Source organism: Crassostrea angulata, chromosome 1, assembly GCF_025612915.1.
Source record: "Crassostrea angulata isolate pt1a10 chromosome 1, ASM2561291v2, whole genome shotgun sequence".
Lineage (NCBI taxonomy): Eukaryota > Metazoa > Mollusca > Bivalvia > Ostreida > Ostreidae > Magallana > Magallana angulata.
Window position 1 is genome coordinate 20,900,799 of NC_069111.1, and position 70,636 is coordinate 20,971,434.

At 33.9% G+C, this 70,636-nt stretch overlaps 8 protein-coding genes across 18 annotated transcripts in view; 6 read left to right on the forward strand and 2 right to left on the reverse strand.

The window, feature by feature from the left end:
* LOC128162308 (uncharacterized) overlaps positions 1 to 1,383 on the forward strand; it is a 4,552-nt gene extending 3,169 nt beyond the window's left edge. Inside the window, exons 6-7 of the mRNA XM_052825462.1 lie at positions 171 to 647; positions 842 to 1,383. Of these exons, the coding sequence (XP_052681422.1) occupies positions 171 to 647; positions 842 to 1,099 (735 nt within the window). The 3' untranslated portion in view covers positions 1,100 to 1,383. The remainder of the gene's footprint in view (positions 1 to 170; positions 648 to 841) is intronic.
* Positions 1,384 to 3,737: 2,354 nt separating this feature from the next.
* LOC128157313 (SCO-spondin-like) lies at positions 3,738 to 17,588 on the forward strand. The gene is made up of 22 exons (XM_052819811.1): positions 3,738 to 3,823; positions 5,476 to 5,628; positions 5,736 to 6,134; positions 7,155 to 7,259; positions 7,708 to 8,187; positions 8,429 to 8,524; positions 8,754 to 8,921; positions 9,330 to 9,500; positions 9,705 to 9,875; positions 9,977 to 10,147; positions 10,375 to 10,482; positions 10,602 to 10,775; positions 11,101 to 11,271; positions 11,746 to 11,916; positions 12,031 to 12,138; positions 12,384 to 12,557; positions 12,807 to 12,974; positions 13,389 to 13,559; positions 15,173 to 15,280; positions 15,563 to 15,742; positions 15,959 to 16,080; positions 17,366 to 17,588. The coding sequence occupies exons 1-22, from the start codon at positions 3,784 to 3,786 to the stop codon at positions 17,459 to 17,461; spliced, it is 3,705 nt and encodes a 1,234-aa protein (XP_052675771.1). The 5' UTR covers positions 3,738 to 3,783; the 3' UTR covers positions 17,462 to 17,588.
* Positions 17,589 to 18,079: 491 nt separating this feature from the next.
* Positions 18,080 to 22,852, reverse strand: LOC128157321 (histone-lysine N-methyltransferase, H3 lysine-79 specific-like). The gene is made up of 5 exons (XM_052819823.1): positions 22,772 to 22,852; positions 21,725 to 21,760; positions 19,891 to 20,161; positions 19,115 to 19,282; positions 18,080 to 18,977 (listed from the first exon to the last, which is right to left on the reverse strand). The coding sequence occupies exons 2-5, from the start codon at positions 21,729 to 21,731 to the stop codon at positions 18,587 to 18,589; spliced, it is 837 nt and encodes a 278-aa protein (XP_052675783.1). The 5' UTR covers positions 21,732 to 21,760; positions 22,772 to 22,852; the 3' UTR covers positions 18,080 to 18,586.
* Positions 22,853 to 23,043: 191 nt separating this feature from the next.
* LOC128158813 (kelch-like protein 3) lies at positions 23,044 to 29,203 on the forward strand. Its single transcript, XM_052821775.1, has 7 exons — positions 23,044 to 23,193; positions 23,632 to 24,104; positions 24,492 to 25,000; positions 25,175 to 25,403; positions 25,721 to 25,861; positions 26,480 to 26,672; positions 26,971 to 29,203. Exons 2-7 carry the CDS (start codon positions 23,705 to 23,707, stop codon positions 27,191 to 27,193), a joined length of 1,695 nt encoding a protein of 564 aa, XP_052677735.1. The 5' UTR covers positions 23,044 to 23,193; positions 23,632 to 23,704; the 3' UTR covers positions 27,194 to 29,203.
* A 976-nt stretch (positions 29,204 to 30,179) lies between these two features.
* LOC128175328 (coiled-coil domain-containing protein 60-like) lies at positions 30,180 to 50,070 on the reverse strand. 9 transcript variants are annotated; one of them, XM_052840873.1, is made up of 22 exons: positions 49,635 to 50,070; positions 49,022 to 49,332; positions 47,892 to 47,921; positions 45,240 to 45,323; positions 44,500 to 44,576; positions 44,331 to 44,400; positions 43,878 to 44,005; positions 42,133 to 42,231; positions 41,629 to 41,778; positions 41,362 to 41,484; positions 41,142 to 41,232; positions 40,529 to 40,742; positions 40,137 to 40,248; positions 39,956 to 40,013; positions 39,704 to 39,804; positions 39,467 to 39,607; positions 39,123 to 39,293; positions 38,746 to 38,836; positions 36,798 to 36,836; positions 34,250 to 34,642; positions 32,637 to 32,657; positions 30,180 to 30,752 (listed from the first exon to the last, which is right to left on the reverse strand). In XM_052840873.1, the coding sequence occupies exons 2-22, from the start codon at positions 49,301 to 49,303 to the stop codon at positions 30,732 to 30,734; spliced, it is 2,496 nt and encodes an 831-aa protein (XP_052696833.1). In that variant the 5' UTR covers positions 49,304 to 49,332; positions 49,635 to 50,070; the 3' UTR covers positions 30,180 to 30,731. The 9 variants fall into 9 exon arrangements, with proteins under 9 accessions (XP_052696833.1, XP_052696841.1, XP_052696878.1 ...); XM_052840881.1 differs by lacking the exon at positions 36,798 to 36,836 and adding an exon at positions 36,904 to 36,936; XM_052840918.1 differs by lacking the exon at positions 36,798 to 36,836 and adding an exon at positions 37,928 to 37,972 and having other exon boundaries at positions 34,327 to 34,642.
* Positions 50,071 to 50,243: 173 nt separating this feature from the next.
* Positions 50,244 to 57,049, forward strand: LOC128175367 (uncharacterized). Of its 3 annotated transcripts, none has more exons than XM_052840937.1 (8): positions 50,244 to 50,380; positions 50,780 to 50,984; positions 51,176 to 51,285; positions 52,013 to 52,069; positions 54,878 to 54,976; positions 55,318 to 55,485; positions 56,100 to 56,126; positions 56,440 to 57,049. In XM_052840937.1, exons 2-8 carry the CDS (start codon positions 50,819 to 50,821, stop codon positions 56,467 to 56,469), a joined length of 657 nt encoding a protein of 218 aa, XP_052696897.1. In that variant the 5' UTR covers positions 50,244 to 50,380; positions 50,780 to 50,818; the 3' UTR covers positions 56,470 to 57,049. The 3 variants fall into 3 exon arrangements, with proteins under 3 accessions (XP_052696897.1, XP_052696911.1, XP_052696904.1); XM_052840944.1 differs by having other exon boundaries at positions 50,252 to 50,380; positions 50,792 to 50,984; XM_052840951.1 differs by lacking the exon at positions 56,100 to 56,126.
* Positions 57,050 to 60,459: 3,410 nt separating this feature from the next.
* Positions 60,460 to 61,587, forward strand: LOC128188145 (G patch domain-containing protein 11-like). The gene has a single exon (XM_052859018.1). It carries the CDS (start codon positions 60,471 to 60,473, stop codon positions 61,257 to 61,259), a length of 789 nt encoding a protein of 262 aa, XP_052714978.1. The 5' UTR covers positions 60,460 to 60,470; the 3' UTR covers positions 61,260 to 61,587.
* Positions 61,588 to 65,729: 4,142 nt separating this feature from the next.
* Positions 65,730 to 70,065, forward strand: LOC128191684 (uncharacterized). Its single transcript, XM_052863882.1, has 3 exons — positions 65,730 to 65,842; positions 66,061 to 67,965; positions 68,196 to 70,065. The coding sequence occupies exons 1-3, from the start codon at positions 65,730 to 65,732 to the stop codon at positions 70,063 to 70,065; spliced, it is 3,888 nt and encodes a 1,295-aa protein (XP_052719842.1).
* Positions 70,066 to 70,636: the final 571 nt, after the last annotated feature.

Consider the following 70,636-nt stretch of genomic DNA (forward strand, 5'->3'; position numbering starts at 1 on the left):
ATGGATTGTAATCAACACGATAAAAGTATTTAATACTGAATAAGTGATTTTATATTACACTGAAAAAAATGCATGCATGTGTATAGACTTACATAATTATTTGTAATGTCGACTGTGTTTGATTTGTGCTGACATATTTTCATTGTTATTTGGTTACTTTATCCCAATAGGAATTCTCGACAAATAATGAGACATGGCTCAGAAATCCTGGGAATTTTGAGGAGGAGGAGGAGTTAAGCAGACAGCGACCAGTAGCAATAGTCTCTCCACAGACCCACCATAATCCCCATAATACCCAAAGAGAAACCACGGCGGTCCCACAGGCAATACCTGTCCCCCAGAGGGTACTAGATTTCACAAATGCCTCACAGGAAACTCGAAGGGAGGCAAGGACGGTCCCACAGGAAATACCTGAGACAAGCAGTGCTGTACAGGTTATGCCGGGTCAGACCATCGGGGCCTCTCGGGAAGGATCCGTGATAACGGGTCTCCCACAGGGAACCCAAGAGAAGACATGTGTTCCAGAGATAACAAGAGTTCTGAATGAAAACAAAAGAGAGGTTGTTATTGGTTCAAGGGGAATTCGATGCAGTATCAGTTTACCTCAGAGAACAAAGTTGTCGGTGTCCGTAAATTGTCAACATAACGTAAGTCTTAATTATTATACTATTCCTCATGAAATGCTAAAAAAAAAAAATGATATGAGACTTCATTACAAATTTACATGGATATGACAATGAATGATTATAACGAGTTTCTCAAAAATTGTAACTAATTAACTACTCACATATTCACTTTTTATTTTAAACACATTCTATATTTCATAACATTTTTCCCCCAGGTCTTATCAAAGAATATTGAAGAAAACGATGAAATTGTGGACGACGATGTCAACGAATTTCTCCAACAGTTTTCTCTTGACAAATTAAACATCTCTCCACAGGAGCCGGCAAACACCCGTAGGGCTGTAGACGTGTCCCCGTGGGACCCCGAGTATACCCTCATTCCTGTGGATCGCTACTCCTGTCAGGAACTTCGTGGTTCCGAGCGTTTCGTCCCCTGCCAGGATTGCTTCATTGACCTTAACCTTTTTCTGTAACCAGGGTCAGAAATAAAGCAGCGACCGTCGTTTTGGATGAATTTGAATTCAGTCTTTCAGATTTTTTTATACAATTCTTTTTAATCAGAAATAGAACTGGCTTGTGACTTTCCACTGTATTTTTTAACGTTGTATTTTTGGATTATCCTTATTATTTTGTTCTTTTTATTAAACATCTGTTTTCAGTTCATGCATGAAATCGCTTTTGTTTTTATTTGTACCATACAGCAGCGTTGCTATGAAAACTGTATAAACTGAGTTATCACATACAATAAACTTTAATAATTTTTAGAAATGAATCGTTAATAATATATGGAAAATAAAATTTTACAATTTTAGAGATTATTTGTTGTTGGCTGTTAGAATAATTGTCCTCAAACAATATTGGAGAGTATCTTTGTTAAACGATGTTGTTGTAATAGCAAAAGCGTGAGAGGGTTTGTCTACAATCAAAGTTGCATTCAAAACTGTTTCTATAATTGATTTTAAAAAAAGCGAAGAAAAAAACCAGATAATTTGCACACACAAATAGTCAACATAAATCTGTAGAGATAACGGAATTGCGCATTTAGTAAATAAGCATACTGTACTTACAATCCTTTCTTCCCCGAAAGAATCAACATGAATCGTCCACATATGTCCAGGCACTTGAATCGTGGGAGCTATAAACCTGCAGGTACACCCCTGCGAATGTGTTCGGAATGTTTTCTTTATCGTTGCTAAGTATGCAATGAATCATGAGGTGCTCGAATGAAAGTTCACGAGACTTCCCCGAGATTTGTTCAGATCCTGTGAAATTTCGAGCGGAAGTATAAGTGTTCGGATAATATTCTTTAAATACGTTAGTACTGGTCGTTTTATCATATCATATCCTATTTTGATTTATGTTAAAACACGAAAATCTATTAAGATGTATGTCTTATTTCATCATCTAACAGTACACTGTTACTTGAACTACACGTTGATATTCAGAACAGAGTTATCGTTCATGTTTAAACAATGTACACGTGGTTGAAAATTGGGTTGCTTAATAAAATTATAGCCATGTTTGATGCTTGTGATGTGCAATACCGTGCTTTCTAAAAAAACGAATGAGTGTCTCTTTGTATAAAAACTTAGTATATCGAGCCATTTTCAAGGAACATTCTGCATAAAATGGTATAGTCTGTTTCACTATTGATCCTATTACTAGGTCAGGCGCGGATAGAAAATTAATCCTTAATATGGGGGATCGCTCCTAAAAATGTTAATTGTTGCAAGCAGAAAAAAATCTTATTTTTTGCTAATGTCACATTTATTTCTAGAAGTCATTTTATCCACCAATTTATGAAGATAAAGTTTAAAATCAATAAATGTCCTGAATTTATATTTGATTACAAGTACCTATATTCTATGAAATAGACTATAAACACGAGACACGATTTTACTGCGAAACTGAAAGGGTCAAATAAAACCAGGTGGTCTAAAATTTAAATGACAATATTTACATTCTCTTTCTTTCCCTCTATCAAATTGCATTGGTTGATTTGAGTGATATTTACGCATAACACAGAAGACCCAATCACCCAATCTAGTGCGTATGAATACATTCAGTATTCCTACAGTATTTCTAGAAGAACATGAACTGACTCTTCTCACGACTTCAAACCGGATCACGACCTGATATTATACTTCCGCTGATTAATAGTTCATTGATGTAAATATATTTTGACGGTTAAATGAATTAAATTGATTAATTTCTTAGTATACCAAAAGTATATTCATTCAATTACATAAAGAAAAATAAAATTGGGTTATTAGAATTTAAAACGCTGTGCACTATTTTTGTCAGCATAATTCGGCTGTTCCAGTGGCTCTTCCGTTAATTTCGTATAACTCGTTGAATAAGACAGAGCTTTTCAAAAATAAATCATATTTTCGGGAAGGAAATAAAGTTAAAAAACGTAAATATAAGCATTGAATCATTATTTTTTGAAAGATGTAGTCTCATAACTGCAACGGTGTGCATACAAATTGAATAACGCGCGCTAGCGCGTTATGATAATTTGTTTGCACACACCGATTCAATGCTTAAATAACATTCGCAGGGGTGAGCTAGAGAGTCACTGATATGGACAGTCATCGGCTCGTTAGAAACATCTTTACGTAAATACTGTAGATTCCTAATGAAACGCGAGAAATTAATATCCGCGTAATATCGCAAAAAGCGAACCTCGCGAAATCAAAAATCTCGCTTTTATTTTCTGAGAGTTAAGAACATTAAGAAATTAGTATAAAAGTTCCATGTTCGCGATTTTATATTCTCGCGATATGATACAAAACGTGGGAATCGTGGAAATAAATACACGCGTAAAATAAGGAATCTACAGTACGAATCTAAACGATTCCATAATAATACGACATTAACTATTTTTTAGTTTCTGATAACTAACTTTTCTAACTTCTAGCATACAGGTAATATGCTAAAATAAACTTTTCCAAATACATGTACCATTACTCAAGTTTTTCAACTTTCAGTGGTTAACTTGGTTTTTCAGCTTCTAAAAGAACAACAAAAAACATGAAAATTCCAGACTGACAGCAATATTATACGTCAAGTTTTTCATCCTTGAAATAATCACAATCCTTACAATGATAAGAAAACAAGACCTTCGTTTATACGGATTGGATATAATGTCGGCGATATGAAACCGAATTACATGGGAGTAATTGTTTTCGTGATCTGTAAGTACATACTTTTTTGATTTGAGTACTTTTTGGAAATCAAGAATTTTAATTAAGACATTCATAACGTGTTTACATTTATCAGTGACCGAATCAGCCGATTACCGATAACATCCGTGGAAATTATAAAGAAACTAGTTTGATTAAAATGTTTGTTTAAGGTATCCCAATCCTCAATGTATTTGTATCAAGAATTTCTTGAGAAGTATATCATTGAAATCTGTAGACAAAATATACTTTATAAATACAAAGATTATGGAAGGTCAGTGTTCATACATGTACCTCTGAGTTATGGCCAATTTAATTTGACCTTTTTGCACCTAAAATGCGACTTAAAGCCTGATTAGGATTTGTTGTCAGTATTTTTGATTATGTTTATTTCTTCAAATATTTATTTTGATTATGCACAATGAACGAAGCTGCATAATTTTTTGGTGACCTTTTTGCACTTAAAATAGACAATTTCTAAAATAGTTACAATTTGATTTGAAAAAAAATAATTTCAAATATCAAGCATAAAATAAGATTAATCCAATTTGCCTTGATATGTATTCAATATCATTTTGACATAATAAAACACGGGGGTCAGTGATGTCTGATTTTAAATATATGGCTTCAAAGGTAAAATTTTCGCAAAAAATGGCTTAAAAAAATTCAGACATTTTCTACATATTTGTATGAATTTATGCTAATCGTGTATCACTCTCTAAAAATTCAGTTTCGTACATGTCACACAGAACCTATAGAACATGTCACAAACTTATCAAATGTTAAAAATGTGAATTATGAATAAAAGAAAAATTTTCGTCTAAAAAAACCTTACGCACGAAAAATAGTTCTCCCAAGAACTTGTTTGTTTCTTGGATTCAAACGGATTTTCTTTATGGATATTGTGTTATTATGAAATAATGATCCCTTTTTGATTATCAAAAAAATAAAATCATATTCATTGAAAATATAATGATCAACTGCGCAATGAAATCAAAACGTGAGGAGTGAGATACCTTAACTAATTCAACAGACTGCAATTTATGATTATACTGCTTGTGATAAAAATCACTTAATACATGTATAATGTGACATCAATTGTGATAATAACACAATATCCTCAATGTTGTCAGATGGTTGTAGATTTGTTATCACATGTCAATACGTGGTGGGAACCCAAGAGTTTAAGTCCGTTACCTCTGCTTAGAAATTCCGTTGATTTCGACAACAACGTTTACACAAAAGAAAAACAAAACAAAACAACAAAATTACCAGGCAAAAGCTAATTATTATTTTAGAATGGATACAGCATTTCTTATCGACACCCGTCTTTAATTTCTTTTTTTAGTGGAATGATTACCCCCCCCCCCCCAAAAAAAGTGGCTTGTGGACCACATCGCTCACCTGAATAAATGTATTTATTGACTAGTTTTAAACAAATACAAATTATTAGAATGTCTTGATTATGCACATTAGTTTCACGCAATGGTCATATGGTTATTTAGGCCCAAACATCCATTAGCTTTCTGTTCAATAAAAAAAGAGACCTTTTCTACAATAAAAAACATTAGAAGAAAACCGCCGTTCAAGGACAGCTAAATTTAGGTATGTTATCATTTATACACATTGGGTTTACTTAAGTACATATTGGTGGGCCGTTGTAGGTCTGTGTCTAGGAGGCGTGGCCCACTGCAGCACTTACTTCCCCTGTACCATCGCCTCAGACTGCCCGGGCACCTGCTACTTCAAGTCGGAGCGGCCAATCTGTGGGGCGGAAGTGATTGACGGCTACCTGGCGCGGATCTGTGTCTGTGTCGGTCAGTAGAAAGTCGACGATTTATCTTAAAATTCTATAGCATTAAAGGCTGGTAGGTTTTTATTTTACTTATTGTATATATTTGTTCTGCTTTGTTTTTTTTAACAGCAAATGAGTGCAACACGGACCAACAGTGTTCACAGCATCATTGTATAACAGGCTATAAAGCCGTCTGCTCCACGACTTCGCACCAGTGTAGCTGTCAGCACACATGCTCACGCGCCTCCGACTGTGTTCGATATAACTGTCCTCATGGCGGCGACATAATGTGTTCGTCAGTCTACGGGTCAACCAGTACGTGCGCATGTCAAAATGGTTGCTCTTCAAATGGCGACTGCAGCACAAACATCTGCTCGACAGGAAGTACTTCCGTTTGTGATGGCGGCCATTGTAAATGTAAAGCCACGTGTCACTCGGATTCTGATTGTCCCATCTTTGTCACGTGTCAGGCCGGGACGATGCCATATTGCTCACCATCAAACAAACACACTTGTGAATGCGTGGCACGTACGTAACACTTTCTTCAGTTCTGGTCCGTCTGTTCGGTGAACCACTAATTGAACTGGGCAGGCGTGTACATGTATACATGTTTTGTTTATTAATTGGGTTAGATATTTGTACCGTAGATCACTAAATCACACACCTTTGACCTAAAAATCAAATGGGGTCAATCACTTGTCATTTCAAATATGTGCATCAAATCTGTTCATGGTCGAGTAAACTCATCGAAAGTTGTCGGTCCATGTTTGACCTCTCGATCTAAAATCTAAGGATCTTCCACATTTGGTCACTATCAACAAAGGTTGCTTACCGTCAAGGAATCTGACAAAAGATAACTTAGTAAACCAGACCGTGACCTTTTGTCCAGATTATATGAAAAGCACACTTTCAAATGCCATGTCCAACCTGTCTAAGAAAAAATGCAGATTACCAAGCACAAGCTTTAACAATCGGGATAGGACATTCGATCTATACGGAGGCGTCTGAGTGCACGCTGTGAAATTTTGGTTTCCAGGAGTAAATTGAAAATTCTAACTTTAATCTTTGATTTTGCATCTTGAAAGTTGAAAATTTCAAGATTAAAGTTGGAAATTCCAACTTTAAAGTTGGATCTATCAAAATTAACGTTAACTTTTGAAGTTGGAATTTTGAAAATAAATTTCACAATGTAGCACCTATACGCATCCGTACATTCAAATGATTGACTTTTGAATTAGAAAAAAAAATCCACAAGAAAACATATGTTCTCTCCAAACTAATTTGTAGAATAGTTAAGCAAAATTAACAAGAAAATTTTAAAAAATAGGCAATTATTATGAAATGATGATAATGATGATGACAACAATGGTGGTTTTACCTGTAGTGTTGGTATTAACAACGACGATGATGATGATGATAAAAGTTGTGGTGGCGGCGGCGATGGTGGTTATGATGATGATGATGATGATGATGATGAACTACAAAAAGTATTCTCTTTATCTAATTTCAATCTAATGATTTCGTATTTTCATTTTATTTCATCTCCAGAACCAGGTTACGTAAGGACATGTTCAGCAAACACCGAGTGTTCAAAAAATTACTGCAACCGACAAACTGTTCCTTATTGCGCATCAAACCAATGTGGCTGCACAGGTAAACAAACAAACAAACAAACAAACAAACAAACAAACTACAGACATACACATACACTCGTAGTGTAATCCCTCAGTTACAGATATCTAAAGCTGTTTGAATGATGCCATCTTGACAATTTTTGCATCAGGTAGATATTAAATAGCAAATTTGAGATTACGATAGTCGTAAAAGAACTACATGATTGTGAATTACGTCATGAGGGCTGTGAATTGCGTCATTAAGGACAGATAAAAAGGACAATTATACCCGTATAATCAAAACTCTAGTTTTCACCTTACTTCGTTACTCGGAAAAGTCTTTACTAGCCTGTCATGTATATGTGGATGACATTTGTAATCGTCAATATTTGTGTTTGCTTTTATTTTGATTATATTTTACGCTCTTGATTTATAACACGAAAAAAATCGAAGTAGACAACTGATTGAAAAGAAATAATTTTAAACAGATTGTTTGGCAGCGACTGATTGTCGTCAATATTGTCCACGTGGATTCGAGAGAAGATGCAAGGGCAACCGATGTGTCTGCGAAAGTAAGAGCTGTACCACACACGTGGAATGCGTGTACCATCAATGCCAGTCAGGTTATACAGCAGCCTGCGCGTCCAACACACACCAATGTGCCTGTAAACGCATTTGTCAGGGGAACAATGACTGTGCCCGAAAGCGGTGTCCGAATGCCGATCCCATGTGTACTCCGGCGCAAGTCAATACACGGATCTGTTCCTGTGAGACCACGTGTTCACAGCACGGCGACTGCTCCAATCACCACTGCTCCTTTGGCTATCACAAGGTCTGTGACTCCGGATCCTGTGGATGTGGACGCAACTGTAGAGTTGACAGTGACTGTACTCGCTACAACCGCTGTCCGTCAGGGAAATCTCCTTTCTGCATGGCGGTGTCCGGCACGCATGCTTGCCTGTGTCTCGGTAAGACTTGTCCAGGCATGAATATATGGAATAAAGGGTGAGGCTGGGCCCTAATTTAAAAAAAAAATATCTTTAAGGTTTAGATTTTTTCTTGTATTTACAAAAGTAGAAGTCAATTAGCCCATATTTGATCTTGTCCCTTCATTTTGAAATACGATGCATCAGCAAAATTATTTCATTATATCTTGCAAAGTAAAAATATCTCTTTAATGAGAATTACGACTGAGTTTGTTACACGCAGAATGTAACGACGATGCAGGATGTTCCCACCACAGCTGTGGACGTGATTTCCACCCGAAATGTTCTCAAAATATTTGCACCTGCGATCATAATCCAAGTAAGCACATCGGAATGGTCATATGGAATGTACATAGAAATTTTATTTTACATGTTATCAGTAAAATAATTTTATATATTTTAGTTGTTAATACATGTACTAATAATAGGTTCTATCAGGTTGATTATCAATTAAGTTAGAACTTTACTAGGAGAGCAAAGCAAGCACATAGTTCATAAATATAACTGCTATAAAACAAACTTAAAAAATAAAAAAAATGTTTATATAGTCAATGGGCACTGGTCGTCGTGGGGAAGATGGAACACGTGTTCAAATACTTGTGGAACCGGAACTCAAACTCGTCAGCGTTCCTGTAACAACCCACGTCCGAATTACGGTGGCGCCAACTGTGCTGGGAGCAGAAGCGACACCCAGGCCTGTAATGTATCCTGTATTGGTGAGTGATAGAACCGTCATTAATTGTCTGCTCCAAAATCAATTTGACACCCCCCCCCCCCCCGCCCTTCAAGCCATGGAATTACGAATCACAAATAGTTCAACAAGATTATCTAAGGAGGCTGGACGGTCAGCAAATCTATCGAAAATATTTTCTCTTTTAAATTTGGGTATTTTCTTATAAAACTCTTCTTCTTAAGGAGATAAATATAGTCTAAAAATGGCCGCGATCATCAAGCTCTCTCAAAATCGTAATTATTGTTCCTCAAGTTGTCTCCTTTTACCACGCAGTAGCAAATTCACTGATCTTCTATTTTTTTTCTGTACAAACTTGATTTTTCATGCCAGTTATTACGAATTTCCTTCATTAAACACTTACATAACAAAATGATACATCAAATTGATTCAGTCGATGGACAGTGGTCGGCTTGGAGTCGATGGACTTCTTGTTCAACATCGTGTGGCCCGGGGTCTGAGACCAGACAAAGAACTTGCACGAACCCGGCGCCAGCCCACGGGGGGAAAGGGTGTGGTACAGCGAGTCAGGAGACCAAGGCATGCAATACTAAACACTGCCCAGGTACAATGGAAAAAAAAGTATCATCCCCGTAACAAGTAATAACACTAAGATAGCCATAAATTAAAAGTCTTCGATCTCGTCATGATACTTCATAATTCAAAAAAAAAAAATCAACAACAATGATGTCATCATTTATATATATATAAGGTTTAAAAAAACATTTACATTAACACAACGATTTGTAGTTCTAATCTTTGCAAATAGTTGATGGCGCATGGTCACGATGGGGCTCTTGGGGTGCCTGCTCGACCACGTGTGGTACAGGGGTTCATATCAGATATCGGTCCTGTGACAGCCCCAAGCCGGCCTATGGCGGGCACAATTGTAGAGGCGCCAATCACCAGTCACAAAAATGTAACCTGGGACCATGCCCAAGTACTAGTTTTATAATTTGTTGTTTTGATAATATTGCATCCACTATAAAGAACCCGTCTTTTTTTAAATTTTATGAACAAGTATTAACATCTTTATTGCAGTACACGGTGGTTGGTCAAATTGGGGAAGTTGGGGCTCTTGTAGCGTTACGTGTGGAGCTGGAAGTATATCACGAACACGATCTTGCACACACCCAGCGCCATCTCACGGTGGAAAGCCGTGTTCCGGAAGTGTTCGAGATACACAATCGTGTATTTTAGCCCCTTGCTCACGTATGTAAATAAATTCTAAACAAAATAAATCAAATTGATAAAAGTAATGAAATAGATTGGGAAAAAAGAGTGAGAAAGAGAAATCCATATGATAGTAAGGAAAAGATTAGGATTTTTACGCAGTATTCAAATTTAATTTTACTAACGTTAGCTTACGAATCCCGAGTGAAGGAGATACATAGACAATAAAACATGCGGTCAGTCGGATTGTCGTTTTCTCTACCCAGGCTCATGTGCTGACTCTAGCGACCAATGTGCCTTACTGAAGGACGTTTTCTGCGCACCTGGCAATGTGGATGGTCAAAATGTCTGTCCTCAAACCTGTGGACTTTGTCGTAAGAAACACTATACTATCAATATGAAACCAAACGGTGAAGGAATCCAGAAAGATGCACGATTCTTTAAAAAAAAAAAACAATTACCAGATTTCTTATATATTCTTCTATTTTGCTAGCGGTTGATGGTAGCTGGGGTAATTGGGAAAATTGGAGCGTTTGTACCGTGACCTGTGGGGGCGGGGTCAGACTCAGATCGAGGCAGTGCGATAACCCGGCTCCATTACGTGGTGGGGTAGACTGTATTGGATTTGCACAGGAGGCAGGAGATTGCAACGCAGAGGAATGTATAGGTAAATCAAAGACTTGTGTCTGCTATCCTTAAATATCGCTCTTAAATTGGATTTGAAATAAATTAAAATGCAAATACATGTAGGTGCTAGAATATGGTTCTTTATTTCCTTTTTTCCATCTTTTCCTCCATAACTGAAATCAGTAATATTATTATACAGACAGGTTGCAAGTGAATTTTTTGAAACGTTGATAGCAATGGAATGATGGTATTCACATCATCCTTACAGAAAGATAAATGACTTTACATGATGGATGATGTACATTACATTGTCCTTTTGTAACAATTCTGAGCAATTTCAAATGCAAGATATATTGCTGCTTCAGTGGACGGGTCATGGGCTTCATGGGAAAGCTGGACCACGTGTTCAGTCACGTGTGACGGTGGAACAAGCGCTCGGTTCCGGAGTTGCTCCAACCCCACGCCCTCTAGCCTAGGGAAATATTGCGTTGGTCCGTCATTTGACGTCACAGCTTGTTCTCAGATACCTTGTCCAGGTAAATTGTTTGTAATATTGGTCAGGTAAATAGGTCCCGAAGAACACTTGTCTATAAAGTCCAGTAATTGCCGGACACGTTTTTTTTCTACACTTTCCCAAAAGAGTGGATGGGCAGTTTAAAAAAATATTTTTCTAGAACACCAAGAAAATTGACGGTTAATATAAAAAAAAACATAGGAAATATCAAAATAAAGTCTGGATTACAAAGTGAATGTAGCTTCTAACAAAAATACTTTAGTAGGTCAACACTTTTGTTGACCTACTAGACTAATTGTGTCATAATTTTTCTAGAGACAACCTTTTTGCTTTTTCGTAATACCGGTATTCTAATTCTAACACTCCTAAACCACTTACGTTTTATGCTAGCTCATGTTCCGGTCAGTACTAATTGAGATAGTTTCATATCAGATTGACGACAAGAAGTAATCTTTCCATTAAAAATGTTTTCCAATGACGCGTTCTCTCTTTCCAGTAAACGGAAATTGGTCCGCCTGGTCTGATTGGTCCACATGTAGTGTCACGTGTAGCGTTGGCGTGGAAACAAGATCCCGGAGCTGTGATAATCCCCCGCCTCAGTATAATGGGCATGCGTGTGTTGGCAATGTCACAGACACACAACCCTGCAATGATTCTGTATGTCCTTGTGAGTGTTCAATAAAATCTATACCACTCTTTTTCAATAGATCAATAAAATGAATTATTTTGGAGAAAACCGGACATAATAGTTATAGTGCGGTTTTTTCAATGTCTATTCAAGATGTTTGCAAAGACTTGAGTCCGGAATGCTCTACCCATAAGAACGTGTTTTGTGCAGCGGACCATCCCTATGGCCAGCAATTATGTCCTGTTACCTGTGGCACCTGCAGTAGGTGCAACATTTAATTCTAATATACGCTTTTCTGATGCTAGTAACAATTACATTTTACAAGGTTTGAAGTAAATTTTGAACGTAACTTTACCAACTGAAAGTTCGCCTTCGAAACAAGAAAAATTTATTTACCACTCCTTGTTTCAATTTTTTTTTTTTCACTGATGAGACAGCAATTTCCTGTTCTTGTTTGACAGGCAGCTACGCAATCATATATATGTCTTCCTTTGTCGTTGGTGCAGGAGTAGATGGCATGTGGTCACAGTGGTCTGCCTGGAGCTCATGCAGTGTCAGCTGTGAGAACGGAACCAGACATCGCACCAGGAATTGTTCAAGTCCTGCACCAGCCTATGGCGGGAAAGACTGTAATGGGACAAGCAGCGAAATCGAGAACTGCGCGCCAGAAGCATGTCCAAGTAAGAAGGTTCTCGCGTCATACGATGACATTGCATTTTGTGAAAATTAAGTTGAACTATTGAATGGGCTTCTATTTCATCAAAAATGACGAAAAATGATAATTTGATCAACAGTTTTGTTGCGGACATGAAGATAGATATTTACACAGATCTCTTTTTCATTTCGAAAGACATATTTAACTTGCATGAATTTGGCGAAGGTGGAGAGATCAAAACTTTCCTCATTCGGTGCCACCGCTTTCTTGGCAGTTCACGGGAAGTGGTCTGATTGGGCTGGATGGTCGTCATGTTCCCTGACTTGTGGAGCAGGCGTTCAAACACGTGATCGGAAGTGCAACAATCCAGCGCCTTCTCATAACGGAAATTTCTGCACCGGGGATCCCTATGAGATCAAGCCATGTATACATGGGTGTCCAGGTAGCGTTCGTTCGGAAGATAAATACATGAAGACCAAGAATACATAATCATTGTCCATATTTTTTGGTTTAATGGCCTAGCTGTGAAGAATTGTCCACTTTATTGTGAGGGAAGAGTTTGTCAATGTCGTTGAGCTCGACTTTATTAGGAGTTGGCTTAAAAATAAAAGGCTTTAATAATTCTATCAGAGATATTTGCACCTCTTAACTTACTTGTTCGCGTACAAAATAAACTACGAATGTTTTTGTCAATATATTTCAATTTTTTTTCATAAATGTATTTATTGATACATTGTGTTATTTAATCCGGATTTTGTGCACCGTCTTGCATGTTAAACTTTATATTTGTATTCTTGGCTATGTATTCCGTCGGCTAAACTTAAAGGCAATAAAAGTTAAACTTCTCTCCCTGTAGTGAACGGAAGTTGGAGCGATTGGTCGGGCTGGTCACTATGCAGTGTCACGTGTGGAGCGGGTGTACTTAAGCGCACGCGCGCATGTACGCATCCGTCACCAAGGTTTGGTGGCCAAAACTGCAATGGACTGGACACAGAGACTCAACCCTGTAACAAGACGGAGTGCCCACGTCAGTTATTATTTTCGTTTATTATAGCATTGAATGATATATTTTTGACGTCGTCGTGTCAATAACTGCCGTCAGGTGAGCAGACAAATTGAATAACGCGCGTTAGCGCGTTATGATAATTTGTCTGCTCACCTGACGGCAGTTATTGACACGACGACGTCAAAAATAAATCATCTAATGCTTATATTTACATTCCCTTACTGAAGAAATCAATTGTTTACTTAAATGAATCGATATAAAGTGCAGATCACGGAGGGAGTGAATAAGTAACAGTAAGAACAGCTGTTTTGTAAAACCGGTTTAAACTGGTTTTCACATAGACTGTTGAGATGAGATCGACGAGCATGAAAATATAATCCATGATAAATAACTCTTGAAATGTTCCTTTTAACAATAAAGTCCACTTTTTGTTTAATAATTATAAAACATGGTGTTTTGACAACGTTCATGAAATACATTTTTTAACCGATAACATAGAAATCACGGTTTAAGAACTATTTATGTATATTACTCGTAAATTAATACGCAGTGAATAGGTGTTGCATTCAGAGGCATTTAAACATCAAGGAATTTAATGGAAAAACACAGTAGAATGTAAATATATTTTGTTAAACGTCATCTCGAGAATCGCTTGCATTTATTGGGACGTCATAATGCCGCTATTGAGGTTGATGGTATGGAGTAAAGAACTACGATACTAGTGTATGTTTGTTCATTTAGAGTAACCCCGAATATCTATACTCTGTCCCGAGTTTTTGCTTCCACCACTTTTTGCTTGATATTTCAATAATAGTAAATACCTTTGTGCTCAAACTAAGTTCATCCACTAATATAAAAAATGTCCAGATTATCTGTTTTGAAACGCCCCCTCTACCACTTCAGGTTTCAATACACATCCCGAAATTGAAAGTCTTCGGAGATTTTGCATTGCAACAGCCATTAATAAGCCCGGATGATAACGTTAAGAAATTGTGCGATGTATTCCGAGTGTATTCCGAATGGAGAAAAGATGTAAACATTCTCCATTATAAATCTCCGTAAGGAATCTGTTTTCGTTCCTGTGAATTTTTCTGAGTGGAAAGGGGTAATTGTTCAATGAAGATATCTTGGATATATTTCCTTTTAACGATTTCAACTGTCTTTCTTTCACAGGTATGGTAATTTTATTAAAAATCATCAAAAAGCGATGGAAGCAATAACTTGGGACAGACTATAAAAAAAAATAATATCCTTTAGTTGTAAGTTTATCTAAATGCTGGGACTCGTAACAACCAAAGTAGTTAAATACTTAAAGCCAGACTTTTTTCATTGAAAACGTACATGTTAACTAGTAATTTCATACAAAAAACAACCATGCTTCTAAACTAATTGCTCTTAGTTTTTGCGTTGCTTCCACAGATAGGCTGATATTGAAATTCATATATACATTCGAAATCTAAATGATGGCAATTTATACCTAAAAATTAAACAGACAAAGTTAACATCTACAACTAGAAATAACTATACATATTATAAATCATACGGCAAAACAAAGAACCGAAAAATTCACTCATTAATGTATTCCAAAGCCGAGAATTTTTACGTTCAAATGTCCTGAACTCTGTGTGTTTTAGTACTGTGCGAGGACCATGACCCCGGATGTACTATCTTTACCTCCAGCATCTGTGATGTCAGCAACCCACAAGGCCGACTCATGTGTCCAAAAAGCTGTGGTAGTTGTGGTTAGTATAAATAATTACCATGTAGTAATAAATTGTCAGTTTAAATTTTAGAAAATGGATGAGATAGGACACCGATATATTTTTAGACGCGCAATCAACTGTGGAGGGTGATTTTTGCGATTAGTTTTGACTTACTCTGTCGGTTAATTGCCAAAATCAAACTCGATGACACACTCTGAAATCGTCAAAATTACCACCGCTGAAACAATTACCACCGCTGAAACAATATATACAATGTACAAAAAAAAATACGTACATAATTTTATTCTGATGTACTTAAAGACGTTGATGGAGGTTGGAGCTCCTGGGAACATTGGTCTGAATGCAGCGCCACCTGTGGTGATTTCAGCGTCAGAAAACGTAATCGACTATGCAATAATCCCATCCCACAGAATGGCGGGAAAGCTTGTGAGGGTCAGATCTTTGACCTCGAACTTTGCAACGTCACATCCTGTCCTCAAGGTACATGTTCATTGATGTCCATATTCACATCACCTGAAATTAACGACCATTTTAATACTATATACTTATTTCATGGTACCTTTGAGTCCTTAATGATCACATCTAATTTATATTTAAAAGAATTATTTTTTCATTATATATTATTAAAAGGTCCATAAATTGATCTTTTAGCTATCTAGTCCTGTTTTCTTTAACAACATTTTGCATTATATTCAGATAAACCTTGTCCGACATGTGATGAAAATCTGAGCTGTACGTGGGACAATTTCTGCGACGATACGGAGACTTGCATGATACGGTCATACAGCGGGTATAACTTTACTGTCCACTGTTCTAAGGTATGTATTGATTTTATGGATTGTACTGATTCTATGGTATGTATTGATTCCAAGGTATGCATTGATTCTAAGGTATGTATTGATACGGCCGATTGCAACACACATCGTTAGGGGGCATGCGCAGATCTAGAGGGGGGTCGGGGGGGTCCCGACCCTCCCTGGAAAATGAAAATTTATTAAATTTACATAGTAAAATTATCGCGAAAATATGCCTCGGACCCCCCCCCCCCCCCGGCAAACACAATTATCCTTCGGACCCCCCCTGGAAAAATTTTCTGGATCCGCGCATGGGGGGTATTGCATTACCGAAACACAAAATACCGTAATGCGGGCGTACATCTTTATCAGGTTATAACATTTCCGTCCAATTTGTGTAATAATTAGTCGTAGCACACATGACTTAACCATTTACTGTAGGAGTTAAAATGCTGTAATTGTACATAGGTATATATCTTAACGTCCACAGTTGTAACGTATGTAAAACTAGGTTAGTAATGTAATACGACGGTCACATACCGGGTACAATCTCGTATGCAGAGTAAATATATAAACCGACGGTAGAGAGAGTACCGGGTATAATTTGTCGTTCGGTATGCATACACAAGCGAGACCGGGTGTAGGTGTTAGTGTCGTGCAGTCGGTACATGTGTATATTGTTTCAATCCATTGTTCTGAGGTACCATGTATCCGGTTTTTGCGAGTTGCAAATTTTGCGAAAACGAAGTTTTAATTTATTCTTTTTTGTGATTATTTAATTTTTGGAACACTTAAACCAACGTTTTTCTGTGTGTTTTGATTATTGCAACATAAAGAGAGTTGAAAATATATCAAATGATAGATAACCGCAGATAGAGGAAATAAGTACGTAACGATTCGATTATATGTACCGGTATACTTTTCTTGGTCCATTGTTTTTTTGTTGAGGTATTAAATTCATGAGATGATAATGCTTACTCATGTTTTATTACATCTTTGATACCACCTACGATTCATACGGCCTTGCAAGGGGTGTAACATTATTGGTGTATTTTATACAGGATAGAGTTGTAGTATTACAATACTAGGTGCGTTATATACAGTCGTTATTCAAAGATATGTGAATTTATTTTTTAAAGGATTGTATATGATGTTAAATATGGCACTGTTGTTGTTTTTGTTAATAAAGGAAAGTCGGTTGTTTTCTTGTTGTTAGCTACATCTTTTATTTTATTTTTTTTATCTTTAAATGAATTTATGTACTAGTAATTTGTACAAAATCTTTACGTTTAATATTTTTTTTTTTTAGAAAGAAGATTGTTCGTTTGAGAAGGATGTTTTATCCAGCGGGGAGATATTTTGCTGTGACGACAGACCCTGTCTCCAGGGAATTCTCGGCGTCTAAAAAATCGACTGAAGTGAATCTCATAGGAAATAAATTTACCTAAATACTAATATATCCTTTAATGTACACTAAATGCTGCATTGGAATATAGTTTGTAAAGTGATAAATATGTTTTTGATTCATCATTGCAACCAGCGTTGTTATTTTTGTGTTCTTGTTGCAATCCTGCTTCGTTACAAACCACCTTTCCAAAAAAGCAAGAAAACAACGCAAGGTACGGTTGGTTAACAAGCAGATTGCAACAGGGTGACACCCCCTTGAAACAAACACTCTTGGGTTTTCGATTTTTAAAAAAAAATATAAGTCACAAATCAAAAATCAATAATTTGTAAATTAACAATCAAAATGTTTTTGTATCATTCTAGCCAGCTGTTAATATGTAGCTCACTTGTCTTTCAAAAAATTGGATGGTTGTCTAGAATTTTTTTTTAGACGGTGAGCTAAAGATCTACAGCAACATTATTCAGAAAATAAAAAATTCAGCATTACAAAGTTCCTATTTCCCAACATATTAATTGAAATGAATGACTTCAGAGAAATGAATGAAATTGATCTTTCCACGCAATTTTTTTCAACCAATGAAAATTTTACTTTTAAGACTTCACAATGTTACATATCCAGAGATAAATTAGATTATTATATTTCACTGGATCAATAAATATCAATCATAAAACACTTGTTGTTGTTTATTAAAGTGTTCTGAGGAGGCCATTTGAAGTATAAGTTGCCATGGTAACTCATGTATCATTCATTTTTACTGACAAGAAAAATTGCATTTAACAAGATATTAATGTAAATTAACAGCAATTTGGAATCATTGATCACTTGCTAGCTAGGTAATACTAATCATCTACACAAGTTTGAATAACTCGATAGTTTTTCTGCATATAGCCTAAGGTTAACAAAAATAAAACCTCTTATAGAGAACAGTTCTTAGAACCCAAAATAAATTTAACTTAGAGAAATACAAAATGCAATAACCATTACCTGGTGCATATTATTTTGTCTCAAGATTTATTTCTTCTTTCAGAAGAACAAATATTTCAACGTTTTGAATTTGCATGTCATATAAGCTGCATAGTTGCTAGATAGCTAAATTTGTGTACTATTATAATCATTTTTTGTTTACATTGAATCTTGATCATACATTTGATACTCTGTCACATCCGATTCATCCACTGTCTGTGTTAACTTCACATCAACATCACTACTGCTGATCCCCGTCCAGTCCAACACTGTGAAACAATTACCCACTGTTAGATTTTCCGATGCATTAGAACTGCTCGGAGAAATACCTGCTCTATTTGCAAGGTCACTTTGTAAGCTGGAATTGGATTTTTTCCGATGGTCTCTTTTATATTGTCTGTCACGTTCCTTCTCCTTTTGACGAAACTCTTTGTTATTCAAACGAGCTAGTTTTCGACGTTCTGCATCTCTTTTCCTTTCTTTTTCTCTGTATTCCGGATCTTTTCTTTTGTCTTTCATTCTTTGTTTGGCTTGAACTTTTTCTTGTTCTCTGTGAAAAATTTGAAAAAATTTATTCATTGACCATCACCTCAATGCAAGTACATATGTACTATCGTAACTTGGTTTGGAAATATTTGTCATTTATTTTCTCTCTAATTCATTTTGATATAAATAATTATAAAATACCTGTATTCTTTGTTGGCCCTCTGCTCCCTCTTGTACATCCTGTCCTTTTCTCGCTTGGTGAGTTCCTTGACCGTCAGATGAGAATTGTCCAGTTCTGTATCCAATCTTGATTCATTGTTGGGAACAAGTGCTATGTAAGATTGAACAAAGGACTCTTCATTTCCATCTCTGCAAAAAAAAAAAAGAAAAAAAAGAAATTGGAAATATCCAATTAGATGTATACTAATACTATGATGAAGCAAACTTGGGTGTTTTACAAGGTTTAATGTGTGAATGTATGAGCTCATAAATCATTACCGGTACTTGTTTGGATTACATTGTATACTGTAAATGTTTTGTGGCTTTATACCAGTACACATACTTTTAAAAATAAAATATCATAACCTTCAAATGACGGATTAAAGAGATAATTTCCATTTAGCTTAATGCAAGATTGGCATAATCAATTTATCTTCACAAATACTTAATTAGGAGAGAACATGAACATGATATTATTATAGGAATATTGCCTGTAGTTTAATCTGGTTTATTGTATTTAATTGTAAAGTAAAATATGGTCATAAAGAAAAGTGCCAGGGACAAGTGATTTTGATTTGTTAAACTTAACATATAATTCCTTTTATCCAGTAGGATAATAAATTCATTGTTAGTGTGTCTGCTGTAAACTTGTTTTACTCTATATAAAAAAAAACCTAAATATCTTTTAAAAAACATATAATGTTTGTTACTATGTGAGAGAGAATGAATTATGAATTGCTAATTAGGAATTAACGCACCCAAGATCTGACGGAGTGATTGGAGATGGTTCTAAAGATGACTGGAAGTTTTCATCACATGATAATTCTATGGTATTTAAGACATCTAAATTCTCAATAGGCACAACACTGGACTCATCAAAGTCACCGCCAACACTCTCATCATCTGTGGTTGTCACGACAACTGTTTCCTGGGCAACATCTCCTGATAAAACCACTTCCTCCAAGTTTTCTGCTAGGATCTCCGGGTTTTGAGGAATAAAATAGACTTGAACTTTACTGTTTCCTTGATCTAAAATATTTAATTAAATACAAATTAATTTTCTTTTCATATTAGTTTCATGACTAGTGTAGCTGGGGCATGGGAGTGGCTCTTTTCCATAAAATAAATTGTCAGGATCCATAAAATAAATTTTCAGGTTGTCAGATCATGCAAATTCCTGGAAAGTTACAATCTCTTGCTTTCTGATTGAGGTATTCAGGTTGCACAGACTCTTAAATTCATACACTACACTTTACAGTAATATGCTTTATAAAAAAATCAAAGAAACTACAATCAATAAAAAATAAAGAAGATATAGTCTTTGAAATAATTTCCGAAGTACTGTAAATTCCTTATTTTACGCAAGTACTTTATTACGCGATTCCACTATTTTATATTAAATCGCGAGAATATTAATTGCGTGCATCAAAAATGGCCGACTTTTAACTCGTAATTTATGGTATCTTAAGGATTGAAGACACGTTTTGAGTACCGCATATGCTTTGGCGAGACTCAAGAGATTTGTTACATGCTTCCATGCCTTCGTATTGAGTCGAAATACGTAAACAAAGCAAGCAAAGTCATGGGTGACGTCACAGTGCTCTCGCGCTATATTTCCCCCGATAAATTTAGAGGTGGATCAAACATCTGTAATGCGTGTACTATAATAGCTATATCAGTATAGACTGCGATACCTGCCGTATTGACAAATGATTTGTTTTTAATTTTTTTTTAATATAGAGATTTAATAAATATATACTAGCAAGAGCCATACTTTACTGTCATATCGATTCATTTTTAAGTTAATTGTGCATGCATGTACAGTAGGCAGGTAAGTATATGAGTAGGGAAGAAATAAACAATAAGGACATTTAGAACCAAATAAAAAGGAATAAAGAGAAAAAATAAACAGTTAATTTAAATAATGTAGATATTGCATATAGTCAAACCATTAGATTTTAAAGTGGGAAATTACACACCAACAAACAGGGACCGGGCACTCTCTTTCTCTCTCTCTCTCTCTCTCTCTCTCTCTCTCTCTCTGGAGAGGGGTAGGGGGTAATCTCAGCGAGATTCGTCGAGACTGAAATTTTTTTTACCAACGTCTCTGACGTCCGTCAAAAAATTTTCAGTCTCGACAAATCTCCCTGAGATTAGGGTAGGGGGTTGCGCTGTATGTATCGTAACCATTAAAATTAGTACCTTTGGCATACTTATTGTAGAGCAATAATCCCTCAAAAATTCTTTGACATTTGTAAATACCTATATTAGCCTTTAGGCTAAATAACACGTACTATATAGGTTGACAGATGCAAGGTATGTGTAATTCTTGCTCCGCTCGCCAGAACGGTAGCATCGTAAAACATATTACTACTGAATGTACATCGTATGAACCTAGTGGTGTTTATGAATATTAAATAATTTTAGAAAATGTGCTGCATAAATGGGACAGAGTATACAGGCATAGATAACATGCTATATACAGATATATAATCAATCACCATGCAATACTCATTCATAACATCCTTCACTACATAAAATATACATTTTTTTCAAAAATCAATTTTTTGCAAAATTTAACAAAATGCATACCTGTCATTTAAGTCTTAATGTAATCAGAGAATATATATATATATCGTCGGAGGTCCTTAATTCGTTACGGTCCCTGAGTCGTGTCCCTTTTGTTTTCTTTGCGTATTTCTCGAGATTAGGTTCTAGGCTAGGCATTCCGTGAAAAAAAAATTTACTACAATATGTGACATCACTTCTTACTATACAGCAGTCGATAATGCGATCAAAAAAGGTAACATTTTTTATTTCAAATTTTATTTATCAACTGTTGCTGAGATTTCTTATTCCCAAATAAAGTTACAGATGAAAATGGCCAAATACTCGTCTGAACCTAAAATTTAAGAATATAACAGCGGTTGTCTCTTTTCTTGACATCCAGTCAATGAAATTCATGTGATCTGATTTAAATATTCAAGGCCAAACAAGGATAATTTTAATTTACAAGAAGTAAAGTTCCTTATAGCATTTGAAGTTTGTTTTGTGTTATTGTTAGGTTAATCCCGTTTCCAAAAAGAAACAATAACAGAATGTATTCCCCAATAAATTTCAAAAATGCATACAAAATGGTTAAAAAACATGAACATTTCAGTGAAAAAGGCATCAATGCTACTCTCAGAGATAGAGTTTTGCATAAAGTTGACCCAGAGACTACAGTTTTTTTGAAAGCGTCCGGTGTTATTGTGTTACGGTTTATTAGGCTATATTGCTCAATTTGTAACTTATAAAATATTTATAATTTATTTTCATAATTTGCTATATTGTGCAATTCGTTATTGTTAGCACTATTGTCCATTATTAACTAATGTTTAGATTGTTTTGGCCCCATAGTTTTGTTTATATCTGACGTCACGACTCTAGGACCAGTTTTCAAAATGGCCGTCTCCGCTTCATTGGTGCTTAGACTGCTCACTTATTTGTTTATCAAATAAAAAATAATGAATACAGTGTAAAGTTTTACGAAGAAATAGATGTACTTTAGATATGCTATTAATAATTTAGTGTCAAAATTTTCATTAAGTGATTAAAGTGGAAGACATTCTTAGGGTAACGACTCATGGACCTCCGAGGATATAGGATAAAACATTTGGGTTTGTTTTTTTTCCTGTACAACAACTCCGGAAACGTTACCTGCGTCGTAAAAAGAAAACAGTTTCTTATTTTTCCGGACAAAAATTTTTAAGTTAAGATTTTTGGATGCTTTAAAAATCACCAGAATTGTTCTGGCGTATGTTTTTAAATCAAACGTATCATCTGATCAAAAGAAAGCAATTATTGTATCCTTGAATTAAAATACTAAAATTAATCGAGGAACGATTTACCTCGATCAAACAAACCGGATGTAAAATTTGTTGTATTCCGGTATTTAGTCATCTGTAGTTGATGATGGAGAAAATGTCATTATCTTCATAATTTTGCAAATTTTTGGAGAGATTACCATTGTACTTCCTCTGTTGAAGTAGAATATCAAAGGACCGTATCATGAAAACAGGGTAATGTTAAAATAAAAGTATTTGACAAGTGAACAAATCAAACAGTGTCGTGGGAGGAAATTTAAGAGATGTCCCAATGAACTCATTGACTGCAGCAGTTGACTTCGTTGTCATTGTCAATATACACAATATCTAAATATGTAATACATTAGAGAGTGAGATGTAAGAATTTCACCCCATGACGATGTAAATCCACAGTTTATGATTGTTGACAACTAAACTGCTAAAGTCTGAATGGTTAAATTATTAGAATAATAATAAAATAGTGTCATTTTTTCATTGGTCTCCTTTTCCTTTGAACATCTCCAGTCGTCTTCTATCAGCCTATTGTTTGACTGATATTTCTATGTTTTTTTCTGTATTGAATGAAATATGGAAAACATGATAAAAGAAAAACAAAACTTCCACTTACTTTAATTATCCACATCTATTTTACAGATACCTGTCTTTATTCATCATCTCCAGGATGTGAAAGCTGTTTTGCTAAGAAACTTTGACATCAGTTCAGAAAATGATCGAGTCAAGAACATTTTCTGTGTCTGGTCAGACACAAAATGCATTCAAGGTCATGCATGAGTTACGACTGCGTAATTTACTATGTGATGTTATACTCAGCGTAGATGGAAAGGAATTCACTGGTCACAAAGTTGTGCTGTGTGGGTGTAGTCCATATCTTTGTGCTATGTTTACAAATGGCATGTTGGAGTCGGAGAAAGCACAGATTGAGATACAAGGACTAGAGTCATGGGCCATGGGAGAGTTGATTGAATTCATGTACACCAGTGTCATTGAGATCAATGTTGACAATGTAGAAGGAATTCTGCAAGGGGCCAGCCTTTTAGGACTGCATCAACTGCGGAAAATGTGTGCCACATTCCTACAGTCACAGCTGACTGCCTCCAATTGCCTTGGTAGGAACATTTCTTTTCTAGTCAACACTATACCAGCGACTTTTAAAGAGAAATTTTAAAAATACTAAGTACATGTATATATTTGTCTCGTTATTTAAGACATTATGCTTATAAGTCTGTTAATCTCTCAAACAACATGTAACTGTCAATAGTACCGGTACTTGAAAAACTTTCTTATTATATTTTAAGGCAATGGCAAAGTTATTATGAAAAATGTAATTGCTGATTTTCTATAAATCTGCAAGTACTCATCATGGTTGACATATTTGCATATATGTAAATCCAGTGTTTGAAGGTTTTAATTGCCTTTAAAATATGATATCTGTTAATAAATTTCTTCAAGTGTGTTATGGGTAAAGACTTTATTTGCCTTTGGTTCTCTTCCAGGTATCCATGGCCTGGCTGACATGTACATGTGTGGAGAACTGGAGTCCGCCTCCAGACACTTCATCAACGAGAACTTTCTGGAAGTCATTCATTGTGAGGAGTTCATGCAGCTCTCCTGTGATCGACTGATCACTCTGCTCAAAAGTGACACCATCAGGGTGAACAAAGAGAACGAAGTAATGGAGGCCGTGTGCAACTGGATTCAGTGGGATCCGGACAGCAGGTTCTCGGAAGCCTGTCGACTCCTCCCCCACGTGAAGTTACCTTTGTTAGAAATCTCTTACCTAGAAAATGTTGTAGTGCAATCAGAGTTTGTGAAAAATTGTGCAAAATGTCAGTTGTTAATTAGCAAAGCTATAACTACATTACATGACTCCACATCCCTTCAGCTGATCCGACCTCGTGCCATGCCCATTAGTATATACGTCCTGGGAGGACGAAATAGTTCCGACTGTCAGCTCTCGAGTATGGAGAGATACGACTTTCTTCGAGACCAATGGTCACATGTAGTGAGTGTTTACATATACCATTTACCATTGCAGTATGTATGAGTAAAGTTTAATGTGAAACAAAAATTTGGAGTAAAATTTTTATCAAATGAAAATTTCAATTTCAAAATTTTAAAAATTTGTTATGCATATAAAATTAAAACTTGTTTTGTATGACTTGTTTTATTTTCGCAGAGTAATATGAATATAGCCCGTACAGCAGTTGGAGCATGCAGTATAGATGGCATGCTGTATGCTGTGGGTGGAGAATGTGCCTTAGTGGACACTCAAGAAGACACCCTTTACCTTCGGTGTGTGGAGTGTTATGACCCCGTGCTGAGACAGTGGGTCCCCAAACCCGACATGAAAGTCGCTCGCTCATTTGTAGCTGTTGCAGGGGTTGGAAAATACCTGTATGCCATTGGTAATTAAAATATGAATTTGTTGAAATTTCATGGCTTCCTTCTTTGCTACAACTTACTAAAGAAATTATTTTGCTGTTTTCATTCTCTCTTAATATGAAAGGTTCTTTTTAATCCTTGTGCTTCTTTTACTGGAGCTTTATCAAAACTCAACAAAAGGAAGGTAATTTGCATTGAAAATTATTTACTACCGTAGATGTGCTAAAAATTCTCAATAGAAAAAAGTCATCTTTATTATACTTTACTGTATGTGTTCTTCTCCAAAATGATATGAAATAATGATGATGATGATGATGATGATATCATCCATATTTTTTAGGAGGAGAGGATAGATCTACTAGTTATAGCATAATGGAGAAATATGATATCAATACAGAGACCTGGTCATTTGGTCCCAACATGAAAAGGAAACGTTCTGGGGCTGGTGTATGTGTTTGTGATGGGAAGATCTATGTTGCTGGTAGGTCATTTTATGTGTTTTCAATCAAAATGTTAAATTTTTTTTTTGATTTGATGTAGAAACAAGTGAGACCAGTGATTTCTATTCCATAGTCTATGATTTTTACTTAAAATATTTGCTAAAAAAGTATTAATCTGTATAATTTAATTCTGGTTGTAACGTAGCATTTGATTGGATAGAAAAATTAAGTTAAATTTGTATAACCTGGTTTGCACTTCACAAGACACATCAAAATGCACCACTGTCAAAAACGTACTAATTTGCTTGATGTAAATACGTTTGAATTTTGAGCAGATTAATATCATTTGTAAAAGTAAAACGCACTCAATTTGTACAGTAAATTACAGATAATTAAAGGAATGAACTCAATATCTACCCAAGTTATACTCGTATAACCTTGGTTAAAGCAATTTACGCTTTTTTATATTATAAACCCGCCTTGCGGATTATAAATCCGCTTTGTGTATTATAAAGCTTAAACTGCCCCAACCCAGGTTATATGGGTATAACTTGGGTAGACATTGAAATCATTTCTTAAACATTATAAATTTTGTACATCCTTAAGTACTGGAAACATGAATATACAGGTGGTATTGACTCAGCACATCTTTTTCACAGGAGGTTATGATAAAACCCTTCACATGGATCGAGCCAGCGTGGAGTGCTATGATCCGAGCACCGACGACTGGACGTTCGTGACAGAGATGGAGAAGGCTAGATCTGGACTCTCACTGATCGCCATAGACCACAACATCTACATGATTGGAGGCCGATACAAAACAGCTGATCAGTACTTTGATGTGGCAGAAAGGTACAAGGTTTACTCATGTAGTGGGCTCCATGATTACAGTTTTTACAGATGTGAAAAATAATACTTGTACACATTTTCATTCCTTTTATGTCACATATTAACAAAATATTCACAAGCAATTGAAAATACAGGTAGGAGGCAACTAGCAGCAATGATGTAACATTCCCCAAATTATTTGTTGTTAGATGGGGAGGGAGGGTCAAATGGAAAAGAAAATCAGAGAGAAATATCAGTAACTGGCCAGATAAGTAGCCTGTTGATGTAAAAAGTACTGAAGACATTTACAACTCTTTATCAGGTACAATACTATTACAAACCAGTGGACAACCCTGTGGTCCATGAACCAGCCAAGAGCATGGCCAGGAATCGCTGTGTATGATGGAAAGATTTATCTCATTGGAGGCTTCGACGGCTCCTACAGACTGCGCAGTGCCGAGGTGTACGACATTGATCGCGATCGCTGGTCATTCATCAGCAACATGTTGGTTGGGAGGGCAGGATGTGGAGCGTCCATTGTGTGAGGGAATTCCTCCCCCCACCCCCACTCTATTTGTGTCATGCTGAATACCGGAGCCTCTTGAAGTGTTGTCAGTCCCTTGCTGATTGTAAGGAAGCCTGTGTGACTCTTTTGTGATAATTTTTTTAAAATACATTCTTTGCACCTATATTGTGATAATGCATATGGGCATTGATACAGTTGGTAAAAATGTGTATACGTAATACATGTACTTATACATGTATTATGATGATCTATGGCTGTGATGTATACTGTGTTTTTGTAATAAGAACACCTACCCATATTTCAAAGTTTCTTCAGCATTTTATTCAGCAAGATGAGTTACTGTAAACCAATTTTTATTCACGGCGACTTTATTTCGCAATTAACTGCTAATAAATAAACTGGTTCGCGACGACTAATGTTCGCGACCAAGCCTTATCCAGACCTGTATTGTTATAAAAACTATAGACAAAGGATTGGTTCGCGACGAGAAATATTCGCGACAACAAGGCTCTCGCTAACCTCGCGAAAGTTGGAATAAAAGTTGGTTTACAGTAATGTACCGTACAAAAAGTCTTTTCTTTTTATAGTGTATGCCAATGACAGTGCTTCTAGATTTACAAATTACTTGTTCAATCTGATCTCCTTGCAGATGTATGTGTAAAAACGTGATCACTCTGTCTTTCCTTCAACACGCTAGTCTGTCTTCCAGAGAATTTGTGAGGAATACATGTATGGGTTCTTGATGGATGATATTTTGGGTTAAATTTTTGGAAAAATGCCAGTAAAACTGATTATGCTGCATATTGTAATATCCTGACCCTTAATCTTTAAGCAAAATCATGCTGTAAATCTTTCCTTTTGATCTTTTCTTTCCTCTTTTATAATTTTTGTTTCTGTCTATATATGCAGTAGTTTTGAGACTGTTATAGATTCATCCATTTATTTGAACCTTTTTGTTCTTGATTAATTAGGTATAACACTTGCTAATACATGTACATGTATATATTTTTATTGTTGAGTCTTTATTTTGCATTGAGATTGTGATGTGTGCTAATTTTTAAAAAGATTTAAATGTATTTATGTGGTTAGTGTTTTGATTTCTAAATACCATATTCATCCTGTTAACTTGCATTTATTTGTTAAACAAGTGTCCAATTCACAAGTAAGAGAATGTAAAGTAGGTAATACTATTCTGTCTTACTGTGGAATCATTTAAATTCGTGGGGGCCAATTTTCGTGGATCATGACATTTTTGCTCATTCGTGGGGATGTAATTTCTTGGATGCATCAGTTACTGTTTCAGCAACAAAGATAACTCTAAAAAAAATTTTGTTGAGGATTTAAATTCGAGGGGGAGGGCTACCCACTAATACCACGAAAATTGAGCCACCACGAATTCTAATAATTCCACAGTAACTGGTAAAGAAAATTTCAGGGAAGGCATAACCTGCAAGATATATTAAGTCTTGCGTTTGAACAATTTCTATATTTTGTGTTATACATGTATGTAACGGAGCATCAAAAACATTTTTGAAATGTTATTACAGTATTAATACTCTTTCTTTTTCTATGGATAAAAGTCATATCGATATTCACAAAAGATTTTTAGATTAACTGCATTTTAGAAAGATTTTTAAAAAAAATAATTGGTATTGTAAATATTCGAGGGAATTCATCAGATTTTTTAAAGATGTCAGAATAATAAAGTTAATAGGATGGATATGGTGAATTTATTGTTTGATAATTACTTTCAATCAAGTCAATGTGATTTTTCCAGTTGTTGAGACTGCTTCACTTATGAACATTTGACCAAGGGCAGATATTTGTAACTAATAAGTTGGTATGATTTCAATTATATTTGTACATTTCTCCATATTGTGAAGGTACATGTAATGGCCTCTATTAGAGACCTTGACATATTTATTTGTGGAGTAATTGCTCACAGATTATTTGTGTCAGTTAATTTCCACTTGGAAAACATATATGGGATATTCTGTTGATAATGCTTAATAAAGGATAATTTTACAAACGTCACAAGAATTTTGTGTTATGCATGCCTGTCACAACTTTAATTTCATATATAACATATTTCATATGTCAAGGTCAAATTTAGAGCAGTAATAATTTTAAATATTATAAAATTGCCATTAGCCCAAAATTAGGAAGTGTGTAGTTTCTCAGACCCCACAGACTTGGGTCAAATGTAGAGTCAAATTGAAAAGGGGAATATTAAATAGTAATAAATACTTTACATACTGTATATTCCTAATTATATGCTAGGAATTAATATCAATGTAAATTCGCAAGAATCACATCTTCAATCAAATAGCCTGTACATTTGAAAAATGCATTTTCATTTTCTGAAAGTACCGTAAACGTATTATATTTGGCGTGTACGATATTTTGCGGAAATAAGTTTTTTAACAAGTTGGCGTGGATTTGAATTAGCCTATTCCTGAATGTGACTATTCTTATACACTGTACATATATGCATGGCATTTAGCGATGTACTTGATTTAGCGTAAGCCGCATTCCGCCAAAAGCGCTAAATAGAATACACAGCCAAATGTAATATATTTACAGTAATCATGATCCGCTTAGAATATCAATTGACTTTACTAATATACAGAGTGCTTTAATTGTGTTTATATCTTGAAACTGATTTCCAGAGTAAATCAGTCACTTAAACCATTATTAAATCAGGACATGCATGTACCTATATATGTACAGGTTTCCAAAATTCTATTTTGCCAGGTATATTAATTTTTAGAGAAAAGGTACTTCTGTGTCAGACCCAGGAAAAGGTCTTAGAAACTGCAGAATTTTTTTTGGTATTGGCCAAAAAGATGACTTCTATCATGAAGTGAAACTACATGCATGTGAATATTGATTAAAATTAGAGATTTTCTTTTAATATCACTTCAAAGCATATATTATTTGTCATTGAGTTATAATTTAATGAGAATGAGGCCAAGAAATGGAGGAAAGAACAAGAACTGCAGATATTAACCTTTTAACAACTTTATTCCTCAATATCTTAAAACATCCCATGAAAGGGACATGGTATTAACGCAACCATCTTGAACAAATATAGATAAAAACATTTTTATAAACTATTGTATAATACATATGCACTATATCCTTTGGTTTGGAACAATCATTACTTGTACAACAAAGAGTAATAGCAGTGTACTAGTACACCTTAATAGCCTATAATCACAGATTAATACACATGTTTTACATATATCACATACAATACATACATGTACATATACATTTACACCAAATGTAAGTTAAAAAAAATTGTCATGGTTTTTCTGTCTAAATAGAAGGGGCATCAACTGAATGGGTGTGGTAGGAGAAAATTACGTTAATTGTACAGAATTTCAAGTGTTATTGTAATGAATGAGAATTACCACAAACTAATAAAATTTTAATTTCAATATATATTCTAAACATAAAGTATTGGCTGTGCAGAAGAGTACAAGGGAAGGCTTTCGATTTAGATTTGAGTAGACACTTCATGTGGCACTGTTCTGTTTAAATTCAGACTTTATTTAAGTCATCCGAACCTGGAGCTGTATGCAAAAAGAGAAGTATTATAGTAAAAACTATAATTCTGGATCTGAATATTCAACCTTATTCATCTAAACACATGTAATCAAAAGGTTAACATTTAAAGAATTTAAGATGAGGAAAGCTGACTATTTTTAAGTTATATATGAAATGGAATGCTTTAAATTTATATTATGATTTCAAAATATAATGCTTTTCTTGAATTCAGATCATAAAATAAAAAGGATTTGTGACTTCTACTGGTATTTATAATTGGTCAGATAGTACATTTGTACTACAGCTAAACATCTTGAAGTTAAAAGTCAGGTCAAGGTCAGGTCAAGGTCAAATTTAGAGCAGTAAGAATTTTGATGATCTAGCACTCTACACTAAACTATGAGCGGATCTAGAAGGGGGAGGGCTCTGGAACCCCCCCCCCCCCCCCCTTGGCCTTGGAAAATTCAAATCTCTTAAATTTACTGATAATATGCCCAACCCCGTGGAAAACTCATAATTATCCCTAGGACCCTCCTGGAAAAAAATTTCTGCATCCTCCCATGCTGCACTACATATATCTTCCAGATCAGAAGTATGGTAGACATCAATTTGACATCAATACCCCCAGTACTTTTTCTTAACTATAAACATTCATGTACCATGCAAATATCAAAGAAAGTCTGAAGTCCCAACTATTCTCTTTTTCTTAGAATTTTTTGCCCTCAAAATTTGAACCCTTCTCAATGTACATATACTGGTATATATAATTCTTACATCTTAAAATAATTTTCAATTAAGTTTAATGACTTATGCACAATCAAAGTTACCATAAGATTGATGAATATATTGCAATTAAAAAAGACATTCTGAGTCATCAGTCACTGTTTGGTATAAATAGTCATGTCTGATTCAATGAAGTTACATAATCATGAAATAATTACCAAAAAAAGAAATTCCCAAAATCCAAAATTCCCTATGACCATACAGTACTTACTTAAGAGAATTAGTACTTTAAATTAAGAAATAAATGTTACAATTTTAAATTTTAAACAATGAAAAATATAATTTAATCATGTACCATAACTAGACATTACAAAGAAAAAAAATTAAACATAACTGAAATCTAAAGAAGAAAAGACAAGTAAAAGGAAAATTGAAAAAAATATAAACAAATCTAGCAAAATTAATGCCACTGAATGAAGAAATTCCTGACACAAAAATTCTTTTAAGATTTAGAACAGTGTTTTAATATGTCACTTGGTGCTAGCTGGCATAATGCATGAAGCATTTTAATCCGAGTCTTGATAAAGATAAACCTGCATGTTCATTTATATGTATTCTTTTAACCTTATTGTATTCTTAATTCTATTCACGAATCCCTTAAATTACTTCAAAATCTTCAAACACAAAATGACATTGGATTTATTTTTGACATTGGGATTTCATTGATTAAGAGATCTAAAGTAATTACTTATGGTTGTTCTTATTTAAATATAATGAATGAAATAAACAGTTGTTGTCACCCTGTACATGTGTATTATACATGTGCATGTATGGAAGTAAAATGTTAAATTGACACACTGACCAATAGAATTAAACAAAAATAGTTAGGTAATGTATATTCTTATTCCATTCACACATTAAATGTAGTTACATATAATTTTAAGGTGCTATACATTTTATGGTTTTATGGTTGTGTCGAGGAAAAATATTAATTAACGTGTATGTACATGTAATAATAAAGTGTGTGAGATTTTACGATAATTTGCATAGTGACCAAATAAAAAAAAAAAGAACGAGAAAAAATATTATGCAAATGCCAAAGTAAGCTTTCCGTGGCACACTCTGAACACACCGAGCCACACTAGTGATCTAGATACATGTGTCAGGACAAAACTTGACTAAATTACCTGATCATCTTTTAAAATCGTCTGCAACACAAAAACATACATACAAAAATGTTATATAATGTGTGTCATAAAATGTTCTTACAACCAAACTTACAACAAAGCCAGATATAATGGCATACTACTGTACTCAAGTTCACACTGAAAATCTACTGTATACAAGTTATTTTCACCTCATGTAATTTTTGCCCTTTGCAAACAGATTTGCCCGGTTTTGAATTCGCACAGACACAGTTGTGTTCAAAGAAAATTAAATACTCTGAGACATTGGAATTTGCCAAGTCTAAAATTTGCTCAAAGACAACGAGGGCGAAAGGGGCAAACATAATACAAGAGCGAATGTTTCCAGTAAACAGACGAAGTATATATATAATGATCATAAGTGTTATATAGATCCTTTTAATCAATATATTCCTACACAATCATAGTTATATAATACAGTTGAACTTCAGTATCTTGAACATTGATATCACGAATACAACGGATATGTCGAAGTGATTAGTAAGTCCCAACCAATTATTTTTTAAGTTCTGGTATTTTACCCTCAATATTTCGAGTACTCGGATTTCTCAAAGTTTTTTAACAGTCCCATCTAGTTTGAGATGACGAAGTTTGACTGTGTATATATCTTTTTGAACCAGTCCTATATATAGATATTTTGTGTTATATAATATGGTTATAGAAAATAGTTTCTGATTTAAAAAAATTCCTTTAAGGGTCCACCCTAGAAACAAGAAAGAGAAAACCACTGCACATAGTGCAGACTAAATTATATTAGCACTACAATGAAAAAACCATGACATTGTGTTCATGACATTAATTATATATAAATTATTAACTGGTGGTCAGAAAAATTGGTTGATGTGTAACAATGGGAGAATTCTCTGCCCTGAGTTGAACATTTCAATCAAATTTAATTTTTTAAATCACTATGGGGACTCAAATATTCTTGTTAGAATTCAAGTAGGATGAATTCTAATTAAGGCATACAAGGGATTATATACAATGGTTAAAGGTTTTGGTACATATTACCCTGTTTCGAAGCTGCAATATTTTTTTCTATGGTGAGACAGCTAGCTATAGGTGTAACATATGAATTTGTCATGTGACCGCATCTTTGATGTCAAAAATCAGTTTATCAACAGATATTTTATCAATTTGGTAATTTTAAAGCTTTGGAGTTAAAAGCAACTGCAAGCACCACTTTATCAATAATGGTATATACATTGTAGCAAAATCTTAAATATAATAAAGCTTATGTATAACTCTTTCTGTGAATGCTGATAAATATATCACAACCATATATATAATATTTGTGGAGACAATTATAAACTTGAGCAACATCACAGACAGAAGCCGTAATCACAGTTGAACATGAAAATTAGCTATCACAGTCTATACATCTTATACAACATCAATAAACCTTTTTAAGAAAAGATGGTTTATATTCCACTTCTATTTTAACTTCCGGTTATAGAGTTCAGATTCAAAGAAATATCAAAGGTTGAGGTTGACAGAAAGCGAAATGGCTACACTTAAAATTCAGTATCAATCACCAATTTAATGGATGTTAAAGCTATATATAGGTCAATTTATCTCATTGACATTGGTCTCACTTTTATCACTGGGTTTGCCACAGTGACTGTGGTCGATGAAGATAATGGCCGCCCAGAAAAGGCGTAGCCGCTCTTACTTCTCTGTCCGCGGGGGCGGAATCCACTCTTGGCACGACTTGAGTAAGCACTAGGGAATCTCTCCTGGAGAGCCACCTGTAGGTTGTCTCCACCCCTGCTCTTCTTTTTACCCACAGGGGCCGTTTGGGGTCGCTGAATTTTCGGGAACTGTTGCGAGAACCACTCCTCAAAATCCTCCACTGTCATTTCGACGATCTTCTCACGACAGAACTCAATGGCAGCACAGATGTCAGGGCTGCAGATTTCCCACTCGCGAAGCCTTTCCAAGACTTTGAAAAATGTCCTCTTGCTGAGTTGCTGACCAGCTCCTTCAATCTGTTGATGAAAAAACAGACATACCATGCTCATCATCTTGTATTGGAATTGGAATGACGTACAACTTCTGTGTTGTTTTGAAAAGATTCCAGTAAATATATACAAACTGAAGTCGTGACATTTACATCTTAAGTTATATTCTTTTTAATTCATTAGCAATTGAAGTATAATATCAAAGGCTGATAAATTCACAGAAATAAGACTTTGACTATATGTACATATTATAATTATGATCTCATCTATTGAGATTTAGACAGATTTAGACCTATAGGTTTAAATTCTCACATCATAAAATACAAAGGTCCAGCTACAAAGATAATGTTTTCATTTGTGATTTCTGCATGCATCTATAAAAGGGTTCAATTTCAAACATTCCAAGGCACATAATTAAGGAAACATTAACTTTACATGTTGCATTCAGACCAAGGGTTGGGATTCTATATGGTATCCTATATGTCATAGATAAGAGTTTGGGTTTCAAAGACAGAAACTTACGGTCCACTTCAATACACCACTATGATCTAGATCTATTCTGAAAGTCAGAGGCAAGGAACGTCAAGATAAAGTAGTCTTAACTCAATATATTTACATTCTACTGTGTTTTTTCATTAAATTCTGTGATGTTTAAATGCCTCTAAATGCAACACCTATTCACTGCGTATGAATATACGAGTAATTTACATAAGTAGTTCTCAAACAGTGATTTCTATGTTATCGGTTAAAAATGTATTTCATGAATGTTGTCAAAACACCATGTTTTATAATCATTCAACAAAAAAATTTGACTTTATTGTTAAAAGCAACATTTCAAGAGTTATTTATCGTGGATTGTATTTTCATGCTCGTGGATCTCATCTCAACAGTCTATGTGAAAACCAGTTTAAACCGGTTTTACAAAACAGCTGTTCTTGCTGTTACTTATTCACTCCCTCCGTGATCTGCACTTTATATCGATTTATTTAAGTAAATAATTGATTTCTTCAGTAAGGGAATGTAAATATAAGCATTAAATGATTTATTTTTGACGTCGTCGTGTCAATAACTGCCGTCAGGTGAGCAGACAAATTATCATAACGCGCTAACGCGCGTTATTCAATTTGTCTGCTCACCTGACGGCAGTTATTGACACGACGACGTCAAAAATAAATCATTCAATGCTATAATATTACATCTAACAATATAATCACTATACATCACTCTTGAATATTTTACGTTAATTGAGAGAAAAATGTTAGTCTTCATAGTTATCTCCTCCTTTATAATAGATAAAAGCTGTATCGATTGATTGATAGTACTTTTATTTCATTAACCTTCATTTAAAATCAAATAAAATTAATAAATGAATGAAAAAAACTGTGAAGTGAAAAAATTAATGAAAACAAAACAAAGGCAAGTAAAACACACTGTTTCAGTGCTAATATATTCATTTTAATCCATATTTCTTTCATGAATTACATCCATCAAAGTTGAAACTCTGAGAACTTGGGAGAATCCAAATATAACCGATTCAAGATCTGAACAATAAGAAAATGATGGGATTTTCAGAGAAAAGAAGCAAATTGCTACTCCTGATAAACAAGAAGACCATGCAAAAGAAAGCAAGAGCAGCACTTGAACTTACTTAAAATCTTAAAATGTGTACCATAATATCATATTTTATTCGATCATGAGTGTAGCCATAACTATAATTGTACTTTTCTCATTGAATATTCTAATTTATGCCTTGTAAGAATCAAAAATTTTTTCATTCAATTTTTTAATTTATGTCTCGAGTCTTCAATTGATTTTTCTCATAAATAGTTTCCTTAATTCCATATTCAATAAACATTAGCTAAAACAAAATTCGAACCACATATACAGTAAAACACGGTTATATCGAACACACTTATAATGAATTGACAATTACAGCAGAGTGATTTTCGTTCCCAGTGACTATATTATATGTTGTAAACTTGACAGATACAACCAATTACCCTTATAACAAAACAAAATCGCCCATCCCTGGCACTTCGTTATAACCATGTTTTACTGTATCAGGTTTTATTTTGTGAAGAATTTCTATATTTTACTAATTAAAGGAATGAGTCAACAAATGAATGAATTCAAAGATAAGAAACAAACTATTTTCCAAGTGCTGCCCTGCCTTAATCATTACCTGTATTATGGTAACCCGTCGTTGGTCGAGAGTACGATGCTGTGATAATATATTACAACAGTGATAATCAGAGCAGTGTGTTATTCCACACCAAATGACAATTTACCGTATTCCTGCGAGTAGTCAAACCCCTCTGTATCTGCATGTATAGTACCATAAATATTATAAAGGCCACATAAAATAAATGTATACCAGTATATATAACTAAAGCCGGCCTGCACATGCCAGATGTATGGTTCATCTGATTTGTGATCAATATGAAATGAACGTCAATTGAATATGAACAAGCCTTAAATTAGCTTGGACATTTTGAACTACCATATATGTATTATACCTGCATGTACAAATTTTTCAGCCAGGATTTGCCTGGAAAAAAGATGGCTTGATCTGGCAGAAAATTACAAAGCTACTTTAGTTGGAAACAGAATTTTGAGTTTGATTGAGTTGAAGAGGATAATGCTGCATTGAATACAAACTGTTAGTTTTGGGTATTCTGAGGTCAATTGGAATGTCTTTTTTAAGTATTCCGTGAGTTGTTATTTCCTAGATTATATACAATTAAACATCAGCAGAACCCAAGGAATACCGGTATTCCACTAACTTCCATTACATTCCTTAATTTCATCTGAGTGTAACAGCAATAAAACCAATGGGTACTGGAAAAATGGTGTCAACTACTGATTCGTTTTTTACAATGACACTGTGTGTATTACTACAATACCACAGTGCAAAGAGTACGGAACCTGAAACCAAATAATCTTCATACTAGCAAAATATCCTACACAAAGTCACACTCAAAAACACACTGGATCCGTATTGAAAATTTACAAACAAAACATGAAGCATGAGGGTGCTTTAAGCTAAATAACACTCCATTATATAATAAAAAGTGAGTTCTGGTTTTTTTTCCTACATGGAATTACAACCAATACATACAAAAAAAAAAATGTCTACATGCAAATTTTCTACAGATGTCAAATTCTACTGTGGTACAATAAAAGTATATAAGGCCAGTGCTTGAAAATTCCTATGATCACAAAATCAGCGATTGGGGTGCAATTGTAATTAAATTTCTAAGCAAAACACATGGTGACATCATAAAGATAGGTCACTTAACCAAGGGAACTTACTCTCATAATTGTCACTTTTTTCCATACTTGATTTGGATTTGACATCTATCAATAATCAATACAAATGCAATATGAATAAATAATTATTAGATGAAAAATGTTTTCTAGTACTGCAGTATGCTTCATAGCACTGTGGTCTAGCAGCAACTGTTGTATATATTAATTTTTTCAGTGTCTTTCTGTATATATATAATTTGCACTTGAAAATATTATTATAGCAACCCAATTTAACAGTATAGCTTATAAGCATACTATATGATTTCAAAACCAGATCAATCGTCACTCTTTTTAGTACAGCAGACATTATAATTCTCCTGCAGTTTCTCTACAAACAATATCATAGAGTAACTGTGTTCACATAGTTCACATGCAAAGAATTATATATAGCTAAATTGTGTGGATGATTAAGAATTTCCGGAGAATTATAAAACAGTATAGTTAATATATATTAGTCACAGACAACATTTAATGAAATATATGAGACAAATTAACTTTGATAGTTACATGTGTTACATTGATTAAGAGAATACACCATATCCCATAGAAGAGAGTTACAAAGTTTTAACATATAGCTCTGTATGGCTAGCTTTACAAAACAGACATTTCTTTGAAACTTGTTAACCATTGAATTAGAGGGGCCAACTAGAGAAACCTTTGGAAAATGTCAAAACATAATTGCAAGAATACTGGTATATTAGATTTAGAAAGAAACTAAAATTTCACAGTATTACAGTGTATATTTTCGAATCATTTGATTTTAACAATTGGTTAACAAATTTCAATTTAATTATGATGAAAAGCTAGATTTAAAGCCCTACCAGTCCATATTTGGCGAGTTTCTTCATGATCACTTTGTAGTACCATTCCTCTCTCAGCTCATCTGGAGAATTTGCCAACAACTCTGCATACCTAAAAAAATGTTTTCATAGAGGTCCACTGAATAATTCTTGCAAAAAAAAAACCATTTCCTGGTATCTCTCTTAGTAACATGAACTTTTATAAATTTTATAAAATCCAATACACATATTTACAATGTATCTCAATTTCACTTGACCAAGAAAACAAAGTGCTTAAATTTAACACATGCATTATTATAATGAATCCAAATGAAAGAAGAAGCTCGATCCCGGACTCTTCGTTCAGACTCAGTTGTATGGTTATTTAAGTTTTAAATGGAATACATGCTGTTTTTTACCAGTTTCCTTTTGAACCTTCCTCTTGTTTTTTCTTCAGAAGTTCTTCGTTGGGGCGAGTAAACATTCGATTGCTCCTCTCTCTCATCTCCTGAACAGCTCTGTGAAAGCTGCTTCCTTTCAGTTGAGAATTAATGGCCAGAAATTTGTTTTGACATACTACAAACCTCTGTCTGGAAAAAATAAGCAAATATTAATATCAACAAAAATACAGTTCAAGCTTATTTTCAAAAACTTTATAGCTTGGCAAAGTTATTTTTGGGTTTTTCACAAACCCTGAATAATGAGTGCATATATATTTGAAATAACTAAGAGTGGCATTTAAGTAACTCCTCTCTTAGCTTACTTTTCTAACTGCTCTAACTGTTCATGTAACTGTATAGCAGAATCCTCTTTTCTCTCCTGAAATTTCATGTGCATCTCACCAACAACATTCTGGTATTTAGTGCTAGCTCTGTTGTTCTGGAACTCTATCAGCTGTGGGGAACTGATGAGAAATAAAAAACAGAAACATGATGAAAATACAGTACCAAAATATCACCCGTACCAGATTATTTTAACCTGAGATTTTCTTATGTTTTACCTTTTAGGTCGTATAACTGCAGAATCGGCTCTGTTTGAGCGAGACGACTCGCGCTGATGACTAGCAGAGCGCCCTCTTTCTGCAGACCTCCCACGCTCACTCTAAAAAAAGGACAACAGACATTGAATTCTGGGTGTAAATATACAACATAGCATCGTCATTACTCTTGCAAGAAATTAATTGCAAACTGAATCTATATATATATGCAGCCAAATAATTGCTGAGTATTTTTTCTGGAATATTATAAATTACCCCTGGATCAGCTGATTTTCTTGGGGATTTCTTGTGTGAATGTTCTCCATCCTGACCCCTGTGAAATACAATATATACAAAAATCAAAGGTGAAAGCTTAAGATTTTTTTTTCAAAAATAAAGATTAACACACTTGTAGTTGCATTCAGATTATAATCTGAAGACCTAGAGGGAGTGTTACCTTTTTTCTTTTTTGCGCTCCCTCCTAACTTTCACTGGACCAACAGGTTCTTGAGATTCATCATCCTCATATAGTTTAGTGGAGATGTCCTCATTAAGGTACTTGAATATACCTTGAACAGAAATCAGTGCATATGAGAACACCCATATTACAGGACAAACACTATCTTACCTACCTTATCACAAAGCACATTTTCATGAAAACTGTCATTGTCATTGCTCACTTTGCCCGTCTGCACGCTTTCAAAACCAATTGCATCTTCATCAAAAGGTCAATGTGAAAACATTCAAGGGATCCACAATCAAAATGAGATAAATTTCCCTCAATTATCCGCCAACTAAATGAGTTAATCAAGGTATATGTGCTGAACCTTATGACCCTGAAGTACTTACTGACATATTTCCCATCGTCCTCTTCCTCCTTTCCATCCACTTTAGATGTGGATCCCAGACTCTCATCCACACTGTTATCTAGGGAGCTGCTCACTCGTAAATTGGTGGATCCCGAGACATTGGCCATTCCCAGGAAGTTAGAGAACACACTATTTCTGTGGCCCCCTGGGGGCCTCTTTATTGTACCCACTCTGGTGCTCTTTCTCTTGATTGCCTACAATCAAGTTTATCAGTCTCTAATGTTTTATATTACATTTAAATCAAATCAACCAATTAGGTACTGTAAATTCCTTATATTACGCAATACTTAATTCCATGATCCCACTGTTTTGTATCAAATCGCAAGAATATTAAATCGCGAATGTGGAACTTTTATTCTTATTTCTTATAGTTCTCAACTCTTGAAAAGTAATGACGAGATCATAAAATCCTGGAAGGGTGCTTCTCACAATTTTATGTGGATATTAACTCCTTGCATTTAATTAAGAATCTACAGTAATTACATGGGAACAATAAAATCCATTTCTTTATCTCTAATGATAAGTACCAGCACATTAAAGAAAATTCTTCACATTTTTGCACAACAATTCTGTATGACAGTTGACAGACTTACTGGGGCCTTGGGAGATATTTCAAGGTGAATCAACTCCTTCCAGGTCATACCCTCATGGTCTCTTGGGTAAGTTTTTGTGCCTCCTATTTCACTGCAATCCAAAAAATTAAATCTTCCTTTTAGAGTAGTTTTCACCACTTATTTTATTTAAAAACATTTATCAATATACTACTCAGCATTTTCTTTGGATAAAATAATAAATAAAAGCCAAAAAACTTACTTTAGCTTCCAACTCGATGTAATGGGAGACATTGTAATAGAGTTATCTCCCCCTGTTCTGGCATGTAGAGCCATTGCTTCGAGGATCCAGTGTAAAGCACAAAGTTGGCGGAAAAATGCATCTCTGAAATCAAAATAAAGGATTTTTTACGCAGTTCATACAATGTACAAGTTAATCTGTGTACTGGAAATTTATTTTTCCCAACATTCTTTCCATCAAAATACACTTCTACTTTACATTCAATCAAATTACAATTAGAATTCTTACTTAGCAGTATTTTCTTTGGCCTCCATAATGTTGGTGTGCTGTGGGGTGTAGGGACGGGGGGCCTTGATCTTTTTCCTCCTCCCCGGGGACCTCGGGGTGGTGGCCAAGGACCGGGAGACCCCTAACTCTGACTCCTCATCCTCTTGTTGGCTGAAATTTGGAAAATATTTTTATTACCATGGTGAAAGATACAGTCTGTTTGATTGTATTTTTTATATTTATGAGTTGAAAATAGTATCACAAGAAAAGTTAACACTGCATAAGCATTTTTAATAAAGATCATTAATGTCATTGATAATGCTTGAATCTGATTATTAAATCAATTAATAAGTAAGCAATAAATTATTAGTTTTCTCAATACAGTCATTAAATTAATTTCATTACAATGCAAGTATTATTGTTAAGGTTATAACTGCACAATGTCAGGTATTCAACCTGGCTCCTGAATGTACAAGCATGATGTAAAGATATGAAATATTCTGCAAATGGTAGACTTAATTTTACCGAATAAAAGAGACCCTCCCCCTGGTGTCGGGGGACTCATCCTCAGACTTTTGTTCCTCGTCGTCAGTAGTTTCTCTTACATCTGAATGTTTCATGAAGCTTTGCAAAGACAAACATCCCCAAAAAATGTCAACTCCTGGTTAATCAAGCAATGTAAGGCTGTCCAAAGTTAATTCGATAATGTTTAACGTAACTCCCGCTCATAGGTTTAGGAGATATTGGGTTTTAAAAAAAAATTTCATTCTTTTTTTTATCATACTAAATTACTGTAATCTGTAGAAATTTGAATGTTTAGAGCACATCCAACTATAAATCAGATACTCAATAAGATTATCAGGAAAGATCACTTTTAAAAAGATAAATTATATGTAGTTTGAATACTCACTGCATTCAGCTAAATTAATGAAAATCATTTTTTTTTAAAACTTTATTTGTTTTAATTTCATCAGCTTTCCTTGTATCGGTAGATTTGAGATTTTGAAGTGATGTTAAACGAAGAATTAATTTTGGTGGCCTAATGAATATGTTACATTGACCGAAAGTTATAAAAATCCATGTTATTGATGATCAACATTGGTGAAGTCAAAGAAATATGTGGGCCAAATTATCAAAGCTTACATTATTGATAAAAGTGTAGTTTTATGAGTCATGATTTTCAAGCTGCTGAATTAATTTTCCTTTAAATTGATATAACGATACCAGTGAGCAATTTTGAACCACACTACATGTATATAACCTTTATACATCACAAAAATTTACAATATATCAATTATTATATTCTTTACATTCTAATTTCTTGTAATGTTTTTATAACTTTGGTCTTTATAACAACAAATAACAGTAGATAATTTTCTTGCAAAAATTTTTTAAAACACAAAAACTGGCAAAAGTTAATTAAGGTGGAATGGGACACCTCCTGATAATATTGTGACGTGCTCTTCATACAGAAATAAACAATAAAATCAGTTATCGTATAATTCTAAATATTTTTTCTTTACAAAATCAGTTACCAGACAGCCTAGCACATTGGGTTAGAGCATTAACTAAAGATCTGTAAGTCATTGTAACATCTGAAAATTCTAAACCAATGAAAGTACAGTGACTATTTTAATTCTGATGTACCGGGGTACTTTTATTCACATTAATATTGATAGATGTCCCATACCACTTTAAGTCTAAAAACAACAAATTAAGTCAACTAGTAGCTATTAATAGCAAGCTTAAAAAAATCTGAGTATAAACAAAACACAAATTTAACACCCTGCATAGATCCTAATAAATGCTATTAGGCCTCTTTAGGAAGTTTTATTTTTAGTTTTGATAAATCTTTGCTTGCTCTCTCCATACTGACAACTGCATGGTAGCAGAAAAATACTCTATTTTTATCAACAATCTGAGATTAAGCCTCTGATAATTATTTTTTATTGATTTCTGTTCAACTTTTGTGCAACTTTGAAAAAATAAAAAAACATAAAGTTCATAAAAACCAAGTCAAAAGGAGGGAGAGCAAACGGACAATTTATTTACAGAAAGCCTTGAAAAGTCAGCTCCATTGAAAGGCAAATGAGAATATTATCTTCTGTTGGAAACATTTTAAAAACAAAAATCCCTAAATATCATTACATGTATTTATAACAGGGACATCTTTTCCTTCTTTTGAAAACACACAACAAACATTCTGAATATTATTTGCAAATAAATGAACTGCAACATTTCATTCTTCACTGTGGTCATCATGTCCTCACCTGGATAATTCTACATCATCCTCAATCTCCTCCTCCGATTCCTCAGATGAGGAGTCTAGTTTGGGAGGCTGCCATTGGTTCTTCATCTGTTCAGCCTTCATCTTGTTCATCTCATTCTCTGACTGTTGCTATAGAAATCGCATTTATATAACACCATTCTCTGATTGTTGTTATTGAAATCACATTTATATAACACCATTCTCTGATTGTTGTTATAGAAATCACATTTATATAACACCATTCTCTGATTGTTGCTATAGAAATCACATTTATATAACACCATTCTCTGATTGTTGTTATTGAAATCACATTTATATAACACCATTCTCTGATTGTTGCTATAGAAATTGCATTTATATAACACCAGCTAGTTTATGATTATGAAATGGTTCAAAGCAAGTGAATAGTTGTAATAGTGACTGATAGAATTAAAAATCCTTTTAAAATTCTTACTTTAGCTGCTTGCTCAGTTTTTATTAGATCAAAAAGTCCATGGCCAAGTTTGACGTTGCGAACCATGTTCCTAAAGATAGATGAGAAAAAAAAATAATGGAAATGTAATATGCAAACAATTTCAAATTAACATAAATATCACTTTGATAAAAAATTTAAGCCTCAATACCTTCCATGGATGACCTCCCTTTGTAAAGTGTTCATGTCTGTTTTTGACCTTCTGAGAACAAATGATGTTGCCGACACCTGATGATAAAAAGATAAACCCCTAATTTCCCCAAAAATAAGAACTGCATGTTATTTGTAAAATCATCAAATTTTGAGGGGCATAAATTTTCTTGGTTTTAAAAAAACCCAGTTGGTTTGTTTGCAAATTTGGCTTTTCCTCAATACATGATAATAAGGCATTCATATTTCAGATACATATGTTTTTGAATTGATGGTAGCATTTATATCACCATATCCAAGAACCTGTAAATTTATGTCCACCAAAAATAAAAATTTAATGGTTATGGAGAAATTACATTTTTGTAAGTGTTCTTCCTTAAGGATCCTCGACATCGCGTGATTTCTCCAAAGTATGAATGAATGACCATGGAGATTTTAGCACAATGTGAAACAGTTTATATCGCCAATATTAAGTATCTATCTCTGTGGCGCAATGGGTGTAGCTTCGGTCTACCGACCCTCAGGTCCCAAGTTTGAAAACTGCAGAGACTTTTATTTTCATAAAGAGCGGTAAAATTTTAAAACTGAGTTTTTTCCACCAGAATTGAATTTTTGGAGGGGTCACTTTCAAGGGCTAAAACTTAATGTCATTAATTAAGTAATTCAGAAGAATGGGCTTGCATGCAGATCTTTTCCAAGGTGTGTGGAGGACCCTTAATTGTGAATTAATTGTTACGATACCTGTTGTCGTTTCTGCTGCTGGAGTTCAGCTGAAATATCGTACTCATCCTCATCACTGCTACTGCTCGTCTCCTCATCGTATTTCTTTGTTCATAAATAACAAATTGTTATGGAATTAATATACTTAAGTCCATTAAATATTATCATTTGCTGAAACTTTATAAAAGATGTATATAAAAGTATCTTTATTTTTTCCAAAACAGCTAGTACTCAAAATAAATTAGCTAAATACAAAATCTCATTTTATCAGATTTTGTCATACTGCATATGTATTCCTACTTAACAAGTTTTACTACATAACACACATTATTAAAAAACTAGCAATATAAAGTTATTTCATATGAAATAATTTCTAGTGTACTGTATGAACATACAAGTATTTTTGTCGGACTTAAGACGCAGCAAGTCTATTTCAAATATACCATAAATGTATAGGTGCACACATGCATATACATGTATGTAGTTAATATATCAGTAGATACTTTTATGTATAACTGTTTGGGATTTAAACGATGAAGACTTTGTTATGATGTTATTAATTTTTATTCTATCAATGCATATAAAGTGGTCACTAAAAATGTCATAATTTAATACAAAAAAACTTGGTCTTATTTGAAATATTTTACAAAGTACCACTTCATTGTCCTTTAAAAGTGCAATTGCATGTAATATAAATTCTGTATTTTTAAATGTCTGAAAGCTTACTGGAGATTGTTTATAGAGAGTGTTTTTGAGGGCTGCGTGGGAGAGAATAAAATTATGCACTTAAAACATTAACTTGAAGATATACATGTAATTATGTGTTTTGGCTCATGTTCATTAAAATGAAATGCATAGCTGACTGCATGACTAGCCTTAAAATCCTTCCTATTAATTCCCTGCAAATACTCTAATAGCCTTCACAAATACTCTCTCTACTTCTAAATACATTTATATATACAAGTAAATACAATATACTGCAATATCCACTTATTCAGATGTCAAAATGAAAATCAGGATATTCATTCCAGAAATAAGAAAACATTTAAATGCATTTCATTCTTTTTTTTCATTTAATCAACTTATTAATGTTGATTGTCTTTTATTTCAATTTAAAGTTTTCAGATGCTCTCTTTATGAATTAAGATTGTAATAGTGTGGCTATTTTTTTAAACAATGCAATGGTTATTTTTTTATATCATCATGCACTAGTACCATAGTAAAAACATTAGCAGGTTTTTTTTCATCATTCCATTGTTCAGAAGTACATTGACTTTCAGCAAAATGCATGCAAAAGTTGAAACGTGGTAATCTTATAATTCTTTTAAATATTTTCACACCCAATCTTAAAGCAATCTAACTTAATACACTATTATTAAAATGGCTAATGTGAATATATCCACTTATCAAAAAATAACGGAACAGTCAAGCATTAATTTAGAAACTGTTCAATGATTTCAAAATTCTGTTAAACAGCTTATGGTATACAGAGTTGAGAGGAAAGCAGAATTACCGTATGTAGTTTAAATTCCCACAAATCTTGTTTTCTTTAGAGATTTTAAATACTTTTCTACTTCACACAATAAGTATGATTGTTATTCTCATGCATTAAAACCTTGAATAAGTTCGGACAAATTAAGAAATTCATAGATAGAAATTATTAATGATAATTTTCAGTTGATTGATGCAGATATACCAATACCTTATGAATTCCAAACTTGATAACATGCACATTGCAATTTTTTGCATCTGCATATCTTCGAAAATACATTGTACGTATGTAATTAAAACAAAACACAAAAACTCCCTTCAGCGCAAAATATTTTTTGGTGAATTTTTTTATAATTATAGAAACAATTTAAAAGTTTTACATATAATAATCAAAATTGAGGGGAAAAAAAAATAAAACTGTAACTTGAAAACAAAACTGAAGAAAATTTCATGCAAGAAATAAAATTATACCAGTATGCATCGGAATAAATGCAAGTTCGTATCCTTCAATTTGTTTACTTTAATCTATACTAAAAGTGATCTATTAAGATAAGAAGTTGATAGCTAAGCTCCTGAAAAAAAAATCTGAGGAGGAGCATTCAAGGGGGATAACTCCAAATGATTTAGTGTATATCTAGTCAATGATTTGGTTCTAGCTTATATATGAATATCTTGTTTAACTTAGATGCGATGTATATAGTAAAAAAATTATTAAACTGATTATTAAACTGATCTTCCCCTGTCTGGAGTGTGTGTTAAGATCATCCTCTTTTTATTGAAAAGAAGAGGAAAACTTCAGGAGCATCATATAGCTCATCATTGTAGGTGCTAGCGAAGATAAATGTGATGTTTAATAGTAATATAATTATGTAAAGTGTATTTGGTTGGTTCAAAGGTATAAGCAATTTTGTATTTTAATACAAAAATTTTAAAAAAAATTATTATTGGGGCAAGATCTTGTTAAAAAATATTTATGTAGGTTTGATATCATAAATACTGGCACTGGTATATGTATCCAAATTAACACATGAAAAAATAATATAATTCTACAACATTCATGCATACATGCAGATGCCTAAGTGGTATTTTATTATGCATATTCATGTATACTCTTTGACTAACACATAACAATTCTACGGCAATTTTAAAATTACATATATGGAACATTACACAAATGCATACTTTACTTTCTCCATGAGTGGACAAATTTGGCTATGAAGAAAAAAAGAGAGAGAAGATATGCCAGGTTTATATAGCCTCCATAAAATTTATTAGTTCTATATATGGTATCAATTTGTCAGCGCGTGTTGATAAAATGAGCAAATATCTCCACAGAAAGAGTTTCCGTCCCCTTTCACTAACAGTTTTATTGACACAATCCCCAAACTGGCAGATATGTAGAGGCCTTATTTGTCAAATCTAAACACTGCCTATTGAGCATTTATTCAGCACAATACACTATCAATCTCTCCTTTTTACAACTATTCAGATATATAAAATGGGCAGCTTTAAACTACTTGGTAAACATAATGAAAGTGTGTTATCTTGATGAATTGACAGAATGTAAAGTTTGACATCCCTTGTAAGAGAAATAATAAGCTTATTGATATAAATATTCAAGATATCAAATATGAGATAAGAACTTTCAATTTCTTATACTTGCGCTCCATTGTAAAATTCCTCTTTGTTGAAATTTTTTTGATTTCTTTAAATCCACTGCATATTATGAATCAGTAATACACCTTGATGTTTTTTTTCACATATGACATAAAGAAAAAAATATTCATTGAAAAAAAAAATTCATTAACTGTCAATAATGTAATATTACAGACCTCTTATTTCTGATAATGCTTAGAGCAATGTGTGAGATCAAATCAAAAGATCATAAAAGATTCATTTAATCCCATGAACTGCTAACACATTGTTATCTACAATTATGCAACTCTTAGAATTGTATACCTTTCACTATTGAATTTTCCCATAGATAAATCCCAATGCAGAGAATTAATAAAGTTAACTCCTGTTTAATTTTTTTTTTAAATACCATAATAGTTAAAGATTATTAATCTTATTTTTAAACCAAGCCTTTGATATTATTATTTTTACACCTGATATAATGCATACACAAATACATTTACATGTACATGATTTTTTGTCTTGATTTCAGATATTAATAATATGCCCTGCATAAAGATGAAAAAAAATAATTTGATTTGATGATGAAATTCTACTTGTGATTCATATACATGTATTAATTCATATAAGAAAACAAATAAATATGTATGTACAAATATATCAATGCTGGTACTTACAGCATCCCATTGTCCCAGAGCATGGAGAATCATCCTCTGCTCATCTAAGTAAAAAGGATCACCCAGTCCCTTATATGGCACATTTTGAGCGGCAAAGTAACCCTGAGATGTGAGCTGAGATTGGCGACGTCTATACTTTTCTTCTCTTGCATCGTGAGGAGAGGGCACCTGTGTTTTGTATGATGCCAAGCTCCTTGCTGCTATTTTTGCAGTCTTGTCATAGGGTACAGGAACTGGCTTGGGCTGAATTCGCCAAGGATTATTTCTGTTGGCTGCTGGCATTTTTCAAGTTTCTCACAATAATCCAATATCTGAAAAATCAAGAAATCACATGATATTTTTTTAAAGCAATGTTGTGATTTTCAGTTTCATTAACTTTCAAAAAAATACCTGTTATATTAAATGAGTGTGTGGTTGAAGTAAGAATAAATTAATTTGAATAAAAGGTGATCAAAATTCAGTTTTCTTTAAAGGACCGATTAAAGATGTATGTAAACTATAGTATTTTCATAAACAGCATATAAATATTGTTTAAAAAATATTTTGACACCTTCATCCCGGCCTGTCTCTCATTCCCACGTACGTCTCCGTGCAAAACTTCATAAAATCTTACCTTATTTTAACGAATCGTTAATGCTTAACTATCCATTGTTGTTCACCTCCTGTGCACTTCGCAATGCCATCTCAAATATCTAACAATACCTTTAAGCTACTAAACACAATAGTATTGAATATCAGCATTGTTTAACGAGTACCTTCCGCGATTATCTTCTCATCGTTCAAACCGGAACGTAAATAATGACGTCGCATGGATACGATGTGAACCACCGGAAATGATTAAAAAGTTTAAACAAAAACAACCTGACAGCTTTTTCTTTGTAAATCTTATATAAATAGAATTCTTAGGTATTTTGTAACTAATTCTATGTGTATGCTTTTTATTTTACGATAGTGAAATAAAAAATACTAAGACTTTTATCAAATCCGGAATGATTTATTCCACAGGAAAAGTTTTAACGTTTATAAGTTTTGTTAACTTGTACTGCTACTATTTCTTTATCATGTAGATACCATCCATACCTATACTTTTTTGATAAATTCCTACCACTCTTTTCATTTTTTAATAGGTATAATAAAATGCTGAAATAGAACAGAAGAATTTTGCCTTTTGAAATGTCAAATACATAGATCAAATTAATTAATTTTGAACGTCTCCTCTCTTCACATGACAAACAATCACCAAATTCACTTGAGCTGAGTACAAAATGTGCCACGGAAGAGCATTTAGAGACGTTGACACTTGAAATCACATGACAAAAAACATTTTCTTCAGTTTATATACTGTATTGTGTAAATAAAGTGAGTAGCAGGTTTGATATTTTACAAATTGTTTGGATTACATGCATATCTCCTCTTGAGCAATTGTGCTGAATTTCTTATTTGTAAAAGGGCGTTTATTTGTAATTTTACTTTTCTTTTTAAAAAAATGATAGATATGATATAGTGTATATACAGTGGAGCCCGATTGTTTGAATAATAAGAGTTAATTCCTGTGCTTATTCAATATTGTTGTTTCCTTGTTGAGCTATACAAAAAGTGTAAAATCAAAATCCTTGTATTTAGTCATCATAGACAATGTAATTTTCAAAAGTCATTTATTTGTTTTGGAGAGTGCTATGAATGTTATTGAAATGTGCTCGCACATACTTCATTTTATCAAGTTGGTGCTCTCATTGTTTATATGTTTGATGTTTTCAGTAAATATAATAGGAGTAAAGAAATGACAGTCACTGAATCATGAGGGACGGAATCAGTGGGGACCCAGGAGCCGACCTCATAACTGAGGAGCAAGAAGAGGTGGATGAAATCCACTTTGGACACATTCCCCAGATTCCTTCGCATAGCTGGCCAAAAGCCATAGGGATTGTGCAGCTATGCAGTGGATTCTTCACAACCATGCTAGGTATAAATTAATTACTTTAGACAGCCTGATTTCTGTGCCTTAATTTCATGATGTTGAACCGAAAAAAACTACATGACACTTTGCATGCATTTTTAAATGTAAGGAGAGTAATCCATGTTGCAGAAATTTTCAATAGATGACATTGTAAAGTCATGTTTTCAGCATTAATTTTATGTTGTTTTTTTTAAAAGGTGTAGCTGAGATTTTTCTTATTCCCCTGTTAATGGATCTGGATGACCCTTACCCATGGTTTATAAACAAAAGAAATTGTTATGGAACAGGTCTATGGGCAGGGATAGTTGTAAGTAATATATACCGGTTATTAGAAAATAAATTTATTTCATTAGTTTACAATGTTCTTTTCATCTGTGTGGTTGATTTAATAAGCATTTTTCACAAGATCGTGAATATCTTCAGGTAATGACTATGATTAAGTCAATATGATAAAGTCACACATGTTTAACCTTTGATCTTATCAGTCGCAACAGGAAATTTTTTGATTCAGAAAAAATTCTCTTTTTATTATTACAGTTTTTTCCCAAATATAAAGATAAAGTTGCCTTTAATATATTGCATTATATGAAAATGAATATAATTGATAAATTCAGTCTATTTAAGTATCCAATTTCCTGTACAATAATGAGAAAAAAACATAATCACTATAATTATACACATTCTTCATTAAGCTTAAGGTAAAAAAAAATCTTTTTTACAATATGAATTTTTTTTATATATTCTCAATTATGAGGAAATCTTTGTGCATTTAGGTTCTGGAGTGAAATAAATATTTCATTGTAAGCAATGTAAAGCACACTTTAAATATTTGTATCCATGTTATTTCATAGATAAACCTCTCAAGATGGAAAGAAACCTTTTTCCATAGAGTTTGCACAATTATTATTGTGCCACAATACTTTAAATTAAAAAAAAAAACCATATAATATATGCTTAAAGTAGTATCAATTTCCGCATGAGTGAGAAAGTGCTAAGGAAATTACATAATTCTTCAAACTTTCTTTTGATAACAGATGGTATTACTTGGCAGTACAGCAGTCCGCGCCTCCATCAGTAAAAGAGCCAGCTCAGTAAGTCTCATACCTCTCTCTTAATTCACTCACTTATAAACAGATGTCAGTAAGAATATATCATAGCTATTTTATCATTTTGTACTTTCATGAGATGTAGTCCAATTTAGCTACTGTAAATTCCTAATTAAACACAAAGTATCAATAAGCGTGCAAAATCGCAGGAGGCCCCCGTATAGCGGATATTAAATTCTCGCTTTTATTTTTCTGGCACCAGTTTACTATATGAAATGGCAACAAAAGTTCAAGATTTCATATTCTTGGATTTGATACAAATCTCTGGAAATTGTCATACCATATACAGTATCATGCGCGGATCCAGAAAATTTTTCCTTTCTGGTGGGGGGGGGGGGGGGGGGTATGAGGCATATTTTAGTTTTTTAGCTCACCGAGCTGAAAGCTCAAGTGAGCTATTCTGATCACATTTTGTCTGTCGTCCGTCTGTCTGTCTGTCTGTCCGTCCGTCTGTCTGTCTGTCCGTCTGTCTGTAAACTTTTCACATTTTCAACATCTTCTCAAGAACCACTGGGCCAATTTCAACCAAACTTGGCACAAAGCATCCTTAGCCTAAGGGGATTTAAATTTGTGAAAATTAAGGATCACGCCCTTTTGCAAAGGGAGATAATTAGGAATTTATGAAAATTTTCGAGAAATTTTCAAAAATCTTCTTCTCATGAACCATAAGACCAGGAAAGCTGAAACTTGTGTGGAAGCATCATCTGGTAGTGTAGATTCTAATTTGTGAAAATCATGACCCCCGGGGGTAGGGTGGGGCCACAATGGGGGGTCGAAGTTTTACATAGGAATATACAGAGTAAATCTTTGAAAATCTTCTTCTCATGAACCATAAGACCAGGAAAGCTGAAACTTGTGTGGAAGCATCCTCAGGTAGTGTAAATTCTAATTTGTGAAAATCATTACCCCCGAGGGTAGGGTGGGGCCACAATGGAGGGTCGAAATTTAACATAGGAATATATAGGGTAAATCTTTAAAAATCTTCTTCTCCTGAACCATAAGACCAGGAAAGCTGAAACTTGTGTGGAAGCATCCTCAGGTAGTGTAAATTCTAATTTGTGAAAATCATGACCCTCGAGGGTAGGGTGGGGCCACAATGGGGGGGGTCAAAGTTTTACAAAGGAATATATAGAGTAAATCTTTAAAAATCTTCTTCTCATGAACCATAAGACCAGGAAAGCTGAAACTTGTGTGGAAGCATCCTCAGGTAGTGTAAATTCTAATTTGTGAAAATCATGACCCCCGGGGGTAGGGTGGGGCCACAATTGGGGGTCGAAATTTAACATAGGAATATATAGAGTAAATCTTTAAAAATCTTCTTCTCATGAACCATAAGACCAGGAAAGCTGAAACTTGTGTGGAAGCATCCTCAGGTAGTGTAAATTCACAGTTGTGAAAATCATGACCCCCGGGGGTAGGGTTGGGCCACAATGGGGTGTCGAAGTTTAACATAGGAATATATAAAGTAAATCTTTAAAAATCTTCCTTTCAGAAACTAATCAGCCAGGAAAGCTGAAACTTGTGTGGAAGCATCCTCAGGTAGTGTCAATTCATAGTTGTGAAATTCATGATCCCCAGGGGTAGGGTGGGGCCACATTGAGGTGTCGAAGTTTTGTTACATAGGAATATATAGAGTAAATCTTTAAAAATCTCCTTCTCAGAAACTAATCAGCCAGGAAAGCTGACACTTGTGTGGAAGCATCCTCAGGTAGTGTAGATTCAAAGTTGTGAAAATCATGACCCCCGGGGGTAGGGTGGGGCCACAATGGGGGATCGAAGTTTTACATAGGAATATATAGAGTTAATCTTTAAAAATCTTTTTCTCAGAAACTAATCAGCCAGTAAAGCTGACACTTGTGTGGAAGCATCATCAGGTAGTGTAGATTCATAGTTGTGAAAATCATGACCCCCGGGGGTAGGGTGGGGCCACAATGGAAGGTCAAAGTTTTACATAGGAATATATATGGTAAATCTTTAAAAATCTTCTTCTCAGAAACTAATCAGCTAGGAAAGCTTAAACTTGTGTTGAAGCGTCCTCAGGTAGTGTTAATTCAAAGTTGTGAAAATCATGATCCCCAGGGGTAAGGTGGGGCCACAATGGGGGTTCAAAGTTTAACAAAGGAATATATATGGTAAATCTTTAAAAATCTTCTTCTCAGAAACTAATCAGCCAGATGATTCTTTATAATTGTTAAGACTTTGGCCCCAGGACAATTCTTTGGCCTCACAAGAAGGTTCAGAGTTTATGTACGTTTATATCCCATATATAAACAATTGTTAAGGATCTTTTTGAGAACTGCAATACTCAACATATGATATGACTATAAAATCGTCCTGTTGGAAAAGGGACTAATGATTATAAACATAAGAATATCCAGGGGAAAATGGATTTTATTTATACGGGATCTACATGTATTATTGTACATTGTCCAGATAGTTTGTATTATGACTCCATTAAGCTGATTTTATCATACCTATTGTTCCTCAGGTGAGCGATGTGGCCCATGGGCCTCTTGTTGTAATGTTATTTTTTATAGTGTAATTAAAAGAAATTTGAATTTTACTGGCGGGGGGGGGGGGGGGGGGGGGGGGGGGGGAACCCACCTTCTCTAGATCTGCGCATGAGTATGAATTATTGTTGTTGTCCAGGTCTTTCAATAAAGGAAGGATGGACATGATTTTTCACAACTTCAGTATTTAGCCTAAGCTGCTTCAAGTTTTGGCAAAATAATACTATTTGAAATAGTTTAAACAAGGCTCTTTAAACTTTTAAAGTTTTTCTTTTCCTTGTAGATAAAGAAGTTTTTCTCCCTGACCCTGTTTACACTACTCCTGTATACAGTTCTCACTTCTGTGCTGATTTATGGATACATAGCTCAGTGGACAACCAGGGTAAGCCACAGAACTGACCGGAGCAGTCTTTATTTAAGACCAAGAAAATGTAATGCAATCCATTAGTTTACCTATAGTCTGTACACCACTAGCAATCAAGCAAAGAAATGGACACTCATTCACTTGCCCCATATATGCCTGTCTGGTGCTTTTTAGGCCTAGATTTCATTTGATGCATACTCAATGTCTAACACCATAGCCAAAAAATGTAATTTATTAATTAAGAAATCCTATTTAATTAATTACTTTATTATATAGTAGATAAATGATTCACTCGGCTATAGCATTAATTTGACCTTTCATAATAAAAATATAAGTGTGGTACATATATTGTTTCACAGGAAGACTACCTGTACGAAGTACACATCTTTGTGACCATTAGTACCATCATTGGATTTATATTTGCTATAACAGCGTTTGTTCAGTACTATGAGCTGGTGTGTTTTGGACGATATAACCTCCACCATTCTATATTCCTTTGTTTGCTACCATGCATATTTCCTGTAAAAGTAAGTTTGTCAAGTTAATCGTTCTCTGTGAAAAGTGAAATAACTGTTTCGTAATACATTGGTTATTTTTAATTTGCTAGCATTAATATTAGCTACATGCAATGTAATTATGCTTTTCATATTTGTCAAAATGCAAGTATGAGGGTCAGTCAAAATTTTTTTACAATTGATTGATATGATGGTTTAAGTTGTTGCCATCATTGATTATTGCAATTAACATTAACATTCAATTAACAATGAATTTTTTACCGGTTTGCTGTGTCCAACTTTACAAGCTTTACTTTAAACTCAGAAAATACATCCTGTAGTTAACTGAGATAAAATTTAGAAAAGAATTATGTAAATGACGCATGATATGTACTTTTATATCCCACGAGCGGGTAAATGTATGTCGGTAATTTGACTGACTCTCCAATGATAGAGCTAGAAAATTCTGCAAGCTTCAAAATTAAGATATTACAGGAGAAAATATACAGCATTAAACTTCTTCATACATGTATATATAATTTTAATTGACAGAAAAAAGTTAAAACATTAATTTTTCAGTGTCTTTCAGGATTATGAAAACACGTAATGCAATTACGTTAGCTAACTCCTTTGCTTTTTTCCTCCAGCGAACCAGCACATCAGAAGATAGCCTCGTCAGTAATCCAATTTGAAGATTTCTCCTTGCTTAGTGAACTGTTGCATTTCCTTTCACTGCTCTCCACTAATTGTTTAATCTCAAGTCTCTCCTTGAAAAGTGCTCTATTTTATATACTCAAAGTGAAGAAGATTTGCTTTGTAAATTATTAATCTAAATGTAACTTGCATAATAAAGTTATTGCTTTATTTTGAAAGCATGAAGACTTTTCTTGCATCATAAATTCTGACATTTTGTTTTTAGTGATGATTTAATAAATTGTTTATTTTTTGGGCATTTTTCAGATGTTGTATTATTTTTTTTATATACAGACTGAAGGGGACAGATACCAAGGATATTAATCAATGGTGTTTGAAATATTAAAATAGAAATGCGTCAACGACTGGACTTGCATGTACATTTAGCAGTACTGTATAAACTATGGTTGTTTGTATTTAATTAAGCAGTGAAAGCTAAAATTTCAGTGAATTTTTTTTAAAAGTGAAAATGTATTTATTTACATAAAAATAGAATATACATGGTAGAAAGTGTACAAAGGATAATATGTTAAAGAAAGATATGGATAAAATGTTTTTTGTTTCTTTTTCTAGCTTTTTTACGTGTTGATGTGCATGTAATTTAGTCGTCATGTTATAGTCATGCACATTTTACAATCCGAATTTGTTTTTTTTCCACATGGCCAATATCCTAAAATTATGTATTGCAGATTTATGTATGATTTAAGGACAATGAATGTTCTTAGATTTATTTTACATACATGTATATTACCAGTAAATGATTTCCATATACAAGTATATTTACTATCTTAAGAAGCATGAATGCACATTTGCTATTAATTTACATGTACATGTATTTAAACATTAATATGAATAATTTATAACTTTTTGTTTAATAAACTATTATAACATGAGTAAAATTCAATATTTGTCTTATTTGTACCTTTTTATGTTGTTAAATATTAACGAAAACGGAAACGATGCAACAAAAGATGTGATAATTAAAGCTTTTGTTATTTGATTTAAGTCCCATCAAGAGTTTAAAAATATTTGAAGAGGTCATTACAACTTCTGTCATCTTCGCTAGCCAAGGGTTTTTGACAGTGGACCGAAAACCCTTGGCTAGCGAAGATGAACTTCTGTTAATGCACCTAATGATTACTACATGGTGTTATAAATACATGTATATCACAGAATTTTTGGCTTGTTATTGGCTTGAACTGTATAGACAAGTGAAACATACTCAAAATATTTCAAAAGAGCAGATGAAATCTTTCTGTTATATTTAAGGTTGTAATGTAGTATAGCAGAAACAGGACATTATTTTGCACATGCATATGTGTAATTGCAGTGAAACACTCGGATCAAAATTTTAATAAATACATGTATATTAATTCTGGTAACTCTATATACACACTTTATTTTGTTTTGAACATATTTTATTGAGACAAACTCAAAAGGATTAAATACAAGTTCTTGCAACTTACTGGATCTTCCCCTTAAATTTTACAATAACTGTCATGCATATAAAATTGCATGCTGAATATATACTGAAATACACATTCAAACAAGCACAAATTACTTGAATCTCGAAGATTCGTCAATAATTATAACTTACTTTATAATTTATAGACATGCATATTCCATTAATGAGTATTTTAAAAGCTTGCAACATTCCAATTAGTTTTGTCTCCTTTATATCCGCCTATCATATTGCCGGACAAAATGATAGTTTTTCTTGTTTAATGTCTTCCTTCCTTTAGAATATGCCCCTTTCTCACAATTTGTGTTTGGCGCGGTTTCAAAAAAAGATTGACAGCTAGGGATAAGATAGAACAAATGCATATTTGGTTTAGTCGTAAAATACAATTTCAACTTTTTACAATAAAATGTTATAATTCAAGTTTGCAAAAACACAATTTCTAACTAAATTCAGTTTTGAATATTTGAACAAACGTTCAGAAAAAAATTATTGCTTTCAATTTTGGTGGTATCGAGCCCACAACGTAAAAAGCCTAGTTCTACAATGTATATGGTTTCCTAATGTCTAGTGGTTTCAGGAACAACAAATTGTGTTGTTTAATTAGATACTTTACGCGACTTTGGCCACGAATTTACGAACTAGTATTATTTTTATAACACATTCAATTTTCTTGGATATAAAATTATATTTTTAATGTATAGTGGGTCATCTCTCTACGATTTTGTTGATTGAAATTGGTTTGATTTCCATTAGAATAGATCTTACTTAGACTATGACAAATAAATTGAACATAGACCTAATCTATAAAAGAAAAGGCATTGAAGTTCAAAAATGACACTATCAGTGGCGTAGCTGCCGTTAGGCACTTAATTTAAAAATGTTTAAAATGTCACATTTAATTAAAATAAAAAATTTTAAAAAAGCACATAGCAAATATCTTTCTTTTTCCTATTTCAAAACTCTGATTGTTTGAAATCACAAATATGTGACATCGATGATGCTAATTATTGCGCAGTCAATCCGGCAGTGAAAAACATGTCGGGCAATAAACCAAAAGTAAGAACACTGGATGAAATGTTTAAAATCATATTCATAGATCGAGGCTATTGCGATCTCAACTATCATTGACAAATTTGCGGCTAATAAAAATAGACGCCTTAAATTGACTTCGTGTACGACTTAAAAAAAAAGAGCAATATATCTGTTTTCTTATTATTATCATCAAAATTTAAAATAACCATTACAACTGTTTTTGAATCATGACATTCAATTACAAAGTCTTAATGTTTTTCCTTTAATAGTAAACTAAACTATATAGAGAGATAATAGCTTTAGTGTAAGAAGATGGGTGGATAAGGCGTGTAAAATATCTATGCACGGACGGAAAAGATACCGAAAAATTTAAAAATCAATAGATCTGATATTTAAAAAAATAAATTTTAAAAATTTTATTATTTATTATATCATCGGTTTTTAACCTTTAAATATGTTCAATACTTGGAATATGTTGACTCAAACAGGCGTATACGTACATGTACATGTATATCAAAACTTCCAATGGTGTCGGGTTTTTTTTTACAACTTAAAGATCTTTTCTATTAAATAGTGAGTCTCTGCTCCATATTTTTCTCATAGACTAAATAAGGTTTTAAGGAAAACAAACCGATTTCAATCAACAAAAACGTGGAGAGTTGACCCACTATACAATAAAAATATCATTTTGTATCTCAACAATTGAACGTTTTGAAAAAAAATAATTCAAGTCCGTAAATTCGTGGCCAAAGTTCAAGGCACGCGTAATATTTAAACAATCTAGTTTGTTGTGTATGAAATGGCTCAGAAGTTAGAGCACCGGACATTAGCTAACCTTCTATAAGTAGGGTTTTTATGTTGTGGGTTCGATTCCACCAAAATTTAAGGTAATATATTTTCTCTATCGTTTGTTAAACATAACAAAAACTGAATTTATTTAGAAATTGTGCTTTTGCAAACTTGTATTATAATAAATTTGAATTGATTTAATTGATAAAATAAATTCAACATTGTATTTTACGATGAAACCGAATGGGCACCTGCCCTATCTTATTTCCCCATCTTCTTCCCGCCATTCACTTTGATAACGCTTAAAAAAAGACTGCTGGTGAAAACAATGTTGGATTGTATTAAAACATGTTTTTTGCCTTTTTACTACGAAAAAAAATCTTTTTAAAAAAATCAAAATTTTAAGTACGAAAAGTGCCTAAAATTTGCTCCTGTGTGTTCTATAAAACATGAAATCCGTTTTCCGGAACCCCCTACTAAGGCGCTGCCCTGGACCCGGTGGGGGCCTTAAGCGGCCCCCAGACACCTCGCCGTATTTGGTGCCTATACTTCATTCTAGCTCTAGCTACGCCACTGACTATGTATATGTTTTGTTACGCATACACCAAGTGCTACAGATTAATATGTTATGTTAAATATGTATATTGTTTTGAATGTTTAAAAAAAATAATCAGATATGTTGAGTGTTTAAATTTTACGGAATCTTATCCATGTGCTGATCCAGAAATGTTTTCCGGAAGGGGAGGGGTATTTTACACGCCTTATCCACCCATCATCTTTCATCTCACAATCAAATTGAATATTTTTTTCATATCGGTAGTGGACCAAAATAAAAATAGGATATATATAAAAAGTAATTGGAAAAAAAACACCATCTTTTGTTTATATTTGTCAGTGAGGCATAGTTTATACGTCCCTAATACTCTTACAAATTATCATATCTTCCGGGAAAAAATAGCACGTTCGATATTTTTCTTTGTTTAGTGGGCACACACAAGTTCCTACAATATTTTTTCGTTAAAAATATTAATTGAGATTCAGAATGTCGGATGAAGAAGATTACATGTCAGATAAGTTTCTACAAAAACTGGAAGACAAACGACCTGGACTTTCATTTTCATCAAAGACAGCGCGAATTCACCAACAGGAACACAAGAAAAAGGAAAAAGATGAGAAAAATCGCGTGAAACCCAAAAAGGTTTTGGAAGCAGAGAAACGAGAGGAGGGGCTAAATTCCGCTATATCAAGTGACAATAAAGGGTTTGCAATGCTTTCAAAGATGGGGTACAAGCCAGGAATGGCAATCGGGAAGAAAGGTGAAGGACGCTCAGAGCCCGTACCTATTGAATTAAAATCCGGAAGAGGTGGGTTAGGAAGAGATAATGAAGTGAAGAGAAAATTAGAGGATTTTCGTGCAAAATCAACACAAGCCAAAGAAAAACGTCAAAAGTTTATGACAGAAGTGAAACACAACTTTGTTGATCGAATGAGTTCTAAATTTTCAGAACAAAGAGCAAAGGGTGATTTGTATAAAAGTCAAAAAGTGTGTGCCGATTTGGATGTAAGAATAAATATAACAGAATCTGAAAGATCTTTCTTCTGGCCAGATTCATACAAACACAAAAATGAAACCGAGTCAGACACAGAAGAATCTGAAGAAGAGGAACCAGATGAAGATTTAAGCTTGAGCTGTGTAGAGCAATTGGAAATCTTAACAGAATATCTAAGAACTAAACATTTGTATTGTGTGTGGTGTGGAACAGCATATGATGACTCCCAGGACTTAAAAACAAACTGTCCTGGTAATACAGCTGAGCTTCATGATGATTAAATGGCAAAATCAGCATGAGAGATTTAAAATGTTGGTAGTTCAAAAAAGTCTTTGTATTTTTTTTCTAAGAAATAAAACTGGTTTTGAATTGATAAATGCTATAAATCAGTCAGTCTTGCCATCAAAAATCATGATGGTAACATCTTTTTTATCTTGATCTTATTAAATGTCACAATGAAAAAAATATGCAGCAATTTGTATGCTCAATACATATTTTATTAACGTGGTCAATTCTAATTTTCTAGTATTTTAAGAAGATTACCACATATTATCTAAATCTTTATGTTGATAAATGCACTGAACTTTTTAATACTTTTATGTTTCTTTCAAATAAAGGTCTACAAATTCTTATTTTACACTTAGCATTTGTTTTTCTTACTTGATGGCCAATTGGATCACTTAAAAAAGTAAATATTATTTGCCAATAAAAAAAGAAGAAAAAATAAACAAATGCAAATCCTGACCATGTCTTGCTGCAGAAAATATTTAAACACCCAAATAATTATTATGATAAAGTTTTAATATGTATCATTTTAGCTATTAACGATACCCATCCTATGCAAAACAAAAAAGGTTTTCCATGTTGCTATTTGCAGTTATTTAAACAATGAAAATGAATATCCTAACTTAATTTAAAAAAAAAAAAAAACTGTGTTGATATGCCAAAAAATATACATTAACAAGGCTGAGTGGTCAACAAATTACCAATCAGATCTTTCTCTAAATTTTCAGATATGATTTGTTTAGTTATAAATTGTTATTTAGTAAAAAAATAACACAAACAAACTGAATATTTTGCTATTTTTTATTGGGACAAATATGTCGATTTGTAGGACGTTATAAGTTTTCATTGACGAATAGGTCAATCATCGATTAAGGTAAGGAGGATGCTGTGAGTGGGTGCATTTGTATCCGTTCTCAAAAAAAGAAAAAATTAAATTAAATATCGTATTCTTATTTAAGGATGCTGGATGGTCAACAAATTAACCTGAAACTTAAACACGATATTTTCAGCCATTAATTATTATTTAGCAAAGAAAAATCCAAATATTTTAGCTTTAAAATTTGAACAATTTTCTGTATCTTTAAACAGAGCTCTTCGTCCAAAGGAGGTAAAAATAAACTGAAAATAGCCACGACCATCTTGTCCTCTTAACAAGAAAATCTGGGATTGACTGGATCTCTCTCTCTCTCTCTCTCTCTCTCTCTCTCTCTCTCTCTCTCTCTCTCTCTTAATCTCTCCGAATAAAAGAAATATAACCAACCATTGCCTTTGTACAACCAACTCCTTTACCCTTTATGGATCCCTTTGCTTTTGTTGATTTTTCACACGATTCTAGTAAAGGCACCAAAAAAATCTGTACTTGACCACCTTGAAAAATATGTCAAAAAAATTTCTGAGCCCGACCCAATTCCTTGCTAACATCCATTCAAAATCAATTGGCCATAATCTTCCTTGTTTTTACACAGTTTAGGCTTCATTACTATTTTCGGACAAACGTCTTAAAAATCAGCCAAGTCAGAATAAATGTCTTATAGTATGAACGGAATGAAAATGGAAATTGATAAAATTGGTCGCGTTGAAAAAGTTCAAGTTCAAAACGGCATAGTTGGGATAAGTTTTCAACAGGTTCAATTTTCAAATTTTGCCAGTACTATCTATTGTCGCTTCTGCGAAAAAGTAAATGTAAAACTTTAGTACTTTATCAAAAAACTGTTTGAAATTAAAATGCTTACAAAATTTAAATGGTTTAAGGTACTAGTATTACTCATTAACATATTATAATTGTGAAATACTTTCATGAGAATGGATTTATATTGTTTTATAAAGATTTTTAAAAATGACGAATTAACTGTACAACGCGTGAGTTAAAATTAAATCAAACAAAAGGCAAGAATGGGATCGGTCAAGTGTTTTATTTCAACACTTCAAGATTTTTACAACAGGTTTTCCAACATGGCATCGATTTCGTTGGAAATTTCACGGTCCATATCTGCTTTGACTGAAATAACATACCGGTAGTCATCTTCCCAAGTCAAGGGTTCCTGATCCGCTACGCTCTGTTTATGTAGAGTGGAGTGGATCAGTAACAGACGACCGGTAGTTTAAAAATGCATTATTCAAATGTGTTTAGAGAATTTCATCATGATGAAGCATTGATAAAAGTTATATCAATATATATCATACATCAATATATACTGTAACCATATTATATTTAGCTGCGTGTTCTACCTAGCGTTTTATTCGGTGCAAAGCAGCTTCTGCTAATTAAGTACATCGCTATATATATGCAAATATTAAATTAATGCACATATATATGCATGATGATAGGTACATCTAGAAAAAGGCTAATTCAAATCCACGATAACATGATGAAAAATCAATATCCGCCAAAAATCGTACACGCTAAATATAATACAACATAAATAACAAATATTTACCGTCTTTTCTCAACCATTTGAAGCTTTCAAACACAACCATTACTAAGACTGAGAATCCTGATCATTTCCATACCTACATGCATCATTGAAAAAGAAAACACATCATTAAATTAAACAAAAATCAACATGTGAAACGGGACAAGAATAGAGAGTATTGAGACATTAATCACAGAGCAAGAGTAATAAAGATATAAAACTTAAGAACAAAGAGAACATCACACCTTTTCAATTAATATTTAGATATTAATCTAATTAAAATTTGACTATAGTCTGTCCCAAGTTATTGCTTCCATCGCTTTTTGATTATTTTTAATAAAATTACACATACCTGTGAAAGAAATACAGTTGAAATCGTTAAAAGGGAATATATCCAAGATATCTTCATTGAACAATTATCCCTTTCCACTCAGAAAAATTCACAGGAACGAAAACAGATTCGGAGATTTATAATGGGAAATGTTAATTTACTTCTTGTCTCCATTCGGAATACACTCGGAATACATCGCGCAATTTTTTAACGTTATCATCCGGGCTTTTTAATGGCCGTTGCAATGCAAAATCTCCGTAGACTTTCAATTTCGGGATGTGTATTGAAACCTGAAGCGGTAGAGGGGGCGTTTCAAAACAGATAATCTGGACATTTTTTATATTAGTGGATGAACGTACTTTGAACACAAAGGTATTTACTATTATTGAAATATCAAGCAAAAAGTGGTGGAAGCGAAAACTCGGGACAGAGTATAGTAATTCCGCGCTTCTACGATAGATAGATAGATAGATGATAGATAGATAGATAGATAGATAGATAGATAGATAGATAGATAGAGAGAGAGAGAGAGAGAGAGAGAGAGAAGAGAGAGATATTAGATAGATAGACCATGCATATAAACATATGACTTGTCAAACGTTGTAATATTCGATCTTTTCCATTTCAGTTCCATGGAGAATTTTTTAATCTTTGCAAATTTTTACGGTTATTTTACGGTTATAACGAACTCGGATATAACGAATTTACGAATATAGCGAACCGTAAAGGTGAAAAATGACGAAATTTTAGACTTTTATAACAAATTTCTTTATAGTATGAAAGGATAGCACAACGATTTAGCATAACAGTTTAAATGATTTACATATAAATTCTTACTACCCGGTTATTCTAGGTTTCAAAAGAGTATATTTTCATTCTAAGTTTCAATAAGCAAATAATGTAGTCTTATGGAAGAGAACATCTATAAAGCTAATTCGCTACAGTCATTATTACGAATTCGTCATACCGTTATAACGAATTACGGATGTAACGAAGTAAACCCATTGGTCCCTATAACCTCGCTATAATCCGAGTTTTACTGTATGTTGACATGCGAGATAAATATGTTGACATGCATCTTATTAAATTTATGTAGACATGCAGCTCAGTTATGTTGACATGCTAGATAAATATGTTGTTATGCAACCTATTTATTTCAACATGCAACTTACATGTAGTTATAGTGACATGCGAGATAAACATGTTGACATGTAAAGCATAAACTTTTTCATACATTAATATCTTAATAAATCCTGGTGAGTTCAATGTACATGGGTATTAACAAACTTACTATATCAAAGAAAAATAACAGGGTGTTTAATATACCAAATGACTCATTTGCGGTTATATTCGAATCTTGTAATCAAGAAAATTACAATCAAATAAGAATTATAAAAAATCTCAAAAAATTTCAAATATCGCCCACACGCGACATCCAAGTTACTAGACGATACTTATTTATGTCGACATGCAACTTATTTATGTTAACATGCAGGATAAATATGCTGACATGCAACTTATTTATGTCAACATGCAACTTATTTATTAAGTTGCATGTCAGCATATTTATCTCGCATATGTGAACATAAATAAGTTTCATGTCGACATAAATAGGTAGCATCCAGCAGACATTCGGAAGAACATTACTCGGGACAAAGGAGATGACAACTGGCATTTAAACTCATTGAGGAGAGCAATAAAGAAGGAACTTTGCGTTCAGGATGCTGGAAATGCTAGCAATACAAGATCTAACCAAGAATCACAGGAGTTCATCCCAACTGCTAACTTTGTTACAGGAGCAAACCATAAGAAAACCATCAAGCAAGGAACTACGGTAAAGCAATGCTTGTTTTGTAATGGAAAACACTCGCCAACGGCTTGCCATGTCATCACTGATTATGAAGAAAGGATATCAATCGTCAAACAGAAGAAAGTCTTTTTTAATTGCTTTGGAAAACACAAAGTAAGCGAATGTCAGTCGCATTTCAAGTGTAGGAATTGCAAAAAGCTTCATCATACTAGTATTTGCCGCAATTCTCAATTCCCACGAAGTACTTCAGAGAGAGCTGTTAATGCCGAGAGCACACAATTCAAACAGCCACATCAACGAGAGCAGTCATTCCAGCTTCACTCTTCATCACATGTTAGAGCCAACACTGAAGTGCTGCTAAAAACTGCTGTGACACCAATTTGGTATAGAAATCAAGAAGTCAACTGCAATGTTTTGCTAGATGAAGGAGCTCAAAACTCATTTATAACTGAGGAGTTAGCACAGAAACTTGACATAAAATCAACGGGATCCATCACTCTAAAGATTTCAGCATTTGGAGACAAGAACAGTGAAGTTCGTAACCTAGAGAAAGCTACAGTTCAACTAGAAACACAAACCGGAGAGAAAATTCCAATGGAGGTCATCATCATTCCAACAATAGCAGCTCCAATCTTCAACAGAGCACGTGTCAATATCAGGGAACTCTCATACCTAAAGGGATTGAAATTGGCACACCCAATCAGCTCAGATGAGCAGTTCCATATTTCAATGCTAATTGGTGCAGACTACTATTGGAGCATAGTAGGAGACAGAATCATCAGAGGAAATGGACCCACAGCGGTCGAATCAAAGGTTGGATATCTTATATCTGGACCTATCCACTCATCTGGAAAACAGCATTCAGGGATGTTCCATATTTTGGCAGATCATAAAGTGGAAGAGGTTGACCTGGAAAAATTCTGGAAAATTGAATCCATGGGAATTGATGATCACAGTGAAGAGATAAAAGGCAAGGAGAAACTCTTGAATTTTGCTGCTACATCAATCGATAAAGAGGATGGTCATTATGTTGCTAAAATCCCCTGGAAAGAAAACTCTCCCTGCTTACCTACAAACTACGAGATTGTGAAAAGAAGAACAGAAAATGTTATTCAGAGATTAGCAAAGGATCCAAAAATGTTAAAGCTGTACAGTGAGATAATACAGGATCAAGCAAACAAAGGATTTATTGAGAAAGTTGAAGATCCAGAAAATTCAGAAAATAGAGTCCATTATATCCCTCATCACCCTGTGAAAAAGGACAGCACTACAACCCCGATTAGAATTGTGTACAATTGTAGCTGCAAGGACAAAACTGGACATGTTAGTCTAAACGACTGCATTGAGCCATACTCCCCTGTGATGAATGACATCACGTCAATATTGACCAGATTCAGACTGAACAAGTTTGCAGTAACAGCAGATATTGAAAAGGCCTTCCTTCAAATTGAGCTTCACCAGAAAGACCGTGATGCAACACGATTCCTTTGGCTTAGCGATCCAGGTAATGCATCGAGTCCATTGACAACTTACCGCTTTCGATCTGTCCTGTTTGGAGCAACTTGTTCACCCTTTATCCTCAGCGCTACTCTGATGAAACATTTTCAAGAGAATGCAAATGAAACTTCATCTCTTCTTGAACAAAATCTCTATGTTGACAATGTTTTAGCCAGCTTCCAGAGTGAGGAAACAGCTATGAAATTCTACAAAGAATCAAGAACCTTACTTGCAGCAGGAGGTTTTAATCTTCGTTCCTGGAGCTCCAACAGTGAGATGCTACAAAACTTATCTAAAGCAGAAAAAACAGCGGATGAAGACTCTGTCGTTAAAGTTCTTGGAATGAAATGGAATCCACAAGAAGATACTCTTCAATATGCAAAGAATGATACTGGACAAAAGAAGTATCGTGTGACTACAAAGCGAGAAGTATTGAGAGAAACATCAAAGGTGTTTGATCCACTTGGATTATTAAGTCCTATTTCTGTGAAGGCAAAGATTTTCATGCAAGAGTTATGGAAAGCTAATTTGAAATGGGACGAAAAACTGCCTAAGTCTATGCAGACTACATGGAGAGAAATCTCATCAGAAATTTGTGATGCACTGGACATCAAAATAAACAGAAATAACAGTTCGTCAATAGATTCAAGGTGTGATTCATTGCACGTTTTCTCCGATGCAAGTCAGCAAGCATATGGTGCATGTGTCTATTTGTTATCAAAGAACAAGATAACATTACTTATGGCCAAAAATCGAGTGACACCAATCAAGCAGATCACACTTCCAAGACTAGAACTCATGGGAGCACTTATTGGAGCAAGATTGGGAAACATGTAAAAGAAATAACAGGAGTTAACAAAATTTACTTTTGGTGTGACAGTCAAATTGTACTTCACTGGATCATTTCACAGAAAACGCCAAACAGATTTGTAGCAAACCGAGTAAATGAAATTAGGGAGATCAGCAAATCTTCAACATGGCAGTATTGTCCAACATACTGTAATCCTGCTGACTATCTCACACGAGGAATTGCCCTCAAGAAATTCAAAGAAGATACCCTCTGGTGGAATGGACCAGAATGGTTAATGGAACCCCAAAAATGGCCTGTATGGGATGGGCCAACAAAGGCAATATTATGTTCCACAAGCACAGAAGAAGAGAGTGATATGAGTCATCAAACGAAGGTTCAAGATACTGTAGACATCAAGACTGAAAGTATACAGTCAATATTGAAACTTGAAGATAAGAGTTCACTCATGATGTTAGTCAGAGTTCTTGCATACATAAGAAGATTCATTCACAACTGCAGACATTCTAGTGAAAAGAGAGCAGGATTTCTCAGTAAACAAGAGTTAGGTGAAGTTATTAGACTGCTTATACAAGATGCACAGAGAACAGAGTTTACAAAAGAAATGGAATATCTGAAACATCCATCTGGAAGGAAACCAACATTGATCCAGCAACTGAAACTGTTCCTCGATAACGAAGGATTTTTAAGGTGTGGAGGAAGAATTCACAATGCGCCTCTGATGGATAAAACAAAATTTCCATACCTTCTTCCAACATATCATCGATTGACGCATCTTATTATTGTTGATACACACAACAAACATGCCCATGCCAGTTTGAATTCAACAATTACCTTACTCCATGAACAATATTGGATACCGAGGATTCGACAACGTGTGAAAGGAATTCTTAGAGGATGTATCAGCTGTAGAAAGGTCATTGGAAAGTCTTATCAAGCTCCAGAACCCCCTCCGCTACCAAAGGACCGTCTACAGATGAAACCTCCATTTACCGTGACAGGCATAGATTTTGCAGGACCCCTTTATGTCAAGGATAAATTGGGAGAAAACTCTAAAGCATATATATGCCTTTTTACCTGTGCCTCAACTCGAGCCTTACACCTAGAGCTAGTACCAAACCTAACACAGAGCTCATTTCTTCTTGCATTCAGAAGATTTATCAGTAGGAGATCACTGCCTAGTATCATGATCTCAGATAATGCTACAACCTTTCAATCTGCATCCAAGGAAATCATTAGATCATCACATGCAGAAAACGTACATCAAAAACTTGCTGAATATGGAGTACAATGGAAATTCATTCCAAGTCGAGCTCCATGGTATGGTGGATGGTGGGAGAGACTCATTGGATTGACAAAGACTTCATTACTGAAAGTTCTTGGACGCTCAAAGATAAATATGGAGACTCTTCACACCGTAGTAACGGAAATAGAAGCGATGCTGAATGACAGACCACTGACTTACATTTCAACAGATCCGGAGGATTTGCAGCCACTTACACCATCTCAGTTGCTGTATGGAAGAAGATTGACATCTCTACCCTATTTGGATGAAGAGGATACCAACAATGATTCTCTATTAAATCACGAGAAAGCTAATGAATTTATGAAACAACAAATTCAGCTCCTACAAAACTTCTCGAACAGATGGAAGACGGAATATCTTACTTCTCTGAGACAATATCATCGCAGAACAGGAACAACATGTAATAAGATCAAGATTGGAGATGTCGTCCAAGTCCATGATGACTTCACAAAACGTATCAACTGGAAAATTGCTCTAGTGGTGGACCTCACAACTGGCAGAGATGGACTCACAAGATCCGCACTTTTACGTCTTAGCAACGGAACCATAACAAACCGTCCCATTACGAAATTATATCCCTTGGAAGTGTGCGAATCAGAGCCAGAGTTGAGGAGAAGTCAAAGACTTTCTAATTAAATTTTTCAAACACAACGCGACCTATTATGAACTTTTAATATTTTTTAAATTGTGATTTTGTACATTTTGCGACCTAATATGAACTTTAATATTTTTTTTTTTGAATTGTGATTTTGTACATTTTGCGGCCCGGAGTATGTTGGGAAATATCTTGCATGACGTCAAGGTGCATGTGACGTTGTGAGACATTGCTATTATGATGTCATCATAATATGACGTCATGGTAACGTGACAATAATTATGTTTATGTTCAAATTAGTCTAGATAAACCAGTCAAAGCGTTCAGATGTGTTTTCGTTCTATCTGACTCAAAGACCACTATACAATCGCGACAGATGTATGGTAGCATATTTCTGCCCCCTACTTGCAAGATAAATTATGTCAACATACAAGAAAATAATTTCAACATGCAAGATAATGATGTCTACATGCAAAAATAATTATGTTGACATGCAAGTTACAAATCTTTTTTAAATTTCAAATTTTATCTGGGTATCTTAGTTACTTACGCCCTTATGTGACATCATAGATGCAAGATGCAACATAATTATGAAAACATGCGACTTATTTA

What these genes read in the sequence shown, in the direction of transcription:
- LOC128157313 (XM_052819811.1), top strand. Translation starts at nt 3,784, where the DNA reads ATGAAACCGAATTACATGGGAGTAATTGTTTTCGTGATCT. An exon ending in AAACCAATGTGGCTGCACAG is followed by an intron (nt 7,260 to 7,707) that starts GTAAACAAACAA and finishes AATTTTAAACAG; the next exon opens with ATTGTTTGGCAGCGACTGAT. An exon ending in GCATGCTTGCCTGTGTCTCG is followed by an intron (nt 8,188 to 8,428) that starts GTAAGACTTGTC and finishes TGTTACACGCAG; the next exon opens with AATGTAACGACGATGCAGGA.
- LOC128157321 (XM_052819823.1), bottom strand. An exon ending in ATCACTCCGTCAGATCTTGG is followed by an intron (nt 19,283 to 19,890) that starts GTGCGTTAATTC and finishes TTTTTTTTGCAG; the next exon opens with AGATGGAAATGAAGAGTCCT. An exon ending in AGGGCCAACAAAGAATACAG is followed by an intron (nt 18,978 to 19,114) that starts GTATTTTATAAT and finishes AATTTTTCACAG; the next exon opens with AGAACAAGAAAAAGTTCAAG.
- LOC128158813 (XM_052821775.1), top strand. Translation starts at nt 23,705, where the DNA reads ATGATCGAGTCAAGAACATTTTCTGTGTCTGGTCAGACACAAAATGCA. An exon ending in GACTGCCTCCAATTGCCTTG is followed by an intron (nt 24,105 to 24,491) that starts GTAGGAACATTT and finishes GTTCTCTTCCAG; the next exon opens with GTATCCATGGCCTGGCTGAC. An exon ending in AAAATACCTGTATGCCATTG is followed by an intron (nt 25,404 to 25,720) that starts GTAATTAAAATA and finishes CATATTTTTTAG; the next exon opens with GAGGAGAGGATAGATCTACT.
- LOC128175328 (XM_052840866.1), bottom strand. Translation starts at nt 49,303, where the DNA reads ATGCCAGCAGCCAACAGAAATAATCCTTGGCGAATTCAGCCCAAGCCA. An exon ending in GGACGATGGGAAATATGTCA is followed by an intron (nt 40,249 to 40,528) that starts GTAAGTACTTCA and finishes TTTCTGTTCAAG; the next exon opens with GTATATTCAAGTACCTTAAT. An exon ending in AACTCGCCAAATATGGACTG is followed by an intron (nt 37,973 to 38,745) that starts GTAGGGCTTTAA and finishes GATTATTGATAG; the next exon opens with ATGTCAAATCCAAATCAAGT.
- LOC128175367 (XM_052840937.1), top strand. Translation starts at nt 50,819, where the DNA reads ATGAGGGACGGAATCAGTGGGGACCCAGGAGCCGACCTCATAACTGAG. An exon ending in CATGCATATTTCCTGTAAAA is followed by an intron (nt 55,486 to 56,099) that starts GTAAGTTTGTCA and finishes TTTTTCCTCCAG; the next exon opens with CGAACCAGCACATCAGAAGA. An exon ending in GCACATCAGAAGATAGCCTC is followed by an intron (nt 56,127 to 56,439) that starts GTCAGTAATCCA and finishes TTTTATATACAG; the next exon opens with ACTGAAGGGGACAGATACCA.
- LOC128188145 (XM_052859018.1), top strand. Translation starts at nt 60,471, where the DNA reads ATGTCGGATGAAGAAGATTACATGTCAGATAAGTTTCTACAAAAACTG.
- LOC128191684 (XM_052863882.1), top strand. Translation starts at nt 65,730, where the DNA reads ATGCTGGAAATGCTAGCAATACAAGATCTAACCAAGAATCACAGGAGT. An exon ending in CCATCAAGCAAGGAACTACG is followed by an intron (nt 65,843 to 66,060) that starts GTAAAGCAATGC and finishes ATTCCCACGAAG; the next exon opens with TACTTCAGAGAGAGCTGTTA. An exon ending in AGTTCGTCAATAGATTCAAG is followed by an intron (nt 67,966 to 68,195) that starts GTGTGATTCATT and finishes TTGGTGTGACAG; the next exon opens with TCAAATTGTACTTCACTGGA.